The sequence below is a fragment of the Saccopteryx bilineata genome, chromosome 1 (assembly GCF_036850765.1).
Source record: "Saccopteryx bilineata isolate mSacBil1 chromosome 1, mSacBil1_pri_phased_curated, whole genome shotgun sequence".
NCBI classification, from domain to species: Eukaryota; Metazoa; Chordata; class Mammalia; order Chiroptera; family Emballonuridae; genus Saccopteryx; species Saccopteryx bilineata.
Genome location: NC_089490.1, coordinates 170,505,033 through 170,568,099, shown reverse-complemented (window position 1 = coordinate 170,568,099; position 63,067 = coordinate 170,505,033). Strand labels below are relative to the sequence as shown.

General features: G+C 38.0%; 1 protein-coding gene across 5 annotated transcripts; it reads right to left on the bottom strand.

Annotated features, from left to right (window-relative positions):
• Positions 1-9,908: 9,908 nt before the first annotated feature.
• GUCY1A1 (guanylate cyclase 1 soluble subunit alpha 1) lies at positions 9,909-60,411 on the bottom strand. 5 transcript variants are annotated; one of them, XM_066279660.1, is made up of 11 exons: positions 60,253-60,411; positions 59,784-59,857; positions 44,256-44,307; positions 33,797-34,163; positions 30,888-30,949; positions 26,806-26,864; positions 24,372-25,081; positions 22,071-22,556; positions 19,061-19,204; positions 13,839-13,993; positions 9,909-11,356 (listed from the first exon to the last, which is right to left on the bottom strand). In XM_066279660.1, the coding sequence occupies exons 4-11, from the start codon at positions 34,049-34,051 to the stop codon at positions 11,155-11,157; spliced, it is 2,073 nt and encodes a 690-aa protein (XP_066135757.1). In that variant the 5' UTR covers positions 34,052-34,163; positions 44,256-44,307; positions 59,784-59,857; positions 60,253-60,411; the 3' UTR covers positions 9,909-11,154. The 5 variants fall into 5 exon arrangements, with proteins under 5 accessions (XP_066135757.1, XP_066135728.1, XP_066135738.1 ...); XM_066279631.1 differs by lacking the exon at positions 44,256-44,307; XM_066279641.1 differs by lacking the exons at positions 44,256-44,307; positions 60,253-60,411 and adding an exon at positions 59,991-60,147.
• Positions 60,412-63,067: the final 2,656 nt, after the last annotated feature.

Sequence of the window (63,067 nt, the reverse complement as noted above, 5' to 3'; positions counted from 1 at the left end):
GAAAGATTAGTGTGAAACAATATTTACTCCACTGGAATCATTCTAACGCTACTTAGCTTTTAAAGATGCCTTATTTCTAAATAACCTTTGCAATTTGCCAAGTACTTTCACACATTTTGTCTCCTTTTCATTATCTCATTGTTTATGGAAGAGATAGCATTTTGCTCATTTTGATGTGAGGACCTGAGCTCAGGAGCAGTGAGAGACTCCTCACACATTACTAAAGGGCATCCTTTGGCCCTGGCTGGTTGGCTCAGTGGTAGAGCGTCGGCCTGGCGTGCAGGAGTCCTGGGTTCGATTCCCGGCCAGGGCACACAGGAGAAGCGCCCATCTGCTTCTCCACCCCTCCCCCTCTCCTTCCTCTCTGTCTCTCTCTTGCCCTCCCACAGCCAAGGCTCCACTGGAGCAAAGTTTGCCCAGGCACTGAGGATGGCTCTGTGGCCTCTGCCTCAGGCGGTAGAATGGCTCTGGTTGCGGCAGAGCGTCGCCCCCTGGTGGGCATGCCGGGTGGATCCCGGTCGGGTGCATGCGGGAGTCTGTCTGACTGCCTCCCTATCCTTAATCCTATATCCATAGCTCTTTCCTTATGATATAATTATATCCCTTTTTGTGTCTGGACAGTTGGTGTTTGTTTGTTATACTGTCTAATAAGACAGAAATGAAAAGAAAAGTTATTTCCAACTTGACAGCTGTGTAAAATGGGGAATTCACAAGATTTTTCTAAACTTCACTTTTCTTCTTTATAAAACAAGGACATTATAAATAGTAATTTTATCCTTTTCATAAAATGATGACATTACAAATAGTAACTTTTCTACCTTCTGTAGGGTTTTTAAGCATCAAATGAGTTAACATAAATGGATGTACTTAATATAGCATACAATTTAATGCATTTTGGGTTTGCTATCTTTATTATAGAATTCTCTGTCTGAATCATATGAATTTTGAAAAATATGCAGGAAATAAGACAATGGGATTTATGAGACTTCTGGTCTTTGGCCCTATGATGGACAAGTTACTGAACCTCTTTAAATCTCTGATAATAAGGCAATCATGAAGATGAAATATGATAATATATGTAAAAGATATATTACAGCACTTGACACACGGTAAAAACTCACCAAATGTGAACTTGATAATCCATTTAATAAATGTGTTTATAATAATGTAAACAGTTGTAATAATATAAACAGTCCATTTTTCTAGGTGCTGAGTTTAAGATAATGCTTAAATCCCATGTGACATTACAGAGAATATAAGGCATTTGTTCCATTTTATTTTCCTAAGTAAATGAATAATCAGACCACCATGGGATATGCTTTTCTGTTCTACCCACCAAAATAATGCACATTCACTTGACCAAACTGCTCTTATTTCTTTTTCCCTTGTACTTCGTTGCTTTAATTTTCATCCCTGGCAATAAACCAATAAAAAAAAGACCACAAATAATTGGCCATAATTCTCAAGGCTACTCAGATTTATTTTGGGGATATGGTACAGAAATCTGTGGGTTTTTCTAGTTTAACCTGGTTAAAGTGATTTTAGTGAAACCAAGAGTTTTCTCACACGAAAAAAAATATGGTACAGTAGAGTAAAATGGGTTAGAAAATCCTGAGCTGTGATGTGGACCTCCCCATAAATATAACACTAGGTATGCTGTCATAGACAGAATAGCCCTCTCCTCCCCACCCTTCACTCCCATCCCAAGATGTCCATGTTCTAATCCCCAGAACTTGTGAATATGTTACATATTTAACAAAAGGGATTTTGTACATGTGATTAAGTCAAGGGTGTTGATATGGCGAGAGTACCTGGATTTGCTGATAATCACAAAGATCCTTATGAGAAAGAGGCAAGAGTGTCAAAGTCAGAGGAAGTGTAAAGCAAAGTAGGAGTGATATAAAGAAGGAGCCATGAGCCAAGGAATGCAGGAGTCTTATAGATGCTGGAATGCAAGAAAAAAGATTCTTCCCTACAGCCTCCAGAAGGAATGCAGCCCTGCTGACTTGATTTTAGGACTTCTGACCTCTAGAACTATTAAGTAATATGTTTGTGTTGTGTTAAGTCACTTACGCTTTTGGTAAGTTGCTACAGCAACGATAGGATATTAATACTGTATGCTGAGTATTTGTTCTGAACCAGCTCCATGAAGGCAGCCCAGGGCTCACACCAGTCCTTCCAGCCTCACACTGGCAGACAGAGACTTCTACTGTGGAGACTTGTGAGACCCTGGGCACCTTTGGGAGCCTGAGCCTGAGCCAGAACCTGAGCTGGAGTGGCAGCCTGAGGCTGGGTTTGACTTTGGAGGGCAGAACCTGAGACCTTTGGTGATGCTGGCACAGACATGTTTCCCAAGCTTAGAGTGAGCAGTGTAGGCAAGTCAACTGGGCTTGCCCCACTTTGGATCTTGGACTTGATCCCCTTGGGCTTCATGAGGGCCTTGGTAGCCTTGACATGCGCACTCACAGCCGTGGCATTTTTAGGCTCCTTGTTGTGCTTCTTTGCGAAGCACATGTTCTTCAGGAACTTAGGGTCTATCCCTTAAGAGACTCTTATCTTTGTGGCCTGGGCTTATCATGTCACTTCTGTGACATTTTGGGGACTGGCTGTGTGGGGTGTAGTTCTTGGACGTGGCCATATCTGCACCGAAGCCTACAGCTTCCCAACAATAGGTTTCTGAAAATCGCTTTTGGCTATACATTGAGCTGGACACAGCAAAAGCCTAAAACAATGGTTGTTAGTCCTGGTTTTCTCCACCATTACTGGGAGGTTTCCTCTCTCTATAGCAGCAAGATGTTCATCAGAACAAATGTGTTTGTATGTCTTGGAACAATGTTGTTTTTATTTGATTCAATGGTTCAGTTTCTTTTTAATAGAACTCATTTTAAAGTTTAAGAAGCTTTTCATTTAAACACTTTTATTATAATATTTATGTGGCAGCAATATCTAACAAGCTTCTGAGACACAGGATAACTTTTTGATAGACTTTGCAATTCTGCCAGAAGCAGGACTCAAAATAAACATGGCATTGAAAGCAACTATGAGAGCTTTAATAAAAGGAGTATTGTTAGTATCAAGAAAGTTTTCTATGCAAAATCCAGTTGCTATCCTCTTTCATAAAGAGATAAAATAAAAATATTTAGATTAGAATAAAAGGGTGAATACCAATAGCAATACACATTTACCAAAAGCTAGAGAAAAATATATTGAGAGACATATTAAATATTTGCTGAAAAAAAATAAAACCTCAGTTGTCTACATCTGAAGACTAACAAATCATTTCACAGAATAACACCCCCCTAAAATTTTATATTCCTTTTATTCTTCAAAAATCAAAAGTCACAGCCATTTACCAGTTATTTATTCTCTTCTCGTTTCAAACATTATTTACTCTTTTTTCTTCTGAATAAAGGTTCTTAGTTTGAAAGTCTATGCTACTTCAGTGGGGTGGCCTAGGCATAGACCGAAAGTCTTCAAACCTCTGAAGTACATATAAGTCTTTGATTAGAAGGTCATGTGTGCATTCTGGGAAGGGTGATGTCTGTACCTTTTATCTTTCATCTAGTTCTCAAAGTGATATAACTCAATGAAAGTGAAGACCCATTGGCCAATTGTAGCAGTTTCCCAAGTAAAATATAAAGATGACACCTGGGTAAGAGAAGAAAATACTAAAATGTCTGTTTGTATTTACCCTCATGAATAAACTTAGCTTTACTGCTTTATCATAGAATATAGCCTTGAAAGCAGCATATTCATTAATTATAAGTATTAATAACATTTATATTATACTTAGTTTTTATATTTATAATACATTGTCAGTGTATGAAAATTTTTTACTCATAATGTGCAGGAATCCAAAAGGCCTGGAGAACACTGCTTTAGATTAGTGAATATCATATCTTTTTTTTTTTTAATTGGATGAGAGGTGGGGGGCAGAGACAGACTCCCGCATGTGCTCCAAACGAGATCCACCTGGCAAGCCCATTACTAGGCGATGCTCTACCCATCTGGGCCACTACTCTGTTGCTCAGCAATTGAACTATTTTAGTAGCTGAGACCCAGCCATGGAGCCATCCTTAGCTCCCCCCCGGGGCCAACTTTGCTTGACCATTTGAGCCATGGCTGTGGGAGGAGAAGAAAGGAAGAGAAATGAGGGACGGGGGTGGAGAAGCAGATGGTCGCTTCTCCTGTGTGCCCTGACTGAGAATTGACCCTGAGACTTCCACATGCTGGGCTGAAGCTCTACTGTTGAGCCAACTGGCCAGAGCTGAATAACATTTCTGTCACAAGATTTTGTGGGGCATCTTTAATTTATATGTGGCAAGAGGTGAAGGAGCAGTAAATTCTCAGATACTAATATATTTTTATTGGCTTTAATTTTGCAAAGTACAAGTAGTTTGGGGGAAAAGGCAGCTTATTGTGTGGAAATAGTCCCTGAGTCACTGAGCACCATGATTCCTAAAAGCACAGATTTCTGTGACCACTGTCACTATCATTTTCCAAAAGACTTTAGTTTGTTCCTCTCATTCCAGGCATGGGTTACTGTATGTTGGATTATCCACCCTCTAAAATAGCATTTTTGCTCCTCGTTGTTTTGTTTTAGTTTTTCCTTAAGCCAATTCATAATTCTTTCACCGGCACAGATGGGTTTGACAACGTTTCACACTGAGCAAACATCTCAGCAGATTCTTTGAAATATGGGCATTATGTGAAGTACTTTTCTGCCAAGCAATTTTCTCCACAAATGGCAAGGTTTATTGGCAATTTAATATTGTGACATGAAGTGCTTAAGTTATTGAAAGATAGCACAAATTTTTTCAAAATCTTCCTCCAAAATATCTGAGATTAAGTCCTCAATCTGCCATTTATATTTTGTCTTGGTTTCTATCCCAGTGTTTAAATCTAAAATATTAATATTTTCCTAAAGCTAAGTATATTACAATGGAAAAGAATCTACACTGATGATAAAAGAAGCCTGGCTTTTAGAATACTATCTTTTCCCTTTTTTTTTTTTATAAAAGAAATTAGAATCTGTGCATTTATAAATATTAGCTTATTTTGTTTTTGGCTTGCACTGAATATAGGAAGAAAGAGGCTTAAAGAAGAATGTTAGGTAGTAATTTTAGATTAAAAATTGTGTGGATTGTATAAGCTTGCCAAAACAGATGCAGGTGTGACAGGTTAAGAGGACAGCTACTTAAAGAGAAATAGAGATGGCAATAAAATGTAAAATGTTTGAAGTGGCTTTAAGAAAGAATACCAAAGAAATGCACATCATCAATATAATAAAAGAAGTATTTAAAAGGGAGTCACAGAGTATCAAACATCTGGAAGCAAATGCACAAAGAGGAGAAGGCAAAAAAGATGACTAAGGACTAAATACTTCCTACTCTCCTGGCTTTTGCAACAGGAGTAACTCTTCCACTTCTCACTACAAGATACCAAGATCTCTAAAAATTTTAGAAGAATCCCAACAAAGAATGTACAACACTGTAAACTTTGGTTTAAAATTATATTTGGGGCCCTGCTGATTGGCTCAATGGTAGAGTGTCACTGGTGTGTGGATATCTTGGGTTTGATTCCAATCAGGGCACGCAGGAGAAGCAACCATCTGCTTCTTTATCCCTTCCCATACCCTTTCTGTCTGTCTCTCTCTCTCTACCTCTCCCACAGCCATGGATCGATTGATTCAAGCTCACATTAGCCCTGGGCATGAGGATTGCTCCATGGAGCCTCACCTCAAGTGCTAAAATTAGCTTGGTTGCTGAGCAATGGACCTAGATGGGCAGTCTTCGAGGTAGGGTGCTTGCCAGTGGATCCTGGTAGAGGTGCATGCAGGACTCTGTCTCTCTGTCTCCTCTCCTCTCACTTAAAAAATAAATTTAAAAAATTGCATTTGGGTGTTTTCTGCTTAATAAAGCAAGCTGTCTCTGTGTTAACCTGTGGTTAGACAGGGGAATTGCATTTTTCTTTATTTGTTTTACTTTATTTTTTAAAGGATTTTATTTATTGATTTTAGAGAGAAGAGAGAGAGAAAGGGTTGGAGGGGAGAATTAGAAAGCATCAACTCATAGTAGTTTGTTCTCTTATGTGCCTTGACCCAGGGTTTCAAACCAGTGACGTCAGCATTCTAGGTCAGTGCTTTATCTACTGCTCCATCACAAGGCAGGCTGTATTTCTTTTTTTTCCCCCCATTTCTGCAGCACTGAGGTTTTCTGTTTTGTTTTGTTTTTGTTCTTGCAAGAGGTTACTTCTTTCTTGCAGGAACTGCAACACTTCTGGTCTAGCTCCTTCTAGTGACAAGCCTCCCATCTGTCCTGTCATATCCCTTTGTCCTTCCACCTTTCAAATCTGTCTTCATTTAACTTTGCAAGTACAGCCATTTAAGAGTGACACAGCACCAAAGTGTACGATCAGGCAAAACAAACTATGCTTCATTGTTCAGTGAAAAGTGATCTAAGAAGCCACCTCAACAGTATGCATCAAAAAGATTCCTTTTCACTTATTAATAATTATATCTCTGGGCAAAACGTATACACTTCAAACTACTATGATAATTCATTAACTCATTCTCTTTGAGACTGTTGCTATGACAGGGACTCGAATGTCTCTTTCAGCTATTACATAGCCGCAGACCGCCTTTGGACTTTGTATGTAAAGCTCCACTTGGGCACTTTCCCAGCTGGGGAATCTCAGGGGGCCAAGTCTATTCCCAGAACTATGTGAACTAGCCAGTCTATTTTACTTTCTACCCCCCCCCCCCTTAAAACACCATGTTCTATCCTAGGACAGGTTCTAACCTAACTATAGGACAGGCTTTAAAAAGTCTGCCTTGGTGTTACTAGTAATATCAAAGAGGAGAAGTTGAAGAAAAGGTTAGAAAAATGCTGAAGCAACTCTTTCTTCCTTCCCACCGTAGTATTTAAAGGACTAATATGAAATTCCAATGCCAAACATTTCAGCTTTACATTCTTACTTTTGGTAAAATTCCCAGGATATAGCTTGAATCGTCTCCGTGTGAGATGTAAAAAAATGTTCATCTGGTCATCTGTGCAAGTAAATATCCACCCTAATCCATGTTATTTCTGATTCTGCTTTTTGAAAGCACACATATGATCACACCATTGCTTCCTTTAACATTTGATGCCTCCCTTGCCTACTAGTTTTAAAGCTGTTGGGGAAGGAGGCAAAAGCCAATGAATGGTCTGCTTTTTTATTTTATTTTATTCTGTTTTGCTTTTTTTTTGTCTTTTGTAAGATTTGTTTTGAACAAAGTGCTTCATAGAAATTAACAATAATAATCATTAACTATCATCATCATCATCATCAGAATCACACACCTTAACATGAAAAACAGCCCTCTTCATGATTTGTATTTAAATGAACTTCTTGTTCTTATTCTCCTCATCTCCAACTCATCCCAAGCAACTGGCCATCCAGGACATGCTATACATTCCCAAGGGTCCACTTCTTCGTGTTTACTTGTTTACTTGCTTGGACCAAGTCCTCCCCCCTCTACTTGGTGAACTCCTCTAAGACCAAGATACAGGTGCTTCTCCAAACACTGATTCTCCTACTTTGTGCTCCCAGTGAATTTTGAAATTATTTATGTGGCTTTTTTATTTTCCTTTATTGATAAAATGGGCTGTACTTTGCCTTTGAATTCTACAATGCAGTATTATTCCTAGCACGTGGTAGTCATTCAAGAAACAATGATTAAATAAAAATGAGTAAGTGTATCTCTTCATACTTAGGTTTAAACTTGGCGTTTTCTTATAAAATCTTGATGAAAATAAAAAGATGAGGAAAAGTGGAGACTTTTAAACTATTTCCCTTTGCTTCTTGATGTGCATGTCTTTAGAAAACATCAGTGGGACTCTATGATAGCCTGAGAAGTAGGCATATGAAGCACATTTATTTTTTGTGTTGGACACAATAGAATGGAGCAAGAAGCCATGAATGGAAACAATAAAGACAGAAGAAATAGCTCATGTAATTATAAAAAAAAAATCTGATAGAGAAGAGGTCTTGGGACCCCACATTAATTTTGAGGATAATCTGGTAACAAGATTTAGAACTCTTAACCCCCAATCATGTCATGGCCCTCTCTGTCTCTTCTCCTTCTTCAATTCCACTTCTAAATCAGAGTCCCTGTTGTGGTCCCTTGTTTCCTGAGAATTCTCCTTCCAGGGTCTCTGCCCATGGCTACACTCAGTGGTCTGTATCTGAAAATGTATCCATAACCTCTATCGTCCAAAATGAATGAAACAGAGAGGGAAAAGGAATTGCTTTCTTAGCATCTGGTTATGGACTTAGAATGCATTCTATCATGGAAATGTTGGAATATTCATCTTGCTTAAAGTCTGCAATGTATTCCATAGTTAATACATCTTTGTAGGCTGGCCTGGATATCCTACCACACATTATTTTATTTCTCTCAAAAAATACATTTGGTGACTTTTAATTTATATATACTGTTAAACTCATAGAAAGTTTGCAAGAATAGTATAAGAAATTCTCATATAGCTTCTCCTCAGATTGTTTATATTTTCCTCTATGAGTTTTTGGGTGTAAACTCACACACACACAAACACATGGAGAAAAGATATGTTTTAAACTGTAATTAACTTAAAAACTTAAAAAACAAATTATTACTGAATTGGGGTCTGCTTACATATTTTTATAAAGAAGGCATTTTATTTTACGCTTCTTAATTTCCTCCAATTCATATTATTGTCCCTTTAATAAAAGTTAAGTTACAGAAAGAAAAATGTATTTGTCTTTATTTTCCTTGTATTGATTTTAACTTTATGTAATTGTAAGATTATAACCAGATTTTCCCAACACTTATGGTATTTCCCAACAATAAGACTGGTATTTAATGAAACACATCCACTCCTTCAAGATATTGGAGTCTCAGTTAATGATAATCATTGTAATATCTACACGTGACACAGTAGAGGCCAGTGATAATTACTTTTCATTTCTGAGCTCACCATGGGGTAGCCTGGGAACTTATAAAGATAAGTAAAGATATTTAAATAAAATTATTTCTTAGAACCCCAAATAAGAGTTCAGTGGAGGGCCCTGGCCGGTTGGCTCAGCGGTAGAGCGTTGGCCTAGCGTGCGGAGGACCCGGGTTCGATTCCCGGCCAGGGCACACAGGAGAAGCGCCCATTTGCTTCTCCACCCCTCCGCCGCGCTTTCCTCTCTGTCTCTCCCTTCCCGTCCCGCAGCCAAGGCTCCATTGGAGCAAAGATGGCCCGGGCGCTGGGGATGGCTCTGTGGCCTCTGCCCCAGGCGCTAGAGTGGCTCTGGTCGCAACATGGCGACGCCCAGGATGGGCAGATTATCGCCCCCTGGTGGGCAGAGCGTCGCCCCTGGTGGGCGTGCCGGGTGGATCCCGGTCGGGCGCATGCGGGAGTCTGTCTGACTGTCTCTCCCCATTTCCAGCTTCAGAAAAAATGAAAAAAAAAAAAAATGAAAAAAAAAAAAAAAAAAAAAAAAAGAGTTCAGTGGATCTTTGGCTCTGCTAATAATGACTTAAAAATTATCATGTTCATCTTTCTTTGGCGTTGAAGTTGAGCACTTTTAAAATCAAATCTTTATTTAAGTTTAGTTCACCAAAGGTCTTAGACTAGCATCATTAAAAATTAAAGTCCAAGCTTCAGAAAACTGTTTAAAGTTTTCCATAATGGAAATCACAGTATAATTTTCTTCATCAACACTAACATTCTCTTTAAAGAATCTCAAGATATTTTCAAGTAGAATAAAAAATTCACAGATGTTTACTTAATAAGACAATAAAACACTCCTGATGATTCTCAGAAAATATACACACACAAAAGTATTCAGCACAAATACTTAAAAATATACTGTCAGAAAAAAGAACAAGTCTTACTTCCCAATTCTGAACTTAAATTTTCTTATTGGAACTTTATTTTTCATTATTATAGTTTTTATTGAATTTATTAGGGTGACATTGGTTTGCAAAACCATACAGGCTTCAAGTGCACAACTCAACAAAACATCATCTGCACACTGCACCACGCCGCGCCCATCGCCCCAACCAAAGTCTCTTTGCATTCCATCTGCGCCTTTTGCTCACCTCCACCTCCCCGCCATCCCCCTTTCCCTCTGAGTATCACCACATTGTTGTCTGTGTATATGTGTTATATATATTTTGGCTTAATCCCTTTACTTTTTTCACCCAGCCCAGAACTAGATATGGCTCAGCATGGCTATAGAGTATGTCTGCTGAATTAGACCCAAATTACCCTGTGTGTGTGCATGTATGTGCAAATATTTTACTTCTGTACTTCATGATAGGTTCCTTAAATGCTTACTCTATTCCTGTGTTACTTCTGGTTAAATTAAATCCGAATGATATTATTGCATTTCCATATAGGTCATAAGCCTCTTTTATACTGAATACTATAACACAGAAATGCATTAAGAGTAATTAAATTGCTAACATGAATGAAAATAGCCTTTACTGTATGTGGAGTAAAAATATGTCAAACAAATGGAAACATCTGTTAATGACACATTATGTTATGGAGAATATTTTTATAAAATAATCTTTGATATTTCCAGAAGAACTATTTGATATTCACATTGCATCTAACCCAAAAAACTCAATCTATTTTGTTATATATGCTAAAAATTAAATGAGAAGATGTAATAAAATTCAGAGTTGAGAGGTTCAAAGAACTTACCATATCGAAGACTATAATTTCTACTCAAATGCTTTTTTAAGGCAATACTAGCTATCACACATCCACTTTAATAACCATGGCATTCCACCAGGACACAAGATTGCCAGTGATTCCATCACACTGTACAGGTCACTACAATTACCTGACATATGTACAATGTGCTAAATTTTGAGTACAGATATAAGTGATTTTATATAACAGAAATAGCCCCCAAAAGTCACTTTTCAAGGTTTCCTTTTTTATTTTCACTGAAGAGCTGAATTATTGAAGTGAATACATTGTTGTCATGTTAAGTGGAGGAGAAAGTAAATTGTGACTTAGCTCCTGAAATTTTAACACTGCTTTTTACCCATCTGTATCCTAAAGTGCTTTCAGAGATTTCACACATGCTTGAAGGAGTGGAACCCCAAAGACTAATAATCAGACACACAGTTTGCTAGTCTATTCCCGATGCTTTGCCTAAGAAATTGGCATTGCCCTCTTCAACATCTTTCTTTTGGAACCATGGTTTTGAATTTGTTCCTTGTTGATAAGCTTCCAGAAAATGACAGATTCCAGTAATTTCACTGGGAAAGTTTGGTGGAAGTTCCTCCCTGGACCGAGGGGTAAACACAAAACCTGGACAGTCTTTGAGTAATCTGAAAGATTAAAATAAAAATATTACCCTTAAAATTAGTACTAGCATAACTGTTTACTCAAGAAAAGGCAACATTAACTAAGTGGATATTCCTGAAAATATGAATAAACCAGCCATTTTGACTGCGATTGACAGAAAACTTCTAATGATATGAACAAACATCCTTACAGAAGAATAACAAATGCAAAATCAATTCACAATAACAAGAAATTCTACCAAACAACGTATTTCATTCATATTAGAAAAAATTAATTATAAAAAATTTTTGCACAGACATAATCTATAATCTCTATAACAGTGCAAGCCACAGTAGTGGGAGGGAGATCCAAAATAATCCAAAGATATCTAATAATAGCAAAATAACACATACCTAAATATAATGTTACAAAGTAAGGTTTTCTAAATTAAAATATTGTACATTTATCAATTTATTCATTTTGTAAATACTACTAAGAAGTAATAATGGGCAGAGAAAGTAAAGAAAGTTCTACATAAGCTATATGCATATATATAAAATAAAGTAAGAATAACTTTGATCTTGCAATAGGAATTTTACAAATTCAAGATCAGTAGGACTAAAGTGAGATTTATCTGTAAATATGGATACTCTACTTTCTATCTGTTATTTGCAGCATTTTTTTTCCTGTCTAAATGTATTTGTTCTAATTTTTTATTTGCTACTACTTGTCCTTTACACTAAACTCATTTTAAATTTCAATCTTACTGATTAAGTAGGATTCTTTTCCTATTTGCTTCCCTAGATTTCTGTCAAATGTCAACTTAACAAGCATCTCTCTAATCTATTATTTAGGCCATGAATGAAAAATGTTGAGTAGTTCTAAGATCTATACCAACTTCTACAAAAAAAAATCACTCATCACATTTGGTCAACCAGACCAGGGCCTTTCACTAACCAGTCTGCAATGCCATATTTAAATAAAATAGATTGATGGTGCTATATTAGAATCTGATACTGTGACATTGTTCTAGATACTGAAGAAACTAACTGGGTAAAAATCTTATAATATTTTAGTCCTTTCATAAAAAAGGGGTCTGGAACAAATATGGCAAAATGTTGACATTTGTCAAATATTAGTAATGGTTACATAGGTATCACATTGTCCTTGATTTTTTTCTGTATGTTTGAAATGCTTAAAAATTAATTGCAGCCTGACTAAGTGGTGGTGCAGTGGATAGAATGTCAGCCTGAGACGCAGATGACCCAGGTTTGATACCCTGAGGTCACCAGTTTGAGCATGGGGTCCCGGCTTGAGTGTGGGGTCACTGGCTTGAGTGTGGGATCATAGACATGACCCCATGGTTACTGGCTTGAGCCCAAAGGTCGCTGGCTTGAAGCCCAAGGCCACTGGGTTGAGCAAGGGGTCACTCGCTCTGCTGCCTCTCCCCTCCCCATCAGGCACATATGAAAAAGCAATCAATGAACAACTACGGAACCACAACAAAGAAATTGCTGCTTTTCATCTCTCTTCCTTTCTGTCTGTCCCTCTCTCTCTCATTTGCTAAAAAAAAAATAATAATAATTGTAAAAAGGTATAAAACTATAAGTATTTAATAAATAAAAATGTATAAAACTACAAGTGATTAAATTTAATATTCTAAATAAAATAAAAAAGAATTATTGGTGATTATAAATTTTAAAAATATTTTTTTCTGTCTACATTAACCCAACATTTTCTATCAAATGTGATAATTACAGTCGTAACCTTTATATCACTTAGTACATTTATTAAGTGCTTTGCTTAAGATCTCACATGGGGTAAGACCTATATTTTGAATTTGCAAGATATGTCTTCTGAATAAAAATCCTAAGATTTTTAAAGAAACTCACAGAGAAACACAGAGTGTCATGAAGTGAGAAATGTTTATTAAGTCATCTTCAAAAAAAGATCAAAACTGATAAGAAAAACAGGTTGGAAAAACAGAACCATTTTGAAGAAGGCTTGATGGCAGTAAGAATAACAGCAGCAGCCCCAGTGCAGATGTCCACATATAAGGTGACCAATCATCCTCCCTTAGGGAGGACAGTCCTTCTTTTGTCAGTTCCATCCTCCCTCAAAAAATGTCCTCCTTTTTGATATTGGAAGACTAATCTGTAAATGTCTGTATTCGATCGATGCAAAGTTGATCCATTGCGTGTGATGTGACGTATTTGTATCTAAATGAGTACTTTTTTCTTACAATTATTATTAAAAATTAATAGGCATGTAAGCATAATTACAATATAAATATTACAAATGTTTTTATTATGCATTTATCATAGTGTATTATTGTTGCAATGAATAAAATGTTTATTTACGATATTGGTTTCTTCAATTTATTTTTGTCCTCCTTTTCATTGTAAAAACGTTGGTCACCTTACCACATAGTGTAGACATTTTTTTTTCACTCCCTCTTCACCAAATGCTATTTCCCCCAATAAAATTGTAAAGTTACAGATTTCAGGTGGGCAATACAATCAGTACCTGTAAGTTGTTGGGCTGACATTGATTTTCCGTGGTACACTACAGGACTCAAATTTATTAGCCAAGGTGACATTGTTTCCAAAAAGACAGTAACGGGGCATTTTAACTCCAACAACTCCAGCAAAAACCGACCCAGAATGGAGTCCAATTCGCATCTGAAAGCAAAAGAGTCACATGAGATTCCTGATGGTTGGTAAAACACTTCCCACTTGTCAATGTTGTTTGAAAGACCTGTCTAAACTATTGTACCAGTTGCTCTAGCCACACCACTCTCTCCCTCCTCAAAACCTCCAGCCAGCTTCCCTCTAGTCCTCACAGCTGATTAAAATTTACCAGTAGAGAATCAGCCATACTTGTTAACTCTCCTCCATTTATGCACTTAGGTTTGTTGCACAAAGCACCCTCAGTTCACCTCTCTTCGATATCTGAGACAAATTTCCATGCATACCTATCACCATCACCACAGTGAAAAGATAAAGTGTCTATGGGTTATTTATGTGAACCTGCTCTGTCTATCAAATAGGTAGATGTAACTTCTAGACTACCGGAATTGTTTCATAAAACACTATCAGAGAGGGGCAAAAGAACCTAGCTCTCACTACATAAAGTGTGTATTCTTAGAAATTATGCTTCAAAATAACTTTATGCCAAACACTACCTCACTATAGAAATGACTAACAACTAGAGAGCCTGACCAGGCGCGATGGCGCAGTGGATAGAGTGTCAGACTGGGATGCGGAGGACCCAGGTTCAAGACCCCAAGGTCACCAGCTTGAGGTCATCTGGTTTGAGTAAGGCTCACCAGCTTGGACCCAAGGTCACTGGCTTGAGCAAGGGGTCACTCAGTCTGCTGAAGGCCCAAGGTCAAGGCACATATGAGAAAGCAATCAATGAACAACTAAGGTGTTGCAACAAAAAACTGATGATTGACACTTCTCATCTCTCTCCGTTCCTGTCTGTCTGTTCCTATCTATCCCTCTCTCTGACTCTCTCCCTGTTTATGTAAAAAAAAAAACAGAAAAAAAAAAACCAACTAGAGAATGGAGACTGCCTTATTCAAGCAAAAATAACAGAGGAAACAGGAAGCTGTTGCCAAGGCCCAGATTACAGTGACTATATGCATTTTAGTTTAAATCATCTGGACTGTGGACAACCATCATTGTGCCATATTTAGATATAAGATTTAGTCTGGGATATGGTGGGGTAAATGTTTAGGAATTCTGAAAGTTATCAGTGATTTGGAGAGCTGTTGGGACAATATTTTAAACTGAGATCTTCTAGAAGATCTGCACATTTAATGATCTTAGAGGGCACAAAGTCTTAAATTACTGCTGCAACAAAACAAGTTAAAGCGGGAATATTTTAAATGACAAGTCAAATATCATGTTTATTATCTTCAAGTTTTCATGTTCAGTTGACAGTTTAAATATAAGTTTTATTAGGTATATGCATTTTAAACAAAAGCCATTTGTTGTTCCATTTATTTATGCATTCACTTGTTGATTCTTTTTTTTTTAATTTTTTTAAACTTTATTTAGTTTTTTTAGAAAGAGAGACAGAGAGAGAGAGAGAGAGAGAGAGAGAGAGAGAGAAAGTGGAGGAGCAGAAAGCATCAACTCCCATATGTGCCTTGACCAGGCAAGCCCAGGGTTTTGAACCAGCAACCTCAGCATTGCCAGGTCGACACTTTATCCACTGCACCACCACAGGTCAGGCCACTTGTTGATTCTTGTACATGCCCTGACTGGGGATCAAACCCGCAACCTTGGTGTATCTGGACAATGCTCTAACCAACTGAACTACCCTGCTAAAGCCTGGATTATTTTTCAAAGTCCCTTTCTTGTCACAGTTTTATTCCCAGCAGCAAACCTTAGATGTCTATTACATTAGATTTTTTTCTTATTTGAGAATATGGTTTTACTTGTCCAAAAACTAAATATAAACAAACAAAAATGATGAGAAAACGCTATCTTCTGCCTGTAAATATCAGCCCCAAGTTTAGCACATTGAAATGTTTTTGCTCTTTGGGCATACTTCTGATTAAGCTAGTTTCTCTCTCTGCACTTAATTATTCTAGCTTTTTATCTGATAACTATATCATAGCATTATCATTTTTCTATCACACAATTAATATATAAATGCATTTGCCTTGTAAAAATCCTAACCAGTCAGATAAAGCACATGCCCCTTGGACAACCCCATGCTGCCCTCCGTCTCTCTTTTCTTTCTCCAGCTTCTGAATTTCACCCTCAACTCCAAAGTTTTCTTCTCAGGAAACATTTCAAAATCAGGAATAAGAAAATGATCCAAACTTTTTAAGATGCACATCATGTCTTGAATGAAATCTGTTTTCTCTGGGAATAGACTTCTATGTAAATTAATAAAAGACAAAGATAATTCTGTCTCCCACTGAAAGCTTGGATGTAAACTTACTAGTGTTCCATTTGGGGACCACTTTTTACAAAGACCTTGCCCAATCACAGGCTTCTGGGAGTAGGGAAGGAGAGGTACCAGAGCTTTGTTTGCAAGTTCCCACTCATTGGCATCCATCGCTATTTCATCCCTCTGGCCTCAGTCATCAGTCCCCCTTCAGTTTTCTAAATCTGAGTGGGTGAACATTAGTGTGAATATCAGTAGAAATCAGTGAGTGGAAGACTTATACATAGGACACACTAGGAAAAAAACTGAGCTTGGAAAAAAGTGAAGGAAATATTTCCTATGATTTCACTTTATAGCAGGGTAAGGAGTAAAAGCCTAGGCTTTGAAGTCAGATAGACATGAATCCAAATCCAGAAGCATGAGAGACTTGACTACTTCCTAACATTGTTATAAAGATTAAACGAGACAATGTTTGAATCACAATATGTACCCTCCAACCCAATACACAATAATGTTTCTCTCTATATAAAAATACTCTTCACTTCTGCCTCTGTGATATTTCATGGGTAGTTCCTAGGCCATCAGATGGTCCCTAGGATTGCAGGTTAGAACAAATAAAAAGATATGCTTAACATCTCATTTTATAGGTCATTAAAGCTAAATTATTATTACCCAGGTAATTATCTTTGAAACTAGCTATAAATAATTCACCCAGTTGCAAAATACTAAAAACACATTTCTACAAACAACAAAAACCATGCCACTAATCCCCTTGTCTCAAACATACATATCTTAATTACAAAATCCATTTATGCGGAATTTACTGGTTTTATTGCTTAATCTGGGTAGTTTAAGCATTTACTTTGATGCTATGAGTTTCCTTACCAAGAGAGAAATATATATAAAATTCTGCTTCTAAAAAAAGTGCAATTACAAAAATTAAGTCTGAAAAAGTCAGAAGCTGTGATTCCTTTCAGAGTCACACATTATTTCATACTCTCCTCATTGAGACATGAGGTCTGTCTCCTCTCCTCTGGGCAGGTTTAGGATTGCTCTGACCAATAAAATAGAATGGAAACCCCACTGTGTGTGTCCTAAGGCTAGATCCTAAAAGCTCACGCAGCTTCTTCCTATCTTGTTCACTGAGACAGAAGCCACCACGTAAGAGTGTGACTACCCTAAGGCAACACGACATGTAAGCAGGTGGACTGACAGTTTTAGCTGAGTCCAACCTTCCAGCCATCCCCAACAAGGAACCAGGCACGTAAGTGAAGCAGCCTTCTCGGAACAGTTTCTCCAGCTCCAAAGGTACATCTAAATAGTCCAAGTGTCCTCAGTTGTTTGTGTTTTTCCAGCCGAGGTACCAGATACGATGAGCAGAGGTGAGGAATCCCTGCCATGCCTCATCAAACTTCTTACGCACATTATCCATGCATATGGAAAGGTCTGTGTTTTTAAATCACTAAATATATAAAAGTTTGTCACTCAATAACATATAGCTTAGAACACAGTTGACTTAGAAAGCAATCGTGAAGATTTACATGTAGTTTCTACTAACATTGAAGAGAGTCAAGACTAAACTTCTAAATATTATAAGTTCTGTTTTAATATTTTTTTCTTTCCTCTCTATATATCTTATAGCATACCAGACAGGTTTCTATGTCACTTCAGAGGCCCATTTCTGGGTCACCAACTGAAGCCTGTTCTATAAATCTAAGTGGCAGATTAACTACAAGGGCCACAAATAAAGATAATCTGCTCATGCTTTACCTATTAAACCAGGGGTTGGGAACCTATGGCTCATGAGCCAGATGTGGCTCTTTTGATGGCTGCATCTGGCTCGCAGACAAATCTTTAATAAAAATAATAATAACATTAAAAATACAAAACATTCTCATGTATTACAATCCATTCATTTCCTACCGCTCATGTTCATGGTTGCGGGTGACTGGAGCCAATCACAGCTGTCCTCCGGGACAACACCAAATTTTTATTGGATAATGCGTAAGGTACACAAGTCATTGTATGGCTCTCACAGAATTACATTTTAAAATATGTGGCGTTCATGGCTCTCTCAGCCAAAAAGGTCCCCGACCCCTGTATTAAACCAATGCCTAACTCGTAACTTGTATTTTCTCATCGGCAACAAAGTATTATTCTGGCATCTGACTCATCTAGACATTTTGGAATTCTATGTGTTCTGGAAAATATTGGTGGATTAACAGTCAACATTCATTCTACTGTCATGTCCTCCCTGCAAGTACTGGAAAACTAATACATTCTCCAAACTCTCTGGCAGCTTCGAGATGTGTGTAAATTGGATGGGTCCAACACACCTGCATGAGATTTGGAAGCCAGAATTATGCTGTGACTGCACTTCTGACGCTTACAAGTGTGAGTATAACTGTGAATGCCTTTGGGTTTTTGATGGCATGCTTAGTGGAAAGCCCAATGTCCAGCTGCTTATTTCATGAGACTTGTGATGCAGGATTTCCACATTTCTGGCTCAAATTAGAGTAGGTGCTGTTTTGTTTTGTAGCCAGTAGTAGAGGCAGTAGCTTTTGGGACACAGCACTTCCCGACTATGGGTATGGTGGTATAGTTCCGCAGTGGTTTTCTGATGGGGGAAAAAGAAGTGGTTCTAAAATATGGCTCAGGGAGCCATTTTTTTAAAGCTTAATTTATAGATGGCTTCTTTGGTCTGCTCAATGATTCTGCAAATCATTTAATACCATGTAGTACAGTTCTTTCTGTTTAAACAAGTTAGAGAGTTTGCTCTCTTCAACTAAATCCCGACTAATCCACCATTAGTAAATTTCCTGGGCAATATAGATCCACTTTACCTTGATAGGTTCTCCATGGGGAGACATGACTTCATCAGACAGCTCCATCATCTTCAGGGCCATCAGTGCTATCTGAACAGCGTGCGTATCGCTTTCTTTGTGCAATCCCCCAGCCACACAATATGCATCGCCAATGGTCTCCACCTACACATAAGAGATTTTCCATATTATAAATAAAAGGAAGAATCACAGTGTGTAACATACAGCAGAAGTTAAGAATCATATAGTAAAACTCTTCTGGTTCTCTGTCTATAATACTAGCTACAAAAAGCTAACAATTTAAATCCACCAAATTGCACTTTTCTTCTCTTCTACATATCTACTGTAACTTATCAGATCATCTCACTTTTCTTATCCAAAGCTCCCAGTGTAGAGAAAGGGAGGTGAGAAAAGAGAAAGAGGCATAAATTTTTAGTAATTTCCCATTTCACTCAGAATAAATGTTGAAACCTTTATAACATGCCCAAAGTTCTTCCTGACCTGCTTTTCTACTAATTTCTACTAATTCCTACTAATTTCTCCTAATACCAATCATGCTCCCACTTGCTGTTCCTTTGCTTGGAATAATCTCCCTGCAGATAACCACTTGGTTTGTCCCTCATTTCCTTCAGCCCCTGCAGAACATCACCTTAGGAGAAAGGCCACCCTCTAGGAACTAGCAATCACCTCTTCCCCTCTTCTTCTATCCCCTTAACCTGATTTATGTTTCCTCCAGAATATTATGACATATGAAATACTATACATTTATTCATTTATTTATTGTCTTTCTTTCTCCCAGTAGAACATAAGCTCTCTGAGTATATTCACCAATGAATGACCCAGACAGCAATGCCTCCTCTAAGCTTTTCCTCGACAGTGACTACATAAGACATGCTTAACAGAAAGGTTAACATATCACAGGTGCTTAATACATGTTACTATGTAGAAGAAGTGAGGAGTGGTACCTTCACCTTACTTGGAGTTAGGTGCCTAGTTTCTGTGCTAATGTAGCACCTGTTAGAGACTTGATGAAATGGGGTCTTCATCATGTTATATGAAAATCTAGCACTTGTCAGTGCCTCCACCCTACTCTCCACCACGTCAATTCTTCTCACAGGGATGGAGCCAACCCATGCTGAAAACTGCTGAATAACCAGTATCCATTTGCTAAAACAATGGATAAATAAATGCAAACACAAAAAGATAACCCAAAGATTGAAAGACAGAAAATGAAATCAAATAAGTCCTGGTATGATCAAATCCCTGAATATGTGAATGACTATTCCTTGGAAGCTATGACGTTCATAGGTCAGCCTATGAGTATACATTCTGTGTATCTTAAATTTAGTGTATGGTTAAGACCCTTTCTTATTTATTTACAGCTGCAACTAGCTATTTTTATGAAAAATCAGGGGTGGAGAGAAGGTGGACATAAGGAGTGGCAAAGGAAGAGACTGACTGACTAGTTGGGCTGCAGTTGGGTTAGTCCGGGAACTGCGCGGCTGCCATTCGTGTAGCGAGGAGGCTAGATTTAAAATACTTGACAGGAATAACCAATTTTTTTTTCAAGTTTCAGCAAGTTGAAACTTGATGAAGTGGCTACTTCTGCTATCATTGTAGTACTTTGCAAAGAACAGCAAGATTTCCTTCTCACAATTCTGAAAGAGTAGACATTCTCAAGACAGAAAACTGTCTACAAATAAAGACAGTAAATTCCGCAAAAGGCCGTCAAGTTTAACCTAACCAAAGGCAATTATTTTATCTGTAATTATCCATGGACCTATTTTTGTCCCAAGGCATCATAGCTCTTTCTGGAATTTCCTGTTAGAGAAATTTTTTAAGGGAAGTTTTTTTTGGTTTGTGTTTTGTTTTGTTTTTACTTCTAGTGTCTAGATTGAAAAAGGCAAGGGCTTCTATATAACCATAAATAATTTTTATTTTCTCCTTGATAATTTATCTATTCTTTGTCGGGTTAAGCTATGAAATGCCAGATTGTTATGTGGCAAATTAAGAGATTCAAGCCACATGAATGAGAAGCAGGCTCTATTCTTAATGCTGATGTCTAAAACAATGCAAAATACTTTAAATCAGTCAAAAATATGTTTTACTTCTAAAGAAACAAGGAGAACAAGAAACCTCTTCATTAGTTCCTTTACTTGATAATAGTTACATATAAAAAATAGCTTATTTCATGTTGGGGACATGCATCTCCAATAGAATGATGCCTGGTAACATCTTAGGAGCTCAAAAATCCTGCTGCTTGATAAACACCAGGTATTATTTATGATACTATTTATCACAATCCTGTTCATATAATCATAGGACATAATGTATGTTATTCATGCACATAAACTCAGGCAGTATTATCTGTTTCAGAAATGGAAAAGGTCAACTTTCTCACCTTACAAAGCATGTCACGTAGAGATAAGAGACAAGGTTTAAAGACAGGCCTCTCTTATTCAAGCGTCTCTGTCCTCAGCCTCTGTACAATAATACTTTAAATAGGTAATTTGGATTTCTGCTAACTGGACATAAAAAAATTCATGTTACCTCTGTATTGAATTAATCTAATTAAATAATATTTGTATAATCCTCATGTTTCTTTACTTGTACAGATACATATGGTAACTTTTCCCTGTACATGACATACTTTGAATTATGACATACTTAATAACTCAACTCAGTATCGACAGTTCAAATGTGTTCATCGACTTCTGAACTTGACCCGTTCGTGGGTCCTGCACCCTATCCTCCACTCAGTCTGTCATCCCACCAGTCTATGCTTATTCCTTGAGAAGACAATGTGGCCGTCTTTTCATGGAATCATTATCTCTGTTTCTGAGCGGATTTAGAGCTAGTTCTGGCCAGTGAACACCCACATGATTAATGTGCAATGCCTGCTCCCAAGACGTGGCTCCCAGAATGGTCCTGCAGAGACAGCCCTTCCTGATACCTCAGATCCCAGTTGCAATGCTTTTTCTCAGTGACCTTGCCTGGGAGATGGGCATTGTCTCCTTCCACCTAAGCTTACCTTGTAGACATCCAGCTCTCCACACTGCTTGTCAAAGCGCGTGTAGAGTGCATTGAGCATGGTGATGACCTGCAGCGGTGAGCACTGGGAACAGATGGCAGTGAACCCAACAATGTCTGAGAAAAGCATGGTGACATTACTAAACTTTTTAGCTTGCACGACTTGCCCTTGCCACAGCTGCTGTGCCACCTCGCAGGGAAATATAGAGCACAGAAGATCAACGGTCTTCTTCTTCTCCTCCTCCAGGGCTTGGTGGGCTTGCTCAAGGGTAGCCTTCAGTTTTCCCAGCCTCTTCTTAAGGCCATCCTGGGCTCTGGCCTGCTCCCCTATCAAGACCACATCCCTCAGTGCATTGTGAATTGGGATGTCCGAAAGGTAGAGACCTCGTCCTGTAAAATCTTCTAATCTGTCCACACAGGGTGACCCCAAAAATAATATCGCACTGGATTCAATGATGTAGAGCATTTGGCCTTTGAGGTCCATAACCTGAGAAGCAAAGGAGAACCAATTGCTATGGTTTATTCAAGTCTAATTCAAGGTGTTTATTCAACACCTTTCTGAGACAAAAGGAGAGAAAGTGGATATGGTGATAATACCTTTGTATTAAACTTGATTTTTTTCTACCTGCTGACCAAGAACAACACATGTTTTCTTATAGTCCCAATTTACAATGACTTCTAAAATGACTGCAGGCATTTGAAGAGTATATTCTACACATAAATCATCATTTTCAATGAACAATGCAAAAAAATTCTTTCTTCATGGCTTTCTCAGTAAGTGGCATTCTGCTGCTTTTGTTAGTACATTCTTTGCTAGTAGTAGCCCGCAGGAACCATTGCACTACGGGACCCTTGAGAGAGGGGAGGTTCTGGAGATCATCCAGGATCACAAGATCTACTTGGATGAGTATGGACAAACATGTATATGTGTGTTCACAGCAGCAGAGTCAAAAGCAACCCAAATGTCCTTCAATAGCAGATGGTTATATGAAGTAGAAGACCTCATAATGAGATACTACACAATCTTTGAAAAGTGAAACAAACCTATATAGTGACATGGAAAGATGCCCAAAATATACTGTCTAGTGATAAAAAGAAAGTTATAAATAGTATTTTATTTTGTTTTAAACAAAAAAATGTATACAATTAATGTCTGATTTTCTTTTGCTACAACGGATATCTTTAAATATTACCAATTGTTTTAGAACATGTAGCTATATAATTTTTATGATAAAAGGAAATAAAACTGTTTTTAGTTTGGGAAACAAAGAGTGTGTTTACTAGAGTAAGCATGACTAAAATTTATATGTATCATAAACCTCTCTGTTAGCTTTGCTGTACTATCAACTATGATTTAACAAACTTTGTAGCTTAAGACTAAATAATTTACCTAAGTTCTCTACCACAAGATGACAGAACACCACCCTCACATCTTCTAACAATTAATGAAACAAGTTATTGATTTTTTCCATCTTTATTGAATATTCAATTAAAAATCTATTTAGTTGGGTCCTTTATAAGAAAAAAAAAGTTTTTGCTTCTTTTGTTTGTTTGTTATAAATTATTCCAAATTAAGTCAGCCATTTGAAGATGATTAAAAACATATTTTTACATATTTTTATAATTGTTATAAAATACTTTATAAAGATTTTAAATGGTAGACTGCATCAATGAATATTTGTGAAGGATCAAGTGAAGAAAAAAACGAATGTAAAAAGGATCTTATTTTAAATTTATTCCAGCCTTAAAAGTATTTTAGAACTGTTTTAAATATAATGTCTCATCAAAACATTTGTTACACCATTACTGTGTCATTATATGAAGCACAGAATCACAGTGTTGGAGTTAAATAATACTACCTAAACATTTAGTTATTTTAACTATGTGAAAAAAATTATGTTTCAGTTTTGTTTTAGTTATTAATCTACCAACATAGATGGAGAAACTATTATAAACATGAAGTATTATTTAAAATTCATATAATGGCAACCTGGACTGCGGTGGCGCAGTGGATAGAGCATCAATCTGGAACGCTGAGGTCACCAGTTTGAAACCCTGGGCTTGCCTGGTCAAGGCACATCTGACAAGCAACAAGCAAGTGATGAACAACTAAATTCAAGCAACTCTGAGTTGATACTTCTTGCTCCACCCCACCCCACCCCCCGTCTCCGTAATTAATAAATAAAATCGTTAAAAAAACAACATTTAAAGTGATGCATGTGTATTTGTGCCTTTTTTGTTTCTGGTCCTTAAATATGAAATAATTGATTTCATATTCCAAATACTACAATGTTTTTCTTACCCTTGAAGATTTTTTCACAGAGTTGTCCCATCGCCTTACTCGGACCACAAATTGCATATTCAACATAGTCATGATTCCGCTAAACGTTTGGTTGATTTTTGGAGTCAGAATTTCAAAGTACTCTTCAAAATTAGGCTTTCCTTGGAAGTCCCTCCTGTTCATCAGCCTCCTGATGCCATTGCCAAATTGCAGAATCATCATATCTTTGTCAAACATAAAATGGAATGGAAATGTCTTACAGAAGAGAGAAGCAGGGATGACAACCGAGGACTGGGGTTTGCCAGGGGACAGGGATGGTTTGGTGCTTTTGACTTGAACGGAGTATAACAAATAGGGCTGATTAACAAATTCGTTGCCATCATTATGGAAGCAGGAAGGCAGTAAGGACACTTCCACATGGGTTTCATACAAGATCTCAGCTGCCGCCTTAATGATTCCGGGGAGAATGAGGGACGTGATCCTCTTCGGGAAGAAATAGTAAACGTTTAAGAAGTCGTGATCTTTATCCAGGCAGAGAATGGAGGCATCCTCCAGCTTGCCCTTCCTTTCTGCTTCTTGGCAGTGGCTGCTTTGTTTCAGGAGGGTGCTGAAACTATTTAAAAAATCTTTGAGGGTGCCTCCAACCACACCCAGGATGTGTTCATCTTCCTCATAACATATTTTAAAGAGCTCTTCACCGAGGGAGTCTTTGATGGTCTCCACCGGAACTCCTGAAAACATGTAACACATATTCTGCCATGTCAACTATGTCATCTTCGTAGGACTGTGCTGTTACTATTATTTTAACCATTGTTTTATATGATGATTTAGTGCTCTTTACATCTGGTAGTAAGATTCCAACCCAAATTAACCATCTATATTTAAATTATCTAAAATTAAAAAGATCATACTCTGGTTTCTCTTCAGATTGCATAAATCTTTCACCTTTTAAAATAAAAAATATCAGGCCCTGGCTGGTTGGCTCAGCGGTAGTGTCGGCCTGGCGTGCAGGAGTCCCGGGTTCGATTCCCGGCCAAGCCAGGACACACAGGAGAAGCGCCCATCTGCTTCTCCACCCCTCCCCCTCTCCTTCCTCTCTGTCTCTCTCTTCCTCTCCCGCAGCTGAGGCTCCATTGGAGCAAAGATGGCCCGGGCACTGGGGTTGGCTCTGTGGCCTCTGCCTCAGGCGCTAGAAAGGCTCTGGATGCAACAGAGTGATGCCCCAGAGGGGCAGAACATTGCCCCCTGGTGGGCATGCCGGGTGGATCCCGGTCGGGCGCATGCAGGAGTCTGTCTGACTGCCTCCCCGTTTCCAGCTTCGGAAAAATAAAAAAAAATAAATAAAAATAAATAAAAAAGATAGATTAGGTATCATACAACTTTTTATCTCCCTAAACTTAGCTATAAAATAGCAATTTGAATTGCAGGATCAGGTCTATCTCAGAAAAAGCTCTCCCACCTTAGCAACAACCGAACCAGGACACCTGATAAAAGGGTACTGTCCCTCATGCAGGGCCGCTATGGGTATAAGGTTCAGACATAGGAATTAATTTGAAATCACTGGTTGTGAAACTCAATTTTGTCATTTTTCTTTAGAGATAACAAAGTAATTTTTTTTCTGAGTATAACAGCATTCTTGTTGGTTAATGTTACTGTACTAAATACATGTTGGGAATATATTGTTTACTTTCTATAACTGCTTCCTTAACTTCCTTTATCCTTTAAGCTCTGTGTACCACAATTTTTTTTTTCATCTGTCACTTGGGAAAAACAATAGTGCCCTTTTCACAGCAATAGTGCACTGCTGTGTTATGTGGGAAAGATGTTTAGAATAGCACCTGGCTTCTAAGAAGGGTTCTGTCTGAGTTAGTCATAATTATCATCATCATCATTGTTATTACTTAAATCTTAATATCTTGTACTTTAGAAAAACTTAACTTGCTGGTCCATGTACTCAAACTTGGAAAAGAACAGTACAATAAAGTTACTCAACTATTTGTTTCCCTAAACTAATTATTACTATGAAAACTCTTAACCCCTTTCCCCTTGATTGTTTTTGAACCTTTTTAAAAATTCTTTATTTTACTTTTAGTAAGATTTCTCATGCATAAAACCAAAGAACACTGAGTTACCATAAGACCAAAGAGTTTAAATGTCTACAAGTCAGCTTCCCATGTAATCTTCTCTAATTCTCAGCAGATGAACATTATAAGAACAGGGAATGTTTCGGGACAAACAAAAATATATAACATGAAAAAGAGTTGTTCTTTATGCTAACACAATGCATAATACTGAACACTTCACATTGGAAGTCATCAGCAAATAAAAATTAATATTTTAGAAGAAAATATTAGTTTTACAGGTAAATATTTTTATTAAAAAATATTAGTTCACATATAAAATATTAGTTCTTTTATATAATTACTTCTTAATTACAGATACTTAATTCTATTACCTGCTGCAAGTGCTTGGTCTGCAATTATTTTTTCAAAGTCTTCTCTTTCCACAGATAATCTGAAATTATTTTAATATCTTAAATTACAAACTGCTAAAGCTTCACATTGTAACAGACAAAAATCATGACAAATAATTTAAATCACCTTTTCTGTAGAGGCAAATCCTATCGAATTTATAGGGAAAAAGCAGTGACATATATAACCGAAAGCAATGCTGGAAAACCCCCAAATACACCTGAGATGGAGTGTTCCCTCATTTTTTATGACATACTTACCTTTCAACAGAAGTTTACTTAGGCTACTACTATAGAGGTTTACACTGGCAGGGAGCCAGGAGTATGAAATGGCCCCCGTGGGGAAGGTAATAAAGTTGCCCAGAGTTTTTGTGATAACCCAGCCAAAGGGGAGAAAAAAGAAACCAATTGATGGCTTTTACTTCTCAGTATTACTATATTTTTCTAAAGGAAAACATAGTAAATCCTGTTTATTTAACTCTCAGATATCTTTACATTAAATTTTATCCTTAACCTTGCATAAAAATGAGTAACTCAAGATGTCAATTCTTTATTCAATTTATTCAATTACAGCACTGGTTTATACAGCATAGAAGTTGATAACATAAGAGCATATGTTTTGATTGACAGAAGGTTCTGTTATTTTCAACTGGACACTTGCTGATCGATGTCTGCCTAATTTTTTATTGATGACTGCTGACAGTGATGACTGAATGCAAGGTAATTTGCCAAACTACGGAAGCATATTAAGAGACACCCAAGTTCTGTTTATGGCCCAGTTTGCCATTACGCAAGCCAAGATTACAAAGAGGCATAAGTCTAAACATTTTAATAGATTTCAAAGAATATAATATATGCAGAGAACTTTTATTTATTTATTTTTAACTATTTTTTTTATTTATTTTATTTTATTTATTCATTTTTAGAGAGGAGAGAGAGAGGGAGAGAGAGAGAGAGAGAGAGGCAGAGAGAGAGAAGGAGGGAGGAGCTAGAAGCATCAACTCCCATATGTGCCTTGACCAGGCAAGCCCAGGGTTTCGAACCGGTGACCTCAGCATTTCCGGTCGACACTTTATCCACTGCACCACCACAGGTCAGGCCAGCAGAGAACTTTTAAAAGGAAATATTTTCAAGAAGGAAAATTGCTCCATCCACAACTTCATCACATAATGATATATTGCTTATAATTATTTAAAATACTAGGTGGAAATATTTTCTTATTTTAATGGGTTGAGAAGCACTAACTGGTATTATCTAGTTTGATTTTAGAGACCTGCATTTTGGGCAAATAAGTTTGTAAAATTTGTGTTTTTTGAGTTTGCTCACTTTTATTGTTAAAAATGGCGCTAGGTAGCACCAGGTATATGATCTGTGAAATTGCAAATTACCTTCCTGCTTGGGAAGGGCCATTGTTATGCTAATGTTTGCTGGAAAAGAGGTTTCACACCAGAAAAGTGTTTTTAAAAAGAAGGAGAAAAGGAAGGAGAAGGAAGCCAAGATGGCAGGGAAAGAGAGAATCCAGTTTTGCAGAGAGGAAGAAGCCATATTGGCAGGGAGAACAGAGAGAGAAGATATGCAGATGGGGAACCAGAGATGAGGGGCTTTTGTGAGCTCTGCTGAGACTGGTGAGGCCTTTGATTCTAGGAGAAACCAGAAAAGACTCTCCTGGTTGTGGAACCGGAGAATGTGCAGTGGCTTTGGGAGCCCTGTGTGATTGCTGGACAGCCGGTGCGAGTCGTAAATAAAGGAATGGCCCAACATTTTTTTGGCTCCACTGTTTTTTTACTGTCTGCCTGAATTTAAAAGAAATCTGCAAATAAATGGCCATGACAGTAGCAACTATTGGCCTTACACTCTCAAGTGCCTTGTTATATAGTACTTCTTTATAATTCAACATCTGTATACTCTATTGTGTGCACACATGCAGTCTAGTTCGTCTCTTTTTATCCAAACCCCCCGATATATATTATTTTGTAATAATCAATCTTTAGATTTGCTTCTTGTTGCCATTTAAGCTGCTGCTGCTTCTTCTTCTTCGCTAAAGAGCTAGAGCAAATCTGCTCAGAGAAGTATAATTCTGACAATACCCAGCACAGATGATCTGAGATAAGAGCAAAGTGAGTCCAAACACATGTGATACAACTAACAATAAGTTCCCTATCTTTGTGTTCACTAAAAGGAAATGTAAGCTTGTGTGCGCACCAGCTATGAGTTCATACACATCATGATGTGACCACTAGGTCCTAAAAAAAGAAACAAAACAAAAGCTTTATGTGCAACCAACCCAGGGAGATAGGGGAATGGTTTTACTAAAACTCATTCGCTTGAAATATAGATGGTGATTGGTGGCGAACTCTAGTCCTCCATTTAGAAACAGCTTATTATTTAATATATTGGTGTTTTGCTCTTCAAGTCACTTAAGGTAATAAGGAGTCTGCAAAAAGGAGCAAAGTGGGTTTAGCAGTTGGCAAACCGAAGCAGTAGAAACAGAAGTTGCCTTGCCAAAGAAAAGATGGGGGAAAAGAGAAAACAGAAACAAAGAACATTCCCCAGAATTTAAAAAGGCAAAGCAGAGAGAAGCCATTTAGCATATCAATGGGAACTCTTACCAGAAAAAGGGGCCCTCATCTTATTTCAACAACTCAATAATGACACCTAAGATCATTTAAAAGTGTGGTCAGCGCTATAAGAAATCAAAAAAGCGGTTAAGATTTTAAGATTTCCAAATAAAATATTTTTTATATTTTTTATTTTTGAGATTTTTAACAGAGATACGCAGCTGGGAACATATCCTAATGGAAAGTCTGTATCTAGCTTAGAAACATTTCAGAACACAAAGCCCTGAGAATAAATTTTGTGTGAACGGGCTGCCAAGGACTTAAGCAGACAGACACAGTAGCACAGCTACAAGGACTTGTGGCTGTCTTATCAGCTTGACTGAGAATGAAGGTCAGAGGCGTTCTGGAATGCTTTGCATATCACTCGTGTAAACAAACCTTCTGTCAGACACCGGGATTCTCACTCTCTCCTTCCGGACCGTCTGTGACCCCTTCTTGGCAGCTGGCTGCCGGCAGACCGGGACCAGTTAGTCAGCAAGGAAATTAAGCACAGATAATCCACAGAACAGACTGTTCACTCAGGAGGAGTAGGGAGATGAATAAATTTATAAAATACTTTTGACAATGGGATCGCTTTGCAAAACTTCGATGTTCAGTTCTGTACATTTGAACTCAAGTATGCTTTCTATCATTTGCAGATTAAATAATCCTTGGGATTTCAGGCAATCAAAAACAGAGCCAACGCAAGTTATTCACTGGCAATCACTGTGCCATGATGTATTTGAAAAATGAACTAAATAAATCAGATTTTAAAAAATCACCTTATATATTAATCCTCTACAGAAAGCTGGCTTAAAGACATAGGACAAGAAAAAAATAAGTAAACAAAACTGATACTTGGTCAGTGAACACCAGTATAACCAAACTGGTTAGGAAGATGCTGAAACCCTTCCCTAAGGACTAAGAACTGCTGCCCTTGAGTCACCTCCCCCATCTTTCTTCCATCTCATCCTTCTCCCCAGATGCAGTCCAACTTGGGGGGGGGGCAGAACTGGGGAAAAGGGGACACATGAACCCTTTAACAGTATTCTTCAGGCAAGAAGTGTTGGCATCCACTGAATACTTGGCATCCATGCCTTACCTGTTAAGTATTTTAGAAATTGCCCCTTAGTAGAAAGAGGCTTGTTAGAAGCAGCTTGTTAAAAGCAGCAGAACATGGTAACATGGTTCAAATCATGGCCTCTGAAAAACCCAGGTTGGAAACTCAGTTCTGCCTTTTCCTAAACCCCTGTACGATTCAAACACTTTACATAAACTTGAGCTTAGGGATGCATAAAATTATGAGAAATAAATGCACTCACTTTCAGATTAGTGGCAGCTAAAACAGTCCATTTTTGGACAGATCATCATGCTTTGGAATCTGTTGCTACTTTCCGTAAGTGCTAGTTGTTAGTAGTGATATCAGTGATGGGAATAAGAAGTTCACACAACTCAAACGGTTTAATTTACCTGCTTTCTTTTATTTTGTGTTTTGCCAGTGTCCTCTGAAGGGCAAGGTTCAGCCGTTCAAACTGAAAATTGAAGGAAAAAAACTTGTAAACCTTCCCTTAAATAATAAAGATATCTATTTTACAAATTCATCCCAAAAGTTTCTTGTGAAGAAGCAGATAGGTTATAAAGTGTAATAAGTGTCATGAATTCACACCTTGGAAAGTTGGACTCCTTTTCCATTGGGTTTTTCAAATTCCGGAAGAAACAACGAGCTCAGACTAATTTGCGTTGGATGTGGGTTGTGGACCACAGGACTTGTCCCTGATGGGTGGTCTCACGGACAGCCACAAACAAGGCCACGGTGAGTTGGAATCTAAATTGAAGACTCCAGTTTGGTAATGCCAGGTGTTCCATGAAGAAATCTCGAACATCCCTTCCTCTGGGTCAGAAAACCCAGTTGGATGCCTGTGTCAGCCTGGCTCAGGCCAAGCCAATCACTATTCCTCTCACAAACTCCATGCCCAGCCCTGCCCTTAACCCCAAATGCACATGGACGTTTCCTGTATTATTTACATCTCCTGGTCTAGAAAGCTCTGGCAGACTTCCCCTTTGATCCCTTAAATCCAATCTGTCACTAAGATCAGTTGATCATTGATTTAAAACAAACTTTGGATTTCCCCCAATTTGTACTATTTTCCGTTCTTTGAACTAATAATCTTCCCCGAAGATTTACAGTTTTACTTTTTTATTGATTTCATGAGTTTTCCTATACTGCAAGAGATTTCATATAAGCCTCCAGAGTTTTAAATACATATTGACTCTTAATCTTTCTTAACAGCTGTTGTCTCTAGTTAGTAAGGGGAAGGAGAGCACTGATAAGCAGTGCCATCATATATATATCCATATTTGCATTCCATGTAAAAATCATATGCATTCACATGGGTATATATAACTGCTGGTTCCTCTGTAGTTTACCCAGAGAAAAGTGAAGAATTTTCTGGTTGCGTTCCAACTTGGGAAATTCCTTTCTCCTTATGAGGTATTTATAGCTCTCTTAGAGTTTCCATTGGTCAAGTGAAACAGTGGAGTTCAACAAAATAGACCATGCTTCTGTTTTCATAAAATAAGTTACACAAAGGACTTTCCATTTTAATGTACATTATAGAGTTTAGAAAAAAAAAAACCTTGAAATTTATTGAAAAACATGCAAGCACTGAAAAAAAACCCTTAAATTTACAATGTAGAACAACTTCTGTGACTGTTTCAATAAGACGAGGGAGGCTCCACCTGCCTCAGGATGAATGAAAGGCCAGCAGGAGACTTATCCAGTGGGTGGATTGGAAGCAGGGTGCTGGCCACCTACATGATGGCAAAGGGCAAGATGACTGGGAGGGGAGAAATGTGTTCGGAAGGGAGAATCTGGGCGTGTAGCTCCGCAGCATTTCACTGGAAGAACAATGAAGCCAACATGATAATGACCAGCCTGGGGCGAAGCTTGGAGGCTCTGCGGCTTCCCCATCATCCCCACCTGTTCTTCTCTGGGCACCTAATTCTCTCCTTGGACGGAGAGTACAAACCACTTCCCAGACTGTGATGCCAACCAACCCCCTGACAAGGGCTACAGCCCTCATCCCAGCCAAAGCTGGCTCTCCAGTGACTAGAGTAGGGTGAGAGTAATTCAATAGTTTGATTTCAAAGGCTATTAACCAAAGCACTTTTGTGGTAACATTATATTTAAAAGAAGTTCCTTCAATTTCCTACTAATTCTAATTTATCCATGTTTTAAGCTTCGATTTAAGTCTCCTCTTTCCCAGTCACTTAAGCCTATATTGTTTGACAGCAGTAATTGCCCCACCCTACAAAAGCTGTGTGCCTTTGGTCAAGTTACTCAACTCCCCTAGTCCTTGTGAAACAAGATTCCCTCTGCAGTTTCTTTCAGTCATAAAAGTCAGCAAGTCTGTGGTTCATCAGTGCTTTGGTGTTGAGTCAATTAAAAATGACCAGTGGATAAAGATAGCTGGAGTCTAATTATATCAATGTCCAATCTCATAAATTTAAGTGAGTTTCTATAAAGCTGAGCACTGATGGAGGGAAAAGGGTATCGTAAAGACTTTCAGCTGCTGTTCTCTGTAGCCCTGCAGGAAAAGAGGAGCTCTCTACATGTCCCTCCTATTACTAAGATATTTGACCTAAATTAGGCATATGCCCTATTCCCAGATTTCTCTTAATGGTAGATTAACAGAAGGTGCTCCATATCTCAAAATGACATTAGGCTACACAGCTCATGATGCTATTTCAAGAAGCGTCTGAGCTAACAACACAGATGTTGGCAACCACAGGTCTGTGACTCGGATCCAAAAGAGCAAGTCAAGCCAAGCCTGGCTGGAGCAGAGATTTCAGACTCAGAACCAGTAGGAAAAGGGAGATTGTCCTACCTCAACAAATTGTCAGGGGTGCACGATGCTCTTTGCAGTTGGAAGAAGAAAATGTGACAGAAAATAAATTATTCTTCAAGGAACTTAATATTAAAATAATAGTCAACAACTACTGGGCATTTATGGTGTGGCAAGAGGTATGGATCACTTCACTTCATGCTCATTAACACTCTAGATCATAGAGACTGTTAATGTTTCATTTTAGAGATTAAAAAAAACAACACCTGATGCTAAAGGAGTAAGTAGTTGCTCAAAGCCATAAAGCTTTTCAGAGTGCAGGATCCTTAGAATGCAAGATGCTAAACATTTAAGATAAACACAATTAAAGAATATGATTGCTTTAAAGAAACGTTTTAAATGTTTCCAGGAAATATGTTGCATCTCAAAAGTGAGAAAGCAAGTGTTCATATTGTCCTTAGAAAAACTTTTCTTTCTTTCTTTCTTTTTTTTTTTTCAAAGTATTGGTAAAATCCTGAAAGGGAAAGCACTGACCTCTGGGAAAATCAGTTTGCAAATGCTCTCTGCCAAAGTGTGAAGATAGACTCGGCTCCGACTGGTCTTCCGCTGAGGATGACTTCCTTGTACGTCCTTCTCGGGGACGTCCTGACAGATGGGCAGACTGGCTCTGCTGCTCTCTGAGCTTCCTGCCCCTTCCTCGGCTGGCTCCTGAGGAACCTGCCCTGGTGCCAGCAAGGAGAAAGGACACTCCCCTGTGATCTTGAGATCCTTCAGCTTTGTACAGAACATGGTGCTGGTGGCCTCACCCTGCTGTGGCTCTCGTCCTGGTGAGCTGGTCGTCTCAGGCGTGAATTATAAAGCAAAGCCACAATCCGATCAAGGACAAGGGTAACTGGTGTGTCTACGGGCAGTAGAAAATCAGGACAGAGAGTGACTTGGTGTACTTAGGAAAACATAAAAGGTGAGAAAAAGCAAAGACAATATAGTCATACCGCATATTCAAGCAAAAAAAAAAATCTTGTGTAAACATCAATATAAAATGGATGGAACATTTGGTAAAATGTGTGTATTTTTGTATATAGGTAAGATGCTTGCTTTTAATATTTTTCAAATGGAATATAACTTCTCCACCAAAATACTTCATTAACACAAACTACTGGTGTCCATTTTTATAAAGCATTTGGTCCAGTTTGAGTCCACATAAGATATGAGCTCAGTAGAGGTATGTTTTATTAGTGCTAATACTACCACATTCTCATTAGGTTATCATTTCTGGTAAATCAGAAGAGAATAAATAAATGCCTTCAAAACATATTCAAAAATGTTTATATATTTGATGCCTAAGTATATGTTTTAGATATAAAACACTATGTGGTCATGAGTTCAGCTTATCAACCATGTTAATGATACTGATTGACTGGGTTCACCACTACTTCCACTCAAAAACAAAAAAGAGAGAAAAGAACCTATGTCTTCTTACCCCTACTGTGTGCCTGAAAACTCTGTACTCTATTTAAACCTCGTAAGAAACATTTAAACCTATGAGCAATCATACAACACAGGTATTATTATTCCCAATGAGCCAGATGCTCAAAAGTTTAGATCATTTTCTTTCATTTGAAATGCCAGAACGTGATAGAGCTAGAGTTCACTCCATAATCAATTCATTGTCTATTAACCCAAACTCGTTTTACCAAATTATACAAGTCTTTAAATAATCAGGGTTAATGTTAAAACTAGGATGACTTTATCTTAAAAGATATGCCTTAGAAGTTTATATTGAAAAGCCAACAAGAACATCATTCTCCTGGTCATTGGCTGGTAGTATTTGAATCATCCAGGATACAGTCTTATACTTCAGTCTTTAGAACTAAAGTTCAATCATTTTTTTCCTTTGCTATGGCCTAAATCAGCGGTTCTCAACCTGTGGGTCACGACCCCAGTGGGGGTCGAACGACCAAAACACAAGGGTCGCCTAAAGCCATCGGAAAATACATATTTATTATACAATACATTTTTAAATAAAATATGTATTTCCGATGGCTTTAAGTGACCCCTGTGTTTTGGTCATTCAACCCCCACCGGGGTCGCGACCCACAGGTTGAGAACTGCTGGCCTAAATGCTTATAATATGTTCTTTTTGTGTGTGAGTGACAGAGAGAGGGACAGATAGACACAGACAGGCAGGAAGAGAAGAGATGAGAAGCATCAAGTCTTCATTGAAGCTCCTTAGTTGTTCATTGATTGCTTTTTTCATATGTGCCTTGACTGGGGTTGTTACAGCAAAGCGAATGACCCCTTGCTCAAGCCAGTGACCTTGGGCTCAAGCCAGTGACCTTGGGCTCAAGCCAGTGACCTTTGGGCACAAGCCAGCGACCATGGGGTGTATGATCCCATGCTCAAGCCAGCGACCCCACGCTCAAGCTGGTGAGTCTGCACTCCAGCCAGATGAGCCCATGCTCAAGCCGGTGACCGTGGGGTTTCGAACCTGTATACTCTGTGTCCCAGTCCAATGCTCTATCCATTGCACCACTGCCTGGTCAGGCTCATAATATGTTCTTAATACACATAAGCAACAGCTTGTAATTTATCACACATAAGTTATTTAATAAGTTTAGAGCAATGGACAATTTATTTTCCGAACTGAAACAAATAAGGAATCTGAGTTCATCAGCTGACAACCTTTGGGATATCACAGCCTATTAAGCATGAGTGCAGATTACAGAGGCCACCAGGCGAGAATAAACTATCAGTATTCTCCATTACTTAATATCATAGTCCAGATCTGTGATCACAGGTAATTTATAAATCTTCAAGAAAGTACAAGGAGGATCCTATATATTCACGAACAGAAAATGTATTCTCCCAGAATAAAATAGGGAGACGTCTATTTCAGCAGGCTACTGAGACCCACAGGCAATCTGGAAATAGGTGGAATGGCAACTTGGATTCTGAAAGACCTAAAAATGTAAAGCTCTTAACCACATTTCTTTTAAGACTCAATTCCACACACACTTGTTTCTCAGTCTTCAATACATCTCAGCCTAACTGGACTACTATTTGTTAACTCTTGTCCTCATGTGTGGTTTAGATAAGTGGTCAGCAGGCCTTTCCGTAGAGTGACAGAAAGCAGCTATCTTTAGCTTTGCCAGTCTCTGTGGGTGACTCAGCTGAGACATTACTGCCTGAAAGCAGCCACAGCTGATACATACAGGCATCGGCATGGATATGTTTCAGTAAAACTTTACTCATAAAACTGAGAGGTAGATTTGGCCCACAGGTTGTAGTTCTCTGATCCCTGGTTGTAAAAGCTGAGCAAGTTAACTGAAGCATTTGAATCCAAATATAATTTTGACAACAGGGCAAGTTACTGCCTCATCTTTTCTGCCCAGCCACCCTCAAAATCCAACAGCTTATGCGGATCCTATTTTGCATAACATGAAAGTAGTAAAAATGGTTGTAGCAGATAGCATTAATTATTGATCATAAAAAGTATATCATTATTTTGTATTAATTTTCAAGAAAAAGAGTTGTATTAACAGCCTGCCATGACTTCAGTTACATCAAAATATAACTATAAAAATTAGAAGAAAAAAAAGTAGAGAAAGAATAGATAGGATTTTTTGAGGATACTCAAAGAAAAGGGAAGGCAATTGAAATACAGAATTCTGATAATAGATTGAATTTAATGAAGGTAGAGTACTACTTCTTAAAATATGTTATTCTTGAAAATATTAGAACTTTAGTACTGGACTTAGGAGTTTGATATAATGTAGTTTATGATAAAATCTTCCATTAGCTTAATTTTCTTATTGACAATGGACTTCAACTCTTGTCCCAATACCCAATATTTTTATTCTCAGTCAGTCCCTATTCAGTCTCACTGAGATGAGACACACATGACCAGCCTTCCTTCCTTGAGATCCTCCCATATGACACAGTACTATAACTTCCAGAGAATATGCCTAATACTGTTTTTAATTAAACCAAAACCAGCAACAGAAAACAAGCTGTACTTACTTCAAGATCAGTTAAGTGTTTAGCCTCATTAAATCACAAATGTATAAACAAACTAATTAGCATTCTTCATCTGTTCAACTGATGAAATTACACTACGAAACAGATGCACATAGTGCTGATACCGTGGAAACCTGTATTTGTCTTGTGCTGCCAGGAATACAAAAGAGGTTCCTTGACTCAACCAGTGATGTTGTTTATGTCTAACATTAGCGATATCTTCACAAATGACTTGGTCGTTTGCAGTTCAATACATAGCTTGAGGTAAAAAGGACAGTAACATGTTAAGGTAAAAACAGAGTAATTAAAGTAATAAATTTGGTGACAAAGGCTTGGCAAGCAGTGGGGGTGTATGTTCTCAGAAACTTGAGGAAATATTTGCCATTCCCAAAGTTGATGATTAAACAGCCTCCAAATATATCGAATGCTCGCTCCCTCTTACTAGTAAGTGATTAACTGCTGTGGTTGAAAATAATGGCCCAACTATTGGTCTCATATTAATAATCAGGATGTCTTCTTGTACAAATAAGTGGACTCTCCATCATTTCAACTCTAGGAACTAATTAAGCACAAAAATCTTTTGTACGAGAAAAAACCAAAAGACCAGAGAACCATCTGACACAAAAATCCTTTTTTACAACAGCAGGTCTTAAAAAGCAGATTTTAAATTAGAAACAGAGTGTGTGTGTGTGTGTGTGTGTGTGTGTGTGTGTGTGTGTGTGTGTGGTGAACCTAAACTTAAACCTCCATAGTAAAAACAAATATATATATATATATATATATATCCAATTATCAATGTCAGACCCAACACCTAGCCATGCCAAAATCTGTGGTTAGAGAGTTATAAGTGTTTTAAGATGAAATTCCAAAGTCCAGACTTTTAAGAGAAGCTGAAAGGAAAGGAGAGCTTCAAGACAAACTGCCTTAGTGAGGATCAAGCTTGCATACTCCAGTACAAACTGTAGCAACCATTTTCATAAACAAATGTCAAGAAAACAGCTTCATTTTCAGGTACACTGAAAATGTAAAAAATATTCATTCCTCAGAAATTGAAAAAGTATTAAATAAAATCCCATAAATCAGGCTTTTAAAATGTGTTTCATCTTACTTTGCAGTAGGAAATCTTTATAGAACTTTCCCTATGATTTATCAGGAAAGCAGGATAGATGAGAGGTAGAAAACCCGTTGAGAATGTCCAAGTCTTCCCAGACCTACGTTAAGAAAAATGACCAGCAAATGACAGACTCCTTCAGGCCATCACTCCTCCCTAATTTTACTATTAAGGCTGTTCCCTGACAGTCATACTTCTGGTAAGATCAGGCCTCTGTGCTGCGTTCACATCCTTAAACAACACTTAGTCTTCAGTCTTCAACTCCCTGGCTTTTGCTTCCACAATATTACTGAAACCTTCCTCGCTAAATTCATCAAGAAATATGCTCAAAGTTGAACCTCAAGAATCTTTCAGCTCTTAATATAGTGGCATTCTCTATGTCATTTGCATTTTCTTTTTCATAATCTCCAGATGAACAGATGATTCAATGCACTGGATGGTCTCCTACTTCATTCATTTGTTCACTTTTCATGCCATTCCCCAGATGTTTATGGATGGTTAGTCTGCGTCAGGCATTCTTCAAGATGCATGATTTTTATTTTTAAAGTACAGTTTATTTATTTATTCTTATTTTTATTTTTTTTACAGAGACAGAGAGAGGGATAGATAGGGACAGATAGACAGGAACAGAGAGAAATGAAAAGCATCAATCATCAGTTTTTTGTTGTGACACCTTAGTTGTTCATTGATTGCTTTCTCATATGTGCCTTGACCATGGGCCTTCAGCAGACTGAGTAACCCCTTGCTGAAGCCAGCGACCTTGGGTCCCAGCTGGTGAGCTTTGCTCAAACCATTTGAGCCCACACTCAAGCTGGTGACCTTGGGGTCTCAAACCTGGGTCCTTCGCATCCCAGTCCGACGCTTTATCCTGTGCGCCACCACCTGGTCAGGCTAAAGTACCATTTATATACATATTTATATATATTGCTCACACAAATTAGGGGATATTTCAAAATGAATATGAAGCTATCAAATATCCCCTAATTTGTGTGAGCAGTATATATTCATACATATACTTATGTAAGTATCTTTCATATACACACTTACATACATATATTGGAGTTCATGCTGCAGTGAAGAGCTCAAGCTCTTGGACCAGAATGTCTAAGTTTCTTTCCTGAAACTACCATTTACCAGCTCTGTGACTTTAGCCAAGTTCTTAACCTAACTTCACTTCAACTTACTCCATCTGGAAAATAGGATTACTAATAGCAACTATTGCATAAATGTGTTCTGAGAGTAAACCTGTAATCAATACCTGTAAAGTACTTAGGAAAACACCTGGCACTGACTATGGATGAATGAATTTTGACTATCACAATTACGGTGGACCCTTGAACAATGCCAGGGTTAGGGGTGCTGATCCCCCTACCTTCCAAAATCTGCATACAACTACTCAGCCCTCCACATATGTGGATTCCCCACTGTGAATCAAAAATACTGTACTCCTGCCTGACCTGTGGTGGTGCAGTGGATAAAGCATCGACCTGGACTTGCCTGGTCGAGGCACATGTGGGAGTCAGTGCTTCCTGGTCCTCCCCCTTCTCTCTCTCTCTCCTCTCTAAAATAAATAAATAAAATTTTTAAAAAAATACTGTACTATTTAGAAGTAGTGTTACATAGGACAAGTTTATTAACTTCATCGGGCTTCTGTGACCTCACCTGCCAAATGGTAAATCGGTGATGGAACAAGGATAGATAAAGGATTAGAGAAAATATACACCAAGTCATTTTACAAGAGAATCACGCTAATAGAAGTCACTGAGTTGACGGTTGACAAATATGCTCCATCTTCTCAGAAAGACACAGAAAGGTTTTATGCCTATGGCACCTTTTCTTACACTTTTCAAAGCCGGGGAACTGCGACACATAGCAGGTACTTGCTTCCTTATAAATACAGAAAACATTCTTTACTTGAAGAAGATGAACGTTCACTAAGAGAGTAATATCTACATCAAGAATTAAGGTTCCTTCAGTTGAATTACAAAATAATAGCATTCACATCACAGCCCAGACCAGTAAGATTCTATTTTGGTTTTATCTTATGTAATTCCATTAGCTAAGAAGTTATATGCCAAAGTTCTTTAATAAAATATTTATAAAAATTGCGGGACTATGCTAGGTTTTAAATCTCTTTTTCTACTCATTAAACCAAACCTGTTATATAAATCAATAGAGCCTACATCATTGGAGTGTATACCATTTTCTATAAATCCACATAGGTCCCAATTTGGAAACTTTTTCAGACAAAATAAACTCACAACTAAAAAGGTGAAATAGAAATGCTGTAGTATCCACTTTTCTTTTCTTAGAATACTAGATTGACAAATGATTAGCATTTGTTATACAAAAATCTTGTCTCCAATCACTGCATTTATAAGCTGACTCTTCTCAATTATGACTCAGTGTTAACTCTTTTATCTACTAACTTTCTTAATGTTTACTAATTTTATACAAAGGGTTAGGTGATGGGCAGGGAGAGGTAAGATATTCACCAGCCTGTTAATTTTCGGGTATTTGTGAAATCAGGGGAAGTCACCGAGAGTGTGATTAAAATAAGAGATGTAGGGAATTCCAACAAAAGTCAAGTAGATCCTGGGAGTGACTGTCATACCTGTAGAATATTGCAGTTAACATTTAAACAATAAGGAGAAATCAAGGTGGCTTCATTCCCGATGGAAACAAAGGAGTAACCTTCTGAGCACATAATTCACCAAATGGTAGAGAAAATTCAAAGTATCTGAGCTGTCATATTTAAAAGAAGATTCTGGAAGAAGACACAATAGTAACCCTCACAATTCTTCTACTCCAGTCCTTGTAACTTTCCCCAAGGTCCTTGGGAAAAAGAACCACAAACTAATAGAGCCATGAAAACTTAAATTTGTAGGCGCTGCCAGAGATAAAACCTTATCCAACCTCATCAGAACAAATTAATCAACAAAAGTAGGTCTGGCCACACAGAAACCAACAGAGCGAAAACCAAGGAGAAGAGGAACATACGTATCAGGGGAAGGCTCAGGCAGTGGAGGAGATGTCTACACTTGGACCAGCATTGGGAGGTCAGACAAGGCTCAGCAGTCCTAGAACACTAGGCACTCAGGACCTTTGAAAGCAGGGCTTGGCAAACCATGGTTTGTGGGCCAAATCCAGCCTGCTGTTGTTTTTGTCCAGTTCTAGAGCTAAGAATGAACTTTTTATAGTGAAATGGTTGAATAAAAATCAAAACTGTCCATGAACACTATATGAGATTCAACTTTCCATAATAAAAATTTAATTGAAACACAGCCATGTTATGACATTATAAGAAATACATATTTGATCTTTGCCTGCCTCTCTTCTTTCCCTGTTTCCTGACACAATGCTCCTAAAAAGCTTAAAATCTAGTCACCTAGTTCTAAACTTCTATTCTGAAAAAACCTTTGTCCTTCTATAGACTTTTATGTAAGAAATACTAAAAAGAATAAGAAAAATTGTTTGGGGTTTACTATGAACAAGAAAATTTCTTTTTACTTTTCTTATTTTAAAATAATTAGAGAAGCAAGGAGGCATTAAAAGAACATAGCTGTGGTTTTGGATGTAATGAGAAAGACCATTACATGGTCTTTCTGTATGCTAATAAGGTAACAGGAGGTGGGGGCTCTTGGATACCTTCAGGACAGGGCCTGGTTGCCAGGGGAGCCATCCAGGTGATGAGAGGGCTGGAACTTTCCATCTGACCCAGATCTCTAAGGAAAGGAGGGGGGCTAGAGGTTGAACACACGGAGGTACTGGGATGATAGTGTGTCCAGAAAGAACACAAAAGCTGAGTCCTTTTCCCCATACCTTGTTTTGTGCATCTTTTTCATCTGGCTCTTCTCAAGTTCCACCCTTTTATAATAAACTGGTAATTTAAGAAGTAAATTGTTTTCCTGAATTCTGTGAGCTATCTATGCTATTATCAAACCCAAGGAGGAGATCCTGGGAACCTTCAATTTATAGTTGGTTGGTTAAAAGTACCAGATCTCAAACTTAAGGATTGTCAGTTGAAGTGAGGGAACTCTTGTGGGACAGAGTCCTTAATCTATGGGATTTGAGACTAACTCCAGTATCAGAATTGAATTAAGTTGAGGAATGTGTAGCTGGTGTTAGAAAATTACTCAGTGAGGAAAACACACACATTTAGTGTCAGAAGTTAAGTACTGAGAGTAAAGGAAAAACAGGAGTTTTTCTTTTATAAACTCATTCATTTATGAATGGCTTATAGCTGCTGCTTTTGAAGTACAACAGCAGAGATGAGTAATTGTGACAGGGAGCATGTGGCCAGCAAAAACTAAAATATTTACTATCTTGTCCTTGTTGAAATCAGTTTACTGACCTCTGTTTTTAAAGAGCTGCAAAGAATATACACATATCGTTTAATCTTCTTGACATTCTTATGGGAAATTGTGTGTGTGTGTGTGTGTGTGTGTGTGTTGGGGTGATGTTAATTTTTTTTATTCAAGAAGAATCTGAAACATAGGTTAAGTAACTTGTCCTAGAGAGAGACAGGAATAGAAAATGAATCCGGGCCCATCTGATTACAGAGCCAATACTCGGGTGATCTTGAGATGTGAGGCATTTTATGTACGATAGTGATTTGTACTCAGATTCCTCTATGAGTGAATACAATCTGGGAATATAAAAGTTAAAGTTATCTTCTAAAATAAAAGACAGAAGAAAATAAATAGTCAGACTGTTAGGCATGTCCACTGAGGAGATGAAGCCTTGCTCTCCGGGAAATGATGATGTGAGCCTCTTTGTCAGGGTCCCAGGGAATTCTAAGGAGACTCCCTTTTGCAAAATATTTCCTTGAGCCTCTGGTTCTAGAAACTAGAGTAGACCCAAATTTTTACATACTACTTGGAAGAAATCATTATCATAAATGAATTTGCGTTTCTGAACATGTATTTTGCACGTATGTATTTGGATACTCACAAAGCACATGCTGAGGTCTTTCCCATTACATCCAAAACCACAGCCATGTTCTTTTAATGCCTCCTTGCTTCTCTCATTGTTTTAAAATAAGGAAAGTAAAAAAATTTTCTTGTTCATAGCAAACCCCAAACAATTTTTCTTATTCTTTTTTAGTATTTCTTACATAAAAGTCTACAGAAGGATAAAGGCTTTTTCAGAATAGAAGTTTAGAACTAGGAGTGGTGTAAGAGAATATAGTATGGACTGCAATCTTTTCTCCTTGCAGATGATAGAACATAAGCTCAGATTTTAGTGACTTGGCCTAAACCCCAACACTCTTGAAATGCAGAAGTCAGACAGGCCTCAGGCATGTGGGGGGGACCAGAGTTCCCCAATATAGTCTGATCACCTCCTCCACTGAAATGCAGAGCAGTCCTCATTTTGCAAACCCCCAAAGACTGCAGCTACAGATTTAAGAAAAGCTTAACATTTAGTACTTTTAATTCAAGATCCATACTTACTAGTCTGAGAGTTATCATAAATATTGCATTGTAGTCCCATAGGAGGATTATAGTTCATCTACATATCACACTAATATTAATACTCTATAATTAATACTGTTTTGACTGTCTGCAGTTTCTAAAATATTTCCCCTGGTTCTTTTTCATGATTTTTCTCATCACTTTTTATACTTTCTCAAAAAGTTATCTTTAGTTCTTTTTCAATTTTCTAAACATACTTTTTAAAGACCTTATTCTCCTGTCTTTGCCACTTAATTAAAAGTTAGGCATGTCAAATGTCAAAATAATCTGGAGAAGTTTTCTCTTAACACATGTACTCTGATTTATCAATGTCACTGCATTAAATTTAATAATAATAAAAAAAATGTAAAAAAAAAAAGTTAGGTATGTTTTCTGCCGTAGTCTTACTCACCAATGGAGATCACAGTTTATCCAACTTTGGGCATCCAGTAAATTATTTTATGCTGAAATTAAAAGACAGAACTACTAGCTTGCTGGCTTATGTTTTTATTATTATCAGATTCACTCAATCTTTTCCCTTTATTTCCCCTATACCTTTGGTATGTGCAAACACAAATACATACACGTAACTGACACAATAATTGAGAAAATTTTTTTCAAAATGTTTCCCTGTATCATTGCCTGTTTATTTTATTATTTTACTACCTGTTATATCTATTCTTTTATTATTTTTATCAGTTATTTTTCTTCCTATCTTATTTTTTACCTTTTTGGAAGGGAGAAATCTCACTTTACTTAGAAATTCATGAAGTTCACTAAGACCTGCCAAAGAAACCAACAGTGCTCACGTTCCCTCTTCACTGGGAAATGGGCTTGGATGGAAAACCACACAGGCTTCTTGTAGGTCAAGGGTCCCCAAACCTTTTACACAGGGGGCCAGTTCACTGTCCCTCAGACCGTTGGAGAGCCAGACTATAAAAAAAACTATGAACAAATCCCTATGCACACTGCACATATCTTATTTTAAAGTAAAAAAACAAAACGAGAACAAATACAATATTTAAAATAAAGAACAAGTAAATTTAAATCAACAAACTGACCAGTATTTCAATGGGAACTATGGGCCTGCTTTTGGCTAATGAGATGGTCAACATCCGGTTCCATATTTGTCACTGCCAGCCTTAAGTGATATGACTTGCTTCCGGAGCCGTGACTAGTACGTCCCGAGTCACCAGAAGTAGTACTGTATGTGAGCGACGCTGCGCTATGCGGTACCGCCACATACAGTACTCCAGGAGCACAGGATGCATCCGCATCACTGACCACCAATGAAAGAGGTGCCCCTTCCAGAAGTGTGGCGGGGCCAGATAAATGGCCTCAGGGGGTCGCATGTGGCCTGCGGGCTGTAGTTTGGGGACCCCTGCTGTAGTTCTTTGCTTTTTCAGAAGCACTGAACACAGTAATACTGGACATTTAATAAATGTTAACTAATATCAATAAAATAGACTATTAGACTACTAATAAAGAAAGAGCAAAGTACAGACAAAAGAAAATAAAACCTATCAAAATGAAGTAAAATGAAGCTACCCTGGAACCTATAGAATATCTTTGCTTTCTTAAAAAAATTATAATGGGTTATTAATAAATTCATTTATAATTCAATCAATATTTGCAGAGCTTTTGAAGAGAATAAAGGTATTCATTTTAATTCTTTTCAAAGTCTAGTATGGTTGTGTGTGTGTGTATGTGTGTCTACTTCTTAAACAACTCTAATAAAAAATGGAGAAGAGGTAGAGACAGAATTATGATGTTTATAAGAAATATCACTTTTAGGCAGTGGCAGCAAAAGGATGATGAGAGAACACTTCTTGTAATGTATGGAATTTAAGCTGATTTTTGAAAATAACTACAGAATGGACATAAAGATGTTAGCAAAAGGGCATGCTACAGAGGGAGAGCAATGCAAGTGAGCTGAGAAATAAAGGAAGTTGTGGGAAGGGGCAGGAAAGGATGGCTGCTAGAGATATAATAAAATTAAAGTTTTCATCATGTGGCAATGAACTAGGTCTGAGGAACAAGATCACTCTTGCTTGTCTGGAAGGATAATGGTGCCTTTAATAGAAAGATGTAACAGAAGTCGGCTTGAGAGGAGAGATGTGCAATTTTGTTTCCTATACGTGGATCTCGAACTCTTAGAGGGGCATCTAGGTAGAGATGGGTTTGAAAATTGGAGACTTTAATTAAGGACCATTTAACATACTAGCGATATGAATTTGTCGTCCTTCATACAAAAGAAGCCATTAAAGTCAGGAGTTTATTTCAGCTTCTTTCAATCTATTCTGCATCAAAGGGCTGCATGTAGGTAGAGAAGATGGCCAAATTTAGGACTCTGGGAAAAATTCACATTTGAGGACTAGAGAAGGATGTTATGACTAACACAGAGAAGTAGCTATCAGATAAACATGATCAGAATGTAAACAGAAGAGGACATATATTCAAAAAGAAGTATATGTTGAGAGTCTGAAGAGGGTGAGGAGGTGTATTAGTCAGTTAATGCTATCATAACAAAATACGAGAGACTGGGTGACTTTAACAACAAACATTCATTTTCTCACAGTTCTGGAGGCTGGAAGTCTACCATCAGGGTGCCAGTATGGATGACCCAGTTCTGGTGAGGACCCTTCCTGGTTGCAGATGGCCACCTTCTTGCTGTACTCTCACATGGCACAGAGAGTGAAGTAGAGCAAGCTCTCAGGTATACCTTCTTATAGGGGGACTAATCCCACTGCAATGGTCCCTCCTAATGATGTCTTTTAAACCTAATTATTTCACAAAGATCCACCTTTAAATACTATCACTTTGGGGATTAGGGTATCAACATATCAGTTGGGGTAAGGCATAATTCAGTCCATAGCAAGAAGACTGAGAAAATATCATTTGACTTTTAGGTTATAAAGTTATAACTTTTATGAGACAAATTTTCATCATCATAATAATAATAGGTGAAAAATGAAATAAAATAAGGAGTTATAGAAGAAATAGTATAGTATAAATGAGTAAAGGTTGTATTAAGGCCAATTACATTAAGAGGAATAGCAAGTTTGAAAGAATGATTTTGAAGATTAGAAATATTTTGATTTATGTATATTGATAGCTTTCTTGAAATAGAAATATTTATTATGCAGCATACAGAGTTAACTTAAAGTCAAAGTATAGAGACTTCCACTTTTGATTAGTTTGTATAAAAATCACAAAAGACTCCCACTTTGACCCTAACAATGAGAACTGGCTCGATAAGCTAGACAATCATAGCTTTAAAAAATCTGTATATTAAAAAAACTGCATACTTAACAGTTATACTTTGAAGTGAAAGACTGAACACTTTCTGACTACTATCAGAAACAAGGCAAGGATTCCTCCTCTCACATCTAGTCAACATCATCCTGAAGCTAGGTCCTAGTCATTGAAATAAGTTAAGAAAACAAAGACAAAATATAGAAAGAGAAAACTGAAACTATTACTTACCTATATAGGCATTTAAGTAAAAATTCCCAAGGGATCTACAAAATAACAACTAGAATTAAGAAGTAATTTTAGCATAGTAGCAGGATACAAAGCTAACAAAAGAGTACGCTGTAATTTCTGTACTGATAGTAAACAACAGGCACTTCATTAAAGAAGATATATGAACAACTAGTAAAAAACTTTTTGATGTTCAATAATATTAGTCATGAGGAAAAAAAAGCCATTAGAATGTCTAAAATTCAAAAGTTTGACAATGCCAAGAGTTAGTGATGACACGGAATAACATTCTCAGATGCTGCTGGAGGGACTTCAAGAAGATACAGTCACTTTAAAAACAGTTATAGAAGGGACATAAAAATGAGACTCAGAGACATGAACAAGAATGTGATGGCAACAGGGGTGGGGGGTTGGGGGAGGGGGGAGGGGGTGAAGAAGGAGAGAGGGGTTGGGGGAGGGGAGGGGCACAAAGAAAACCAGATAGAAGGTGACAGAAGACAATTTAACTTTGGGGGAGGGGTATACAGCACAATCAAATGTCAAAATAAACTAGAGATATTTTCTCTCAAAAAAAAAAAAACCAGTTAGGTGGTTTCTTAAAACCTTAAACATATCCTATTATATCATTTAGCTATTCCATTTCTAGGTATTTACTCAAGAGAAAAGTAAATATTTCAGCAAAAACTTGTATGTGAATGTTCACGGTAGCTTTATTTGTAATAGCTAAAAATGAGAAACTATTGAAATATCTTTTGTCATGTGAATAAATAAAAATGATGTTGTACAGCCATTTATGTAAAGAACTATTACTCAGCAGATATATGCAACAAAGTAGATAATTATGTTGAGTGAATGAGTCCACACAAATTAGAGTATATATGGTAATATTACTTTTATATAAAATCTGGCCATCACAAACCAATTTGTTAAGTCCAGAAAGCAGACCAACAATTTTCTGGAGATAGAAGGGGGTGGGGAGAAACTGATTGGAAAGGAACACAAGAAAAATTTTAGGGGTGATGGAAATGATAATTGTCTTGAGAGTGGTGGTGGTTTCACAGATGTATACATCTGTCAGATCTTACTCAATTGTATATTTTATATACATATACATGAGATTTATTGTACATAAGTTATACATTAGCTAAGTCATTAAAAAAACAACTCAGTTGAGGACTCAAAGAAACCTAAGTGATCTAGATTACAAAATAAATAAACAGCAGGTCGTAGGAGAGATGACAGCCATTGTTGCTTTCAGCTCAGATCAAGTGGTGGCAAGTGACAGATTCTCTCATAAAGAAACGTCAAGAGAAATTGGTTAAATGTTTATCAGATTTTGAAGTGATACAAGAAAGATTAGAATCCTGAGGAGCTCCAAAACTCAGATTGACCAATTCTTCCATACTTGTAGCCCAATACATGAGTCATATGACACAAACACCCATATGACACATATATGACACATGAAGAGTAAGAAAAGGTGACCAATGACAAAGAACAAACACTGAATAGAAACTGATCAAAAAATGTGCCAGATGTTCTTAGCAGATAGAAACATAAAAATAAGCATGATGAATATATTACAGAATCCAGTGGCAGACTTGGATAGCATACATAAATAGGGAGTTTCCTCTGAGAAATGGAAACTGTAAGAAAAAAACTCATAGACATAGATGATGATTACCAGAGTACAAGGGGAAGGGGGAAGGTAGAAGAGGGTAAAGGGGAGATAAATGTGATGAACAGAAGGAGACTTGACTTAGGGAGGTGAACAAACAATACAATATACAGATGATGAATCACAGAATTGTATACCTGAAATCTACATAATTTTTTTAACCAATGCCATCTCAACAAATTCAAGAAAAAAGAAAGTTAAAAATATTAAAAGTAAAAAATACAAAATGTTATTTTAAAAAGTATATTGTAAGTCTAACATCAGAAACAAAAAAAAAAGCAAGGTGACAAATTATAGTAGAGACAATATGGCTATAACAGTGTTCAAATAAGAGAATGATTGAGACATTGGACAGAAGAGTTAGGGAGTAAAGTACAGACCCCAGATTACCTGTTTGAAGTCATGAACACGGCATGATTCTTACACCACTTAGAGAAGCCTTTAACACATGGTACCAAGCAAAAGTCCTTGATACTCAACACGGACCAATGATTATTATTTCTCAAGGACAACTCATGGAAAGAATCATAGTCAGGCACCATTTTACTGTGTGTACAACAGACTGTCACAACATGCAGCTACCAGTTTCTACTAGGCACTGAAACAGATCTCACAGTAAGAGAAAAATAACTAAACCAATTTTACTCTGGTTTGATTTAAATAGATAACGAAGGCCATAACAAGCTGGTGAGAAAAAATGTTCTAACCACCCCCATTACCTTGAGACACTTCTTCTTTAGCACTGAAGATAATACGGCCCCAAAGTGTGAAGAAATAGTTCTTTTCAGCACCTTCTCTACTTTCTTTGACCTCCTTCTTCCTGTTGAGCACCATATTGTTGCCCAATGTCCCCTACTTGTATCTACCTTTCTAGTCTGTGCTCCACATGTTAAGTTGTTTGTTTCCTTTTATCCTTCACTTAAAAAATTTATGTCTAAGAAAACATGCTCTTAATCGAAGACAGAAGATACCATAATGAAAGTGACTTTTGCTGTTGGGCAAACAAGGTGGTGGCGCTTTTCTGGGTAAAACAGTTATCCCATGGGATCCAAGAGATACAATTCAAAACACAGCAGCAATACAAAGAAATTTTAGGCCATGAGGCAGAACAAGTGGTGGAGGGGGTGGACTTTAGTGTGGGGTGGCCTTGCAATACCCCTCATTTATGACCTTACGGCTCTTGGGCAAGCCAGCAGGTGAACTCTATACGTGGTAAGCCAGTCTAAATCAGGATGAGCTTGGGCAGCTTCAAAGAGAGGGGGAGAAAGAGGAGAGGGGAAAGGCAGCAACTTCAGTTGGGATAATGTGCTATCCAATCAAGGTACAAACTCTATCAAGAAATATCACAGCTCTCCTACATACCGCTGCTGAATAGCTTTTAGCGTAAGATGACACGACAAGAGTTTAAGAATTCTATTCTGAGTAGTCACTGAACAGAACCAGAAATAAATATTGGGGCATGTTAAATTGTTATTTGGGGATAGAATAGAACAAAGAGAAATGCTACTTATAATTAGTGACTAAAAATATTTTAAAGCATGGCAAAAATGGAATTTTACCAAAAAAGTTTTCAGTGGGAGGACTGCATTTTGCTAATCACAGTTACAGATGTATAGTGCTAATTCATTCTAAGACTATCTTGTTTTAAATTTTTACATATAAAGTATTAAAATATCAATATTATTGTGTTATCCATATCTCTTCCGTGTTACTTTTGTAACCTTCAAAATACTTCAAATCTATGTAGCAACTTCAAAAACATTAATGGATTAAACTACAGGCACAAAATATACAACGACTTAATAGAGTGTTGAAATTCCTTGCTTATGTTTTATTAATTTACTATATAAGCCACATATTTACTTATAACAAGGCACATCAGCATGAAAAATGGAAAATTTAGACTCATAACCACTAAGAATTTCAGTGTACACACATAAAATTAGACAAGTAAAATAAGTCTCTAATAAAAACATGCAGTATTTAAGTTGTACGATTTATTAACCTCACAAATAGAAACACCTGATACAAGGCAAAAATAATTCCCTAGTTAAGTCTAGAAATGTGTATCATATTTGGATAGTTTGAATTGATTTATGAAGTTCTAATTAAAAGTGATGTGTTTGCCATATCCTTTCCCACACTCAAAAAACGAAATGGCTCCACATGACCTAATAAAGCAGAGTTAGCCTGACATCCTGGTCTTGTTGAAATCTAAGCCCTCTCTACCTTCCATCATTTCATAAATATTCTCCTGCATAAACTCATTGCTCCCCACAGGCCCATGCCATCTCACACATTTTTATTGAGTGCTCATGACCCATGGAGCACTTCTACTAGGTGTCTGTGAGTAGAATGAGAACTCAACAGAAATGGTACCTCCTCCCATGAAGTATCAGGCTAATGGGCAAAAGAGGCAATCAGCAAGCAATTGTAGCAGTGCATAATAGTGTGATAGGGAAGGATAGGGAGTTAGAGGAAAAGATGCCAAGGCACTCAGTTCAGACTGGGAAGATCAGGAAACGTTTCTGAAAGGTAGAGCTTAGTCTCAGATTCAAAGGGTGAGTGGATCTGGGCCTCTCAAAGATCAAGCAAGGGGAAAGAAAATCTAGTAAGGATGGAGCGGGAAGGGCAGTAGTGTTTTCCACCAAGGAATGTGGCTTGAGAAGACTTGGTGTTGCCCTTTCTCCTTTCATACCTTAGTTACACACACATACATACCACTCACCTATATTCTCCAATGTTCCTTTCACTCCCTCTGTCTAGAACAGCTTTCCACTAATCTCTGTATTTAAATCATACAGGTCTTGCACAGTCCAGCACCTGGTCCTGTTTTAAAATTTCAACTAAGTGCTCCATTTTCTCTAGAAAGCCTTCTTCTACATCTCCACCTTGCATAACTCTCTCTCTCTTTATTTAAGTTTAGATGTTATTAAAACTGCACCACAAATATTACGCTGATTGTTAAGTGCTGACATGTATAATTCTGAGACTATTTCTGGGTTCTTTTATCTCCACATGCACATATTAAATTCCCCCGAGTCAGCGACTGTGTCATAAACTTTGCTTGTAGCTCTGTCAGTGACAAGCTTAACCTATTATAAACTTTATGGAGAGAAGTACAAAAACGTGACTGAACCTCTGGGAAGAGTGTCATAAAACAATTTAAGCTTTCAAAAATAATACATTCAAGCTCCTGGCTGGTTGACTTAGTGGTAGAGCATCAGCCCAGCGTGTGGAAATTGTGGGTTCAATTCCAGGTCAGGGCACACAGGAGAAGTGACACCCCCATTTCTGTTTCTCCACCCCCATTTCTCTCTCTTCACTTCCCACAGCCATGGCTCCAATGGTCAAGCAAAGCTGGCCCCAGGTGCTGAGGATGACTACATGGCCTGCCTCAGGCACTGAAATGGCTTGGTTGCCAAGCAATGAAGCAAAACTCCAGATGGGCAGAGCATTATCCCCTAGTAGGCTTGCCTGGTAGAACTCAGTTGGGGCATATGCAGGAGTCTGTCTCTGCCTCCCTGCCTCTCACTTAATAATAATAAAAAATAATAATACATTCAAAAGAAAGTTGTTTTAATTCATCTTAATATTACTAGATAAAGTGGCTATAATGACATTTTTATTAGATATAGGAAGGTTTCACTGATGCAGGATAAAGAAATTCAAATAATAGCACATGACCATATAGGCAGAACTACTCTATTCTTGTTCTGTTTCATCTCCATTCCTTAAGAAAATAATATTCATGCTAGCAAAACACAAATATCAAAATAGCAAATTTACAGGCTCAAGATATAGTATGTCATTAAATATTCTAAATTAGTTTAAATTCACTAATTTGGGGAAATTACAGTGCAAAGTATTGAAAGCATTTGAGAATAAGGTAAGTGAAGAGTTAAACATCATCTTTACAGAAACTATAATGAATAAAAGGGTTGCTAGAGAACAAAGAATCCGGCCATTGTCTCAATTTTCAAAATAGGGAAAGTAGATTCCAACAACTCTAGCCTAGAGAGCTTGACATTAATTCTAGGCACAATTCCCAAGAAATTCTTAAAACTATGGAATGTGAGCATTTGAAATATGAAGTGTCATTACCTACAAGCTAGTGTTATTTCCTCTTAGTTTTAATAGAGTTACTTAATATCTATTCTGCAGAAAGTGGAAATGCACTTCAGCAAGGAATTTGACCAAGTCTGTCACAGTATACTCTTGGGCCACACAAAAAAAATGTAAACTCAGAGGAAAGAGAGTTATCTGACTATATAACTGGTTGAAAAGCCTTATAAAAGGAACTAATTCTCGGACTCATGAAAAGTAAGAAAAAGGTGGCCATGAGGATGTCAAATATCCTTTTATTTCAGCATTTTACATATTTACTCAGATGAAGGTATTAATTGTATCCTGATCAAATCTGTTAATGCCTCTACATTGGAAAGAACTGCTAATCTATATCATAGAATGCAAAATTATCTTGACCTTCTGAAATAATACACTAGCCAAAGGTAAAGATTCAGCTTAATTACAGTAACTATTTTTAAAAGTCCCAAATCAAGTGGCCAAAGGTGCAATTAGGGAGAAGTATACTTGCACAAGAAGAAGCAACAATGATACATAATTAAATAGTGTGTTATGGATGCATAAAGAAAATAATGCGGGAGAGGAAAGATTAAATTTTAGAATAATTAATTATATGGTATCTGGAAGAGAACACTGAATATATCCCATAATATTAGTCCACTCTTCTAGATTCAACTTGAGGACCACACTTTAAGTAAACAGGAGTGCATCCAAGAGAGAAATGCCCTGATGAGAATGAGACTCTCAAACTGTGCCAATTCAGGACAAGTTAAAGGAACTGAATATTACCATAGAAACTACAAGAGTTGTCATATATAAAAGCATTTTGTATAGGTATTTTAAGAGGTAAAAAACGGGATATAAATATTATAGAGGCAAATAGTATAGCTCAATATAAAAAGTTCTTTTTAAAACATTGATTTTAGAGAGAGAGAAAAAGAGAGAGAGAGAAACATTGATTTGTTGTTCCACTTATTTATGCATCCATTGGTTGATTCTTGTATGTGCCCTGATTGGGGATCAAACCCACAATCCCAGTGTTTCAGGACAACCCTCTAACCAACTGAGCTTCCCAGCCAGGGAAGAAAAGAGTTCTTATGCTAAGAACAGGTGAAAGAAAGAAATACCTCCTACATTGAAGATACATCTTAATTGATCTTCATATTCCCTATGAATTCAGAAATAAGGTTATCTGCTAAGGAAGAAAAGAGTAAGGATAGTTTGAGTGGACTGGATAACCTGGAAAACTCTGGAACATGTACTATGAAGATATGGACAATTATTCAAGAGAGATTAAAATAAATTCCTAGCACTGTTAATCATACCTCAAACTGAATCAGGTTAACATGAATCAGGTTCCAGTGGCAAGAGATCCAAAGACTGGAACAGAATTGATATATACAACTGTCTAACATGACTGTGGTAAGTAAAAAGAAGGCAATATGAGAAAAGTAAGTGTGGCCAAAGAAAAATAATGGAAGAGGATGGTGTCGAGTAACGGTGAGTGGGATCACTGAAAGGATAGGAGGTTGTGGTCAGAAAGAGATGAGATTCTGAGCTTTTTCAGCCGGGGCAATTCTGAGGGACATGAGGGCCCAGGTGGGGGAAATCGGTGGCTTCCCAAAGGGAAGGAAGGGCAGCAGGGTGAGGTCCCGTGCGAGCTGACCATGTGGATGTTGAATGACGTCCTGAACAATGCCAGCAGACTGAAGTGCAGAAAGAAGAACCTCCATGACTTTAGATTCTTAAGGGAAGTGGGATGTTCAGAGGCACCAAGCATTGGTAATGGAGAGATGATAGATGACATTAGTGAAGGAGGTCAACTTAAAGAGACAAAGGGTAATTGGGCAATGGTAAAGAAATCACAGTTTACAAGCAGATTGAATAGGCTGCAAGCCATATGAGAGAAAACCATAGTGACCACAGAGGGTCATTGCAAAACAAATATCGTTCTTTAAATTTTAGAGGGAGGAAGAAAGGAAGGAGAAGTGGAGAGAGAAAGAGAGATAGATAGATAGATAGAGAGAGATCAATTTGTTATTCCACTTATTTACACATTAATTGGTTGACTCTTGTACGTGCCTTGACCTGAGATTGAACTCACAACCTTGGTGTATTGGGATGATGCTCTAACCAACTGAGCTCCCTGGCCAGGGATAAATTATATTCTTTTTTTTTTTTTCTTCCTGAAGTTAGAAGCATAGAGGTAGTTAGACAGACTCCCACATGCGCAGGAGTAGTCAACCTTTTTATACCTACCGCCCACTTTTGTATCTCTGTTAGTAGTAAAATTTTCTAACCATCCACTGGTTCCACAGTAATGGTGATTTATAAAGTAGAGAAGTAACTTTTCTTTATAAAATTTATAAAGCAGAGTTACAGCATGTTAAAGCATATGATAATATTTACTTACCAAGTACTTTGTGTCATATTTTCGCTAAGTTTGGCAGAATAAATCTTTATAAAACAACTTACTATAGTTAAATCTATCTTTTTATTTATACTTTGGTTGCTCCGCTACTGCCCACCATGAAAGTTGGAACGCCCACTAGTGGTGGTAGGGACCAGGTTGACTACCACTGCACATGCGCCTGACTGGGATCCACCCAGCATGCCCACCAGGGGGTGATGCCCTTCCCATCTGGGGCATTATTCTGTTGCAGCAAGGAGCCATTCTAGCACCTGAGGCCGAGGCCATGGAGCATCCTCAGTGCCTGGGGCCAACTTTGCTCCAGTGGAGCCTTGACTGCAGGAGGGGAAGAGAGTGAGAGAAGAGAGGGGAAAGGGTGGAGAAGCAGATGGGCGCTTCTCCTGCGTGCCCTGACCAGGAATCGAACACGCCAGGCCGACACTCTACCACTGTGCCACTGGCCAAGGCCTAACTTGTATTCTTGAACAGAACAACATATAATGTCAAGACGTAAAAAACTTACTTTAATAATTACAGAGATCACACAATTAAATTTATTAGACACACTCTGTGCCAGACACTGAGTTCAGTGATGAATATCCTGAAGGAGACTAGAGTTTGATAAAAGATACAGACACCTAAGCAAGTCCTTTTAATGTAATGTAGCACAGAAAAGGGGAATGTATAGGTTAGGTCAGACCTGGAAATAATTTAGGAGAAAGTTTTCCTAGGTCTGCCCTACTTCCTTTCCTGGGGGTGTTCACTCCCCAGTCCTGGTCTTCTGTTGGCTTCTTGCTAAATTCCTACTATGGTGATAAAGAGTAAATGGTGAGTTATTTGAGTTGCCTTTGATTTTCTGAAAGGGAGGGTTCATTTTAATAAAAGATTATTAATGGCCAGAAATTATTCCAGATTGGTGAAATTAGTAACAAGAGCAGAGAGAATCACATTTTTACGGAAAGGGTGGAGGGATGTGCAACAAAGACCCTCAAGTTTTATCAGATAGTCTAAAACTCTTCAGTCCTTGCATATAATTCTATCCATTCTGTATAAGCCTCAAGGGCATAGGAAGATAAAGCCTGTTGGACTGAACTTAGGGGAGAGAAAAAAATGAAATAGGACATATACTTTCCAACTGTTTGAGAGAAATGGGAGCAAATGTGATTCAGGACAGTCAAAAAATTACGACAACCCCAATTAAGTCAACTAGTTTATGGGCAATTAAACTTGTTTATCTACAGACCTAAAAATTTTCAAAACCTGTTCTTCTATTAGGTTAAGATGGAGACAGCCAAAACAAAACTATTGTACGGCACCTAATCAATAGTTACTGAGTAAATCTAAATAATCTAGAGATAAACAAGCATTGACATTATCGTTAATTTAGAATGAAAAGTACATTCTACAAATATGCAGAAAAGTAATAAATAGTAATGTTTAAGAAAATTTGCTTGGGTAAATATTTATCATTTAAGTAGTAGAAAAATCAGTACTGTAAAAGTTATATATTTTAGCAAATAAAAGCTAAGAACCTTTCTGGAAAATCTAACATATAGAAAATATTCTGAATAAATAATTTTCTCCAAAATGTGGTCCCATCAGTAACATAGTTTTTGACTTGGTATATTCAAATACTGCTTTAAATTTTCATCTCTCCTTACTAGGAGAGATTCATTCTTAAGGCTAATTTGATTTTCACCTATTTCTGGAAAAGGTTAATTAGAAAGTTTGTGGGTAAATATGTTGTTTTAAACTAACTTGTAAAGAAAATCAATATCCTCCTCCCTATACCCACATTAATTGTTGGCAAATGCAACCTACAAATGTAAATATAGAATTCAATTTCTCTTATATTGTTTCAGACAAAATTTAAAGTTATATAATATCTTTATCAAAAAAGTAATGTTAAATAAGGGTTTTTTGTTTTGACAATGTCTATGACAAAACTGTTCACACATAGTCGTAAAATGTATTGACGTATTCATAATAGAAATAATTTAATTTTAGTTACCACTTCTTTACTTTTTAGTACAATATAATAACTAACATGGTTTTCAAAATAATACCTTAAAGCAAGATAATTTAATAAACCATAGTTATAAGAATATTAGTACTAAGTATTGTGAAGTTTTCCACATTTCTTTTTCCTTTAGTGTTGCCAGGTTTAAATAAAATATCTTTACATTTCATTCTGCATTCTGTAAATGACAGCTGTCTTAGATTCCTTATTTTCTACCTGTTCACCATTTAGAAACATGGCTTTTCAGGGGCTTTTTATATTCATACACTATAAAACACCACACCAAGCACAAGTACTTTATTTTTTTGTTGGCTTTCAAAGAAATAGAATTTTATTTCTTTGTCATACACTACAAAGAAATCTTACAGTACAAGAAGAAACAGAAGATACCTATTTGTTCATTATAAATTTCTATGAAATAAATTTTATCTACCCAAGTATCCTATCTGATATATTTAAAAAACATACAAGTGGGTGTATTTTATATAAAATGTTTCATTATTGTAATACTATTTAATTATTCTAGAATTATTCCTACTATTCTATCAGAAGACTTTATGTAGAAAGCCCATTGTTTTGACAAGGAAAAGTGGAACTTATATATTTTAATTTTGTGGTTCTTATTTTTCTATTGAATCATAGATTTCTTTGGCTATCTGAGGACTCTAGGCTATCTCCCTAAATATACAGCAACTCAGATGTTTGCGTACAATTTCAGGGACTTCGTGACCCCTTGAAACAGATCACAGAACTAGTTATGTGGTAACTGAACAGAGCATAGACTACACAGACAACCTCCTTTATTACTACTGAAAAAGTAATAAAGTTTATATGACTTTTTGACAAATTAAGGTTTGCTTTGGAATTTTGAACATTCATATATTTATGTTGTTAATGTTTTTTACATTCTTCATAATATATAGTACTTGAAATACCATGACTAAAGAAAAAATATATATTACTATATTAGGAAAAGCAACAGATTAATTCTACATTATGAACCAAGATATAAAAATCTACATCACTAAATGCTTCAACATTTTATATATGTAACCAGAGAGAAGGTTAATGATTTTCCTACCTAGCCCAGTTCTAGTAAGTAGGTAGACATGTAACGAAATCACCATCAGAGAACTAACCCTGAAAATTACTACGGATGTTATAAATGAAGCTGTAATTTAATATATACAGTTTTAAATGTAAACACACACACACACACACACACACACACACACACACAGAGGGGTTTCCAAGATATGGGAAACCAAGAGGCCTTTGGCCAATCACCATTAAATGAGATACACAGCCTTCTGGTTTACTTCAGACGATGTAACCTGTTTATCAAGTGCAGAGTGAAGGAACAGGCGTGTGAAAACAAGTGAGAAAGAGAAAAACGCAGGAATTCCACAGCCAGAAATCACATGACCACATTGCATCGCAGCGCCTCACACTAGTGTCACAGTGAGGCGGCTCAGCCCCCCAGGTGCAGGCTCCCAGCGCAGACCGCAGCACAGAAGCGATGCTGGCCCTTTGCTCGGTTTCCCCGGGTGCGGCAGTCATAATGAAAACAGAAATTAGACCGCGGGACAGTAATTAACACACGGGCGCAAGCGCTCTCTCGCTCCTTCTGTCTCCGTCTCTCCTTTCCCCCCACCCGCGTGCGAGCGCGCGCGCACACACACACACACACACACACTCACACACTCACACACTCACACACCCTTCACACGAGTCCCTGAGCAGCCCCACTGGAAGTTTCCTGGCTGCCTTCTCTAAGCAATCCTGCTACCCTCGCCGTCTGCTCTCGAGGAGGTCGACTCGCTCACCCACCGCGTAGCAAGCGGAATGAAGTTGCCCTAAAGCCGGGGCTCTGGTCCCTTCGCTCTGCGGCCGGCGCTGCGGTGCTCTGGAGGCCGTGGGAGAGCAGCGGCCCCCACGCGCCCCGCGCCTTCCCACGGCCCCGCTCCGCGAGCGCAGCCGTGGGTGCGGTCGGCCCGGCGCCCGGCCCCGCCAGTCCTCCTCCTTTGGGCGTCGTAGGTCCCCCGGGCCCTCAGCGGGGCCCCCGAGCGCCGTCTCCTTTGCTCCCTCGCTCCTCCCCAGCGTGGGAACCGGGCCCCGGCCACCGAGGGTTGGGCAGCTGGCAGCGCCAGGAAGGCTTCCCGCGGTTGGGGTGCTGGGGTCACGATTCCAGGCTGGGGGCCGGGAGAAAGAGGCCACCCCGCAGAGCAGCCCCGACCCGCGTGGGTACGCAGCAACCACTTACTCGGTGGCTTCCCAGAGCTCGGGACTGCGTTTGCGGATCTCCAGCAGCTCCAGGGCGCGCCTCGCAAATTCGCACTGAGAACACAAAGAAAGAGGGGGCGTCAGGGGCGGGAGCGGGGACCCTGCCGTGGCACGTGTCGGTCCCTGCGCCAGTGCACCCACCACACACTCGGCCACAGAGCTCACGCTTGGGCTCACTCCCGTCTACCTGTTCAACAGGCTGGGCGGGACGCGACGTGCCTCTGCGACCCGATTCCCGCACTGCCCCGAAGCGTTCAGTCCATCCCGGGAGCCCTCCCTCCCTGTGCCCCCCCCTCTCTCTTTCTCTCTCTCTTTCTCTCTCTCTCTCTCTCCCGATGACCCCAAAAGATCCCTGTAAGTTCCTTTCCCTACTGCGCTCGACTTCTTTTCAGAAACACTACCCTTCCATGCACCGAGGAAACAAAAAGAAAGTAGCAGCTATAACGCACCATGGTGAGGTCACTCAGGGTCCTTCCCTGCCGGCAGCGCTCCCTCCTCCCCGCACGTGCAAGTCGCCTGGGGCGGCTCCCCAGCTGCTGTCTGCTTTTTGCCTCTGGTCTCGCTAGGCGAAAGTGTAGGAAAGCTGCACAGAAATCTGCTTGTGGAAAACCCGTTGGGCTGAGTCCCACCCACTACGCCCTGTGTGGGGCAGGGGAGCTGAGAACTGGCCCCTACAGCTACCCAATCGCCACCCCAGCAGTTAGTTTGTGGAGACAGAAGAGGGAACGAGGACAGAAAAAGAGAAAGGAAAAAAGGAGGGAACTCAAGAAAAATTTAGCGTTACCTCCAATTCTTATATTTTTCCCCAAACCTACCACATATTCTGCTCCCATTTTAGACTCATCACATTTACAAATTTTTCTTACATGTTTTCCTACTATACTCTTCTCATGGCAAACATTAGAGTAAACAACCAAATAAAGACACTAAAATAAGAAAAAAAGGCTTTTAAAGAAACTTTGCCCCAGTAGCAGGCAAAAGTTTAAAAAACCTATAAGTTTGCATGCTTTGATTCTGCCACCTCTGAACTTGCTCTTCCTTGACTCCCAACCCATCAGCCCATGATATCTTAAGTCAAGAGGGCTTCTCTCCCCAGGGTACTTAGAATGTAAGACCTAGAAGGAAAGAAAAAGAAATACCCACTAATGCATAATTGAAAGAGAATCTCATACTACTTAATTTTTTTTTCAATGATATGAAGGCACAGAAGAAGAGATTTTTTTTTTCTTGCAAGAGAAATACTTGATAAGATTTCTTTGCTGAAATCTCTGAATACAACAGGTTATGTGGCACTTGACAAGGGGGAATTAAAGTTGCACATAGAGTTAGTATTGTTAACTGACCTTGAGAAGGGGAAGTTACCCCAGATTATCTATGTGGGTCCATTGCAATTACAAGGTTCTTATAAATGAAAGATAGAAGCAAGAGAGTCAGGGTCAGAATCAAAGAGAGTCAGAGTAATGCAAGGTGAAAAAGAGTTATCAGTAATTGCAGGCTTTGAAGATATAATGGAGTTATTGTAATTACCAAGGGATGTCTGCTGTCTTTAGAAGCCAGATCAGCCTACAAAACTGATTCTCCCTTAGAGCCTCCAGAAAAGAACACAGACCTGCCAATACTTTCATATTAGTCCAGGAAGATTTATTTCAAACTTCTGACCTCCAGACATGTGGGATAATACATGTGTATTAAGTAACTAGGTTTAACATTATTTGTTACAGCAACAATGGGAAATGAATACAGATTTCAGCACTGGGAAGAGGGGTGCTGGTGCATTAAATATCTAAAAATGTAAAAGTAACTTTGGGGTGGGGAAATGCCAAAGGCTGGAAGAATTTTGTGGAGCCTGATTCTTAAAAACCCTAGGTTGCTTTGAATGCAATGTTAGGAAGAACGTGGATATTATCTCTGCCAGCGAGGAAGCCATGGAAGAGAACACTTATATCATCTCGGAGAATACTTAATGTCATTAAGAGACTGCTGGTGGAACCATGAATGTTAAAGTGCTGGTGGCAATGACACAAATGGAAATGTGGAACCCATTACTAGATACTGGAGGAAAGGATATCCTTATTTTATAATGGCAGATCTTCTCTGAACTGTCGTCTGCCATATGCATAAATGATAAATTTGCATATTTAAAAGAAGATTTCTAAGCAAAGTGTTGATAGCATTGCCTGGTTTATTCTTGCTGCTTATTGTAAAATGTGAGAGGAAAGAGATTGAAGAAAGAACTATTAAGCAAAAAAGGAATACCACTTGCTGATTCAGAAAATCCTCAGCTTATTTTGATTGCAAAAGATGCCATGCCATCCTTATCCGGGTAAGCATAACATCCTTGCATTGTGGCAATCCTGAGAGAGTTTATTGATTTTCATATTTAAAAAACACAGACCCCACATTTTTATTTTATGTCCTAAAGCAATAGTTACAGTCATTCTCTTATTCCTAACATTATTACAGACAAAGCACTCACGTTCCATTGTTTGTGCGTCAAAAGGAGACCAAACTAGTATCTTATAGACCTCAATATATTTAATGATGCTTTTAAAATGCTTCCTCATAGAAACAACTTCCAATTTCAGTGACTTCAGGAAATTGAAAAGAAAATATGCAGTGGGGGCAATGATATTAAAAACCCCTAAAATGAATAGATATTGCAAACTAAAGGTTTGTGAAACTTGTTCAAAGATATTTATTGAGTGTAGCTATGTTTGCTCTATCCAGTTAAAGATATTTTACATGAATAAAAATTGACAACTTTTAAAAGAATAGTTTAACCATACAAGGATATGATGTCTGTAAGAGAAAGAGAGAGAGAGAGAGAGAGAGAGAGAGAGAGAACTTAGCTATGGTTAAGCTCTTCACTAGCTTAGTTCAAAAACATACTTTTCAAAATTGCTTTCTTTCTCTAGCTTAGTCCCCCACCCTCATCCTACTTTTACAGAATTTTTAGGCATTCCAAAATAATTGGCCATATAAAGACATATTCTGAGTCTTTGACTTTACTATTTTTTAAAATAGAAGAACTAATGCTAGTTGCCAACAAACTATTTGAACTATTTGTAACAGCTGCAAGTTGGAAGGAACTCAAGTGTCCAGCAGCAGATAAGTGGATGAACAAATGATGGTACATCCATACAATGGAGCAACTCGTAGCGATGGAAAAGAAGGAACTACCAATGCAAACAGCAGTATGGCTGAATCTCAAAAACATCATGCTGACAGGAAAAATAAAACAGGCATGAAAGAGTACCTACCACA

Excerpts from the sequence above, each read along its gene's own strand:
- GUCY1A1 (XM_066279660.1), bottom strand. The coding sequence starts at position 34,051 with ATGTTCTGTACAAAGCTGAAGGATCTCAAGATCACAGGGGAGTGTCCT. Across the intron at positions 30,950-33,796 it reads GCAAACTGATTTTCCCAGAG|TTTGAACGGCTGAACCTTGC; the intron begins GTCAGTGCTTTC and ends TTCAATTTTCAG. Across the intron at positions 26,865-30,887 it reads CACAAAATAAAAGAAAGCAG|ATTATCTGTGGAAAGAGAAG; the intron begins GTAAATTAAACC and ends AAATAATTTCAG.